Source organism: Hemitrygon akajei, chromosome 19 (assembly GCF_048418815.1).
Source record: "Hemitrygon akajei chromosome 19, sHemAka1.3, whole genome shotgun sequence".
Lineage (NCBI taxonomy): Eukaryota > Metazoa > Chordata > Chondrichthyes > Myliobatiformes > Dasyatidae > Hemitrygon > Hemitrygon akajei.
Window position 1 is genome coordinate 10,232,009 of NC_133142.1, and position 72,089 is coordinate 10,304,097.

General features: G+C 44.8%; 1 long non-coding RNA gene across 1 annotated transcript; it reads left to right on the forward strand.

Moving 5' to 3' along the window:
* The first annotated feature begins 4,082 nt into the window (after positions 1 to 4,082).
* LOC140742097 (uncharacterized) lies at positions 4,083 to 42,936 on the forward strand. The gene is made up of 3 exons (XR_012102212.1): positions 4,083 to 4,149; positions 39,693 to 39,894; positions 42,746 to 42,936. It is a non-coding gene; the product is annotated as an uncharacterized lncRNA (long non-coding RNA).
* The last annotated feature ends 29,153 nt before the right edge of the window (positions 42,937 to 72,089 follow it).

Sequence of the window (72,089 nt, forward strand, 5' to 3'; positions counted from 1 at the left end):
TCAGCTACTGAAAGCTTAAAACCCCATTTATCTGCCCACTGTTCAACCTTATTAATTGCTAATTGCATCCTATATACAGTTAAATTGAAATCTTTTTTTCTGATCCATAAAGCTCCATCATCTGTAAAAAGTGATTTGTCCTCCCCCGTGCCTATCTTGGAGAAAATATCATTAATCATAATATTAAACAATAAAGACTACAAATGCTGCCTTGTGGAGTCCCATTCTCTGTCTCATAGAAACCTGGATATACCTTTCGTACCCTTACCTGCATAGACCGTCCAAATAAGAAATTCAGAAAATTCAGAAAAAAATTACAAAGCCTTCCTCCCACTCCTAATGCCCATATTTAATCAGAAGACCCTCCCTCCATAACATATCATATGATTTTTCAATATCAAAAAGATCAACAGGGCTCCTGGCATCCAGCGCCTTTAATGCACCAAGCTGGCTGAGCAGACAACTTTTGACCAACTTTTAATTAAGTTCCAATCATTGTAGAAAATGGTAGGACTGGAGCATATGCATCAAATTAAACTGGAGGATGAAGAGTAGTAATAAATATTATAACTGCTGAGGTCCCTGCCAGCTATTACATGTGTTCTGATAATTTTACATCCCGAAATGCATTACCTCATGCTTGTCAGGATTAAGCTCCACCTGCCACTGTTCTGTCCAACTATACCAATGATTTATGTCCCTCTGTATCTTGTCACAGCCTTCTTCTCAGTCTAGTACACTACCACTTCTTGTGTTGTGAGAAAAATTAATAATCCATTCATCTACCTTCTCATCCAGATCATTGTGTGTTACAGCAGGGTCAATTCCCAGAAAACTGCTGGTATCATGAATTTCCTGTAAACCTTATCCACCGTGCAAGAAATGTTAACACATAAGTTTTGTGAGAGTGGCTTTTTACTCTGTATCTCAGAGGTTTTGGTTGTGATTTGTGAACTTGCAGTACCAAACCGCTGTAACGTGGGGTTTAGCTATATGCGTTTGTTCATTATGTGACGTCGTATGACATGTGTGATCATGGTCTTTCCATGACCATGAACGTTCTTGGTAAACTTTTCTACAGAAGTGTTTTGCCATTGCCTTCTTCTGGACAGTGCCTGGTCTTAGTGGTCGCATAACCAGGACTTGTGATATGCACCAGCTGCTCATCTGACCATCCATTACCTGCTCCCATGGCTTCATGTGACCCTGATCCGGTGGGAGGGGGGCGGGTACTACATCTTGTCCAAGGATGATCTAGGCTAGTGGAGGGAAGGAGCACCTTACACCTCCTTTGGTAGAAATGGATCTGCTCCCTGCACCCTGACAATAGTCCTTGCAGAAAGAAACAAAAAGGCTGCTGGAGGAGCTCAGTGGGTCAAGCAGCATTTGTGGGAAGTTGAGAAGAAGGGCTCCCTCCCAAATGTCCATTTTCTTCCACTTTATTTTTCTCCAGATTCCAGCACATGCAGTCTCTTGTGTCTTGAACAGTAGTCTCAGCACCACTCTTGCAGGACACCACTGGCCACAGACTTCCAGTCAGGAAAATAACCTTCAGCCAAAACACTCTGCCCTCTGTCACCAAGCCAATTTTGGATTCTGCTTTCCAACACAATTTGGATCTTATGTGTCATAACCTCCTAGATCAACCCAATGAATGAGTCATTGAAAATACAGGCCCTTTGGCCCATCTAATCCATGCTAATGATAGTACCCACCAAACTAGACCCATTTGCACATCTTTGGCCCTGATTCCTCTAAACCTCTTCCATCCTTATCCAAATGTCTTTTAAATTATGCATTGTACCTGCCTCAACCACTTCCTCTGGCAGCTCAATCCATATGGGCAACATCTGCTGGATGAAGAAGTTGCCCCTCAGGTCCCCTTTAAATCTTTCACCTCTCACCTTAAATTTATGCTCTTAAGGTTTTATCTCCCTTTCGCTGGATGGAGGACTGTGTATTGTTCATTGTATTCATGTCTCTCCATAAGGTCAATGGTTCAATTTAATATCAGAGGCATTAAATTTACTCTCAAATAAAGGGGTTTACTACACTCACCTGCTCATCCATTGAGATGTTCCCACAACCAATAATCTCACTTTAAGGACTCTTTCATCTTGTTATTTCACCATCTTGTTAGTTTTTGCTATTTATTTATATTTATACTTGCACAGTTTGTTGTCTTCTGCACTCTGGTTGATCTTGCATTGATCCTGTTATAGATACTATTCTATAGATTTGCTGAGTATGTCTGCAGGGAACTGAATCTCAGGGTAGTATATAGTGATGTACAGTATATGTACTTTGAAAATAAAATTTACTTCAAACTTTGAACTTCCTTCTTCTTCTGCCATTTACCTTTTCCACCTATTACTTCCCAGCTTCTTATTTCATCTTCCTCCCCACCCACCCACCTGCCCCCTCATCTAGTCTCACCTACCACCTGCCAGCAAGTACTCCTTCCCCTCCCTCCCACCTTCTTATTCTGTCTCCCTGTCCTCTTCCTTTCCAGTCCTGAGGAAGGATCTTGGCCCAAAACATGGATTGTTCATTCCCCACTGACTTCCTGACTTCCTCAGTCCCTCTGGCATTTTGTACGTGGACCTCTCATCCTCCTTCACTCCAAAGCTAATAAACCTAGCTTGCTCGACCTTTCCTCATAAGACAGGTCATCTAATCAACTTCATGTCCAAATTCAAGTTTATTGTCATTTATCTGTATACATGTACACAAAACAAAGTTCCTCTGGACCAAAGTACACAACACAGTACATATAACTCATACACAACACATAAATAATACTACCACAAATAAATAAAATTAATTTATAATACAAGTTAAAAAGTGAACAGTATAATGCTACTGGCACTTCATATGTGGTGAGACTTGGGTTCAGTAATCTTACGGCCTGAGGCAAGAAACTGTTTCCCATCCAGGCACCATCATAATAAATCTCCTCTGCACCCTCTCGATAGCTTCCACATCCTTCCTATAATGAGGTGACCAGAACTGAATAAGTAGCCTGCTGATGTGTTAAAGAATTCAATATGTTGGCCGAGGTAAATTTAAGCCGAAAACCTGGAATTAAACATCTTGCATCCTGAAACTACTGGATTATTGGAGAAACATACCGGTAATTAGTTCTTCAGAGAAGGAAATCTTCCACCCGTCCCTAGTCTGGGCAAAATGTGATTGATTGCTAATTGCTGTCTAATAGTTAATAATGGCCTCGAACATAACATCTGCATTCCCTGAGCACTGAAGTAGAGCTATCTGTACAGCAGAATATGTTCCACAAGAGTTGGCATGCACCATGCAACTCTGGAATGACTGAACCACCATCTGTATCAAACACTGCTTGCCAAACTTTTTCTTCCTCAATTGCCAGTGCCTGATGAGCTTGAGATGAAAAGATATTATTTGATATGGTGTTAAATTGAAAATACCATTGAGGCGATGAAAATTTGTTTGGAAATGCACATGACTTGCTGACATTTGGCCATGGGAACGGGAAGAGGCCAAGTCAGCTCATTTACCATGTAATTCGTTTACGGCTGATCTGTTTCTGAATTCCTCTTATTCCACTTCTTTGCTACCCCCATGTAATGTGATTTAACTTCACCCCGGATGGCTTCGCTGCTCGAGAGCCTAATTTTGAGGCCTTACATTGGTCGGGGTCGAGCGTGAATGCTGTGCCCAAAGTCGAATCGCAAGACAGGGCAGTACGACATGGGGAGCAAGCTGCTGTACATACAGCAGGCTCGTCCCCCTGCCTCACGCCGTTGATAAATCCAAAGGAACAGCAGAGACTGATACAGTTTGGCACCAGTGGCGTTGCAGGAGTTGCCAGTCAGCGTTGAATTTGATTTAGGACTGCCTTAGGGACTCCAGCTCTGGAATTCCCCTCAGGGTTTACTCCAAAAGCCTTCCCCATGAGAGGGTATAGCCGCAAGGCAGCGGAAGTTTGAGATCAGAGTTTTCCTTCTCCTAGATGAGCTGCCAACCACGGCTAATGAGCTCCATCTGCCAGAGAGCCTATTGTGTGTTAGAATGCAATATGTTTTCAGGATATTGGTGATAATATTTGCTAGCTTAAATTTACAGAATTACACTGTAGTGATGTTGATGCTGGACCAGAATGAGCTGCAGGTAAGTCACACAATATACTTGAGGAACTCAGTAGGTTAGTCAGAATAAGAAACAGAATCAGGTTTAATATCTTCGGCATATGTTGTGAAATTTGTTGTCTTTGCAGCAGCAGTACAATGCAATCCATTATAGAGAGAAAAAAACATGAATTACAGTATATATATATATAGTTAAATTCAATAAGTAGTGTGTAAATGAAATTTGAAAAATAGTGAGGTAGTGTTTATGGATTCAATGCCCATTCAGAAATCGGATGGCAGAGGGGGACAAGCTGTTCCTGAATCACTGAGTGTGTGCCTTCAGGCTTCTGTACCTCCTTCCTGATGGTAACAATGAGAAGAGGGCATGTCTTGAGTGATGGATCCTTAATGATGGGATGCCCATTTTTCGAAGCATCACTGCTTGAAGATGGCCTGGATGCTGGTGAGGCTGCTTAGGACCTGATCGGCTGTTTATTCAATCCATAGATGCTGTCTGCCCTTCTGAATTCCTCCAGAATTTTGTCTGTGTTGCTCAGGATTTCCATCATCTCTTGTGTTTATGACAGCAAACCGGTTGACATTCATAATACTGGATTGCGAAATCTTGGAATATTCAGTCTCACTTTAACATAGTTGGACTGAAGTTTATGGCATTTGGTTTGCTGTTCTATTCTCATAGCTACTGCACTGATGAGCTTGGCAAAACTTGTAGAATTGTCACGTGGTTGCATATAATATATTTACTATAATAAAGATATCACTCTTAAGAGCGAAGCAAGCTAACTTGGTGGTTAGTGGGTCTTTAAGCATGACTGCAAGGGAAGTGAGAATTTCTTGAAAATGTCATCACAGGTAGATAACGTCATTAAGAGTGCATTAGGCATATTGGCTTTTATAAAGCAGTCCATCGAGCACGGGAACACAAAGTACACGGCAGATGCTGGGGTCAAAGCAACACGTACAACACGCTGGAGGAACTCAGCAGGTCGGGCAGCGTCCGTGGATGCGAGCAGTCAACGTTTCCACGGATGCTGTCCGACCTGCTGAGTTCCTCCCAGCTTATTGTACATTGAGCACAGGAACTGGGAAGTTAAGTTGAAATTATATGAGACATCAGTGAGGCCAAATTTAGAGTATCGTGCGCAGTTCCAGTCACCTACCTACAGGAAAGATATGAAGAAGCTTGAAAGAGTGCAGTGAATAGTTGCATAGATGTTGCTGAGACTTTTGAACCTGAGATATAAGGACAGGTTGAACAGATTAGGACTTCATTCCCTGGCGTGTGGGAGAATGAAGGGACATCTGAGGGATAGAGATAGGGTGAATGCAAACAGGCTGTGTACCCCTCAGAGTGGGTGAGAGTAGAACTATTCATCATAGGTTTAGGGTGAAAGGTTAAATTTTTAAGGAAACCTGAGGGGGAACTGATTCCCTCAGAGGGTGGTTTGAGTTTGAACGATCTGCAGAAGTGGTAGATGTAGGTTCGATTGCAACATTTATGAGAAATTTGGATAGGTATATGGATAAGAGGGGTATGGAGGGCTATGGTCCGGATGCAGCTAGATGAGTCTAGGCAGAAGATCAGGTAGGCATGGACTAGATGGGTCGAAGGGGCCACTTCCGTTTTGTAGTACCATATCTCTCTGAAATCCCTCTTTGCTAACACTCCTATGAAACATCTCACAACATCTTGCCACATTAAGGATGCACAAATTTAAATGGATACACTGTACAGCCAGTATTAAAAGGATTACTATTACCAGAATTACTAGTTCCATTCACACATTTACTCAGTAAATTAAGTATTGCATGCTAGCTCTTCCATAACAATGATAAACTCTTGCTCTCTCCGTTCTCCAACCTGCAACACCACCAATCGAGGCACTGAGTTCAAAGAAGTTAAATTACACTTTATTAAACTCTAGCGAGGCCACATCTGGAGTATTGCGTGTAGTTCTGGTTGCCATATTATAGGAGGAATATAGGGGCTTTAGAAAGGGTACAGAAGAGGTTTATCAAGATGTTGCCTTTGCACTTTGAACTTCTCCAAACTCTTTTCTATTGTCACTTAAAGACATTTCCGTGATTTGGCATTGGTGCCCATCCTAACGTCTCCATACATCTCTTTAGGGGCGGCAAACATTACGTTGTGATTACACTGCCAGGAACACGGGTTCAGATCCGCCTCTGCCTCTAAGAACTTGGAACATTCTCTCTGTGACTGCATGAGGTTCCTCTGGGTGCTCTGGTTTCCTCCCACGTTCCAAAGATGTATGGGTTAATAGGTTAACTGGTCACCTGGATGCAATTAGGCAGGGGCGTGCTCATTACACCGGAAAGGCTGGTTACTGTATCTCTAAATAAACTAAAAATATAAAATTTTGTGGCCCTGTGTCAAAAAATTCAAAGCCAAGCTTAGTGTCATATGCACAAATATATGTGTGCACAGGTGCAATGAAAAACTTACTTGCAGCAACATCACAGGCAGATAAAATCAGATAAGTAGCATTTAAAAGAAAAATATAATTAAACACAAATTATACACAATTTTTACAAGAAAGAGCACAATTAGATCAAAGAATTTCTATTTTAGTGTAAAGTGATCATAGCGTTGTGAACTGCAGTAATCAGGGTTATGCAGGTTGTTTCAAGAGCCAAAATTTTGAAGTGAAGTATCTGTTCTTGAACCTGGTAGTGTGGGACTTCAGGCTTCTGTGCCTCCTGTTTGATGGTAGCTGTGAGAATATGGCGTGGCCTAGATGGTGGATACGAACAGGAAAGTACGAAGCTGCAGAGAGTGCCAAAATCTTATCCTTGGCAATCAACTCCATCTTCCCAACCACTGAGGTCAGGCTAACTGGCCTATAATTTCCTTTCTTCTTGAGGAGTGGAGTGACATTTGCAATTTTACAGTCCTCTGGAACCATGTCCAAATTTAGTGACTCTTGAAAGATCATAACTAATGCTTTTACAATCTCTTTAGCTACCTCTTTCAACCCTGGGGCGTAGTCCATGGTGACTTATTTACCTTCAGACCTTTCAGCTTCCCAAGCACCTTCTCCCTAGTAATATTCACTGCACTCACTTCTGCTCCATGACACTCTTACATTCTGGAATACTTGCGAGTGTCTTCCACAGTGAAGACTGATACAAAATACTTATTTAATTCAGCGACCCTTTCCTTGTCACCCATTACTACAACTCCAGTGTCATTTTCCAGCCGTCCAACATTACTCTTGCTCTCTTCTGCTCTTTATATAGTTGAACAAACGTTGGTCTTCTCTTTGATATTATTGACTAGCTTACCTTCATGTTTCATCTTTTTCCTCCTTATGGCTTTTTCAGTTGCCTCCTGTTGTTTTTTAAAAGCTTCCCACTCATTTTTTGCTTTATTATTTGCCCTCTCTTTAGCTTTCGTGTTGCCTTTGACTTCCCTTGTCAGCCATATTAAATCATCCTGCCTTTAGAAAACTTCTCCTTTAGGAGGTATCTTCTGATTTGCTCCCAGAAACTCCAGCCATTGCTGCTCTGCCATCAACCCCACTAGTGTTCCCTTCCAATCAACTTTGCAAACTCCTGTCTTATGCCTCTGTAATGCATTTTTCTCCACTGTAGTCCTGATGTAGTTGACTCTAGCTTCTCCTTCTCAGATGGCAGGGTGAATTCTATCATATTATGATCACTGTCTCCTACGAGTTCCTTTACCTTAAAGTCCCTAATCAAATCCAGTTCACTGCACAACGCTCAATCCAAAATTGTCTTTCCCCTAGTGGGCTCAATCAAAAGCTGCTCTAGAAAGCCAACTCATTTGCATTCTACAAATTTTCTGTCTTGGGATCCAGCACCAACCTGATTTTCCTGAAGTACCTGCCTATTGAAATCCCCCCATGATTATCATTGCATGGTCCTTTTGACATGCTTTTTCTATCTCCTATGTCGAAAAGACATTGCAATTTGTAGCCCATATCCTGGCTACTGTATATACCTGTATATATCTCCCATCAGGGTCTTTTCACACTTGCAGTTTCATAACTCTACTCTCAATGATTCTACATCTTTAGATGTATGTCACCTCTTTCTAAGGATTTGATTTCATTTTTTATCAACAGAGCCCCACCATCTCCTCTGCTTACCTGCCTGTCCTTTCGACACAATGTGTGTTCTTGTAAGTTAAGCTCCCAAATATAATCTTCCTTCAGCAATGACTCAATGAGGCCCACATCACCATGCCTGCCAATCCCTAACTGTGCTGTAAGATCATCTATCTTATTCGGTATACCGTGTGCATTCAAATATAACACCATCAGTCCTGTATCTGTTATCCTTTTTGACTTCATCCCCCTTTACACTACAACCTCTTCCTACTGACTGCGATTTTGCCCTTTCATCTGCCTGTCTTTCTTAACAGTCTCACTACATTCAGCCTCTGCTTGTATACCAACTGTCTCATGCTCAGCCCTATCAATCAGTTTCCCATCCCCCTGCCAAATTAGTTAAAACCTTTGCCAACAATTCTAGTAAACCTGCCCTGAAGGAGATTGGTCCCTCTCAAGTTCAGGTGTAACTCGCCCCTTTTGAACAGGTCATACCTTTCCCAGAAAAGACCCCAATGATCCATAAAAATGAAGCCCTTTCTCTGCACCAGTTCCTCAGCCATGCATTCATCTGCCAGATAATCCTATTCCTACTCTCACCCTTCAGGTCCAGCTTTTCAGCTTGCTACCTAACTCCCTATAGACAATAGACAATAGGTGTGGGAGTAGGCCACTCGGCCCTTCGAGCCAGCACCACCATTCAATGTGATCATGGCTGATCATCCACAATCAGTACCCCGTTCCCGCCTTCTCCCCATATCCCTTGACTCCGCTATCTTTAAGAGCTCTATCTAACTCTTTCTTGAAAGCATCCTGAGAATTGACCTCCACTGCCTTCTGAGGCAGAGCATTCCATAGATCCACAGCTCTCTGGGTGAAAAAGTTTTTCCTCAACTCTGTTCTAAATGGCCTACCCCTTATTCTTAAACTGTGGCCTCTGGTTCTGGACTCCCCCAACATCGGGAACATGTTTCCTGCCTCCAGCGTGTCCAATCCCTTAATAATCTTGTATGTTTCAATCAGATCCCCTCTCATCCTTCTAAATTCCAGAGTGTACAAGCCCAGTCGCTCCAATCTTTCAACATATGACAGTCCCGCCATCCCGGGAATCAACCTCGTAAACCTACACTGCACTCCCTCAATAGCAAGAATGTCCTTCCTCAAATTTGGAGACCAAAACTGAACACAATACTCCAGGTGTGGTCACACCAGGGCCCTGTACAACTGCAGAAGGACCTCTTTGCTCCTATACTCAACTCCCCTTGTTATGAAGGCCAACATGCCATTAGCTTTCTTCACTGCCCGCTGTACCCGCATGCTTACTTTCATGCTTACAATGTTCTCTCTTCAGGAGCTCCTCCCTGTTCCTACCTGTGCCATTGGTGCCAATATATACCAAGACTTCTGGCTGCTCACCTTCCCACTTCCAAGTGTGATGGACCCAATCTGAAACAACCCTGACCCTGGCATCTGGGAGGCAACACACCGTCCAGTTGTCTCTATCACATCCACAGAATTTCATTTCTACTCCTTTAACTATGGAATCTCCTATCACTACTTCCCCCTTCCATTCTGAGTCACAGCACCAGACTCAGTGCCGGAGAGCAGATAGGTTACCCCCGCAACAGTATCCAAAGTATTATTGAGGGGAATGGCCACTGGGGTTCTCTGTACTGGCTGCCCATTTTGTTTCCCTCTCCTGGGAACGGAGGGCTATGGATTGTGCAGGCAGAAAGAATTAGTTTAATTAGATATCATTAGTTCAATTAGTTTGGTACAACATTGTGGGCTGAAGGGCTTGTCCTATGCTGTACTGTTCTATGTTCCACTTACAGTTGCCACAGTGGCACAGCTAGTAGAGGTATTGCCTCACATTACCAGTGACCCCATTTGGATCCTGGCCTTAGAAGTTCTCTGAATGGAGTTTGCATGTTCTGCCTCTGATCATGTGCTTTCCTCCCACTCCCTAAAGACATGAAGTTTGGTAGGTTAATTGTCCCTGGCAGGTAGGTGCATTTAGGTAAGTGTAGGTGTGTAGCATTGAGGTTAGCGTAATGGGTTACACTGCCAACAGCCCGGTTTCAATTCCCGCCGCTGTCTGTAAGGTGTTTGTACGTTCTGCCCATGACTGTGTGGGTTTCCTTCCAGTGCTCTGGTTTCCTCCCACATTCCAAAGATGTACAAGTTAGGGTTACTACAGAAGCATGGTAACACCTGCAGGCTGCTGCCCATTGCACGTCATCAGACTGCGTTGGTCATTGATGCAAATGACACATTTCACTCTATGTTTCAATCTACATTTGACAAGTAGAGCTAATCTTTAAATATATTACCTTTGATGGAATCGGGGGGGGGGGGGAGCTGATGAGAACGTGGGGAGAATTTTTAAAATTGGGATTATTGTAGGATTAGTATAAACAGAGTTTCCCAATCTGGGGTCCAAGTACCCTTTGGTTAGTGGTAGGGGTCCATGACATAACAAAGGTTGGGAACCCCTGGTGTGAATATGGTTGATGGTCAGCACAGACTTGGCGGGCTGAAGGGTCTGCTCCTATGCCGCATCTTTCTTTGCTTCCATGGAAGCCTTTATTCTGCAGTTAAGACTGAGCTTCAGGCAAATTTGGATCTTGATGAGGTGGAGGGAAATGCAGACAAAGGGTCAGAAAGAATTGGGACAGACTGGCACCAACATATAAACAGAATAGCAAAGACTCCCGGCTATGAAAGGAATGGGTTTCACTCAGCACGCGGAGTGCCTTTTGAAATCAAACGAGCCCTGAAGACAAAGGTTCTCGACACAAAAGTCGCAGGAGTTTAGAGAGTGAGAAAGTACAGTGGGCTGAACTGGAAGGTTAAACACTGTGGACAAACAAAGTTATATTCATAACCCAGCAACCGTGGCAGAGGATTCCAGCCGCCTGTGGGTCTGTCTGTTCTTACCTGTGACAAACTGCAGCATTGACACGTGGATCCAATCAGAACAAACAGGGCACCTGCTGAGTCAAAAGGCAAGATGTTGTAATGAACAACAAGTAACCTGAAGAAGGAAGCATTTAGAGTCAGAACATCAGGTTGCCTGAAAAGGAGAATGTAAAAATTAAAAGAAACTGCAGATGCCAAAAATAAAAAAAACACAGAAAATGCTGACAACACTCAGTAGCATCTCTGGCAGGGGTTCCCAATCTATTTTATGCCGTGGACCCTTACCATTAACTGAGGGGTCCATGGATCCCAGATTGGGAATCCCTAGTCTACGGAAAAGTTCAAGGATTAACTTAATTCACAATATACGTTTATGTGCATTAGAGATTTGACGTGGTGTGTTGGTCAGGGCGCGATATGCAACAAGCACACAACATTCAACAATTAAAAAGAATAAAGAATTATATTTAAAAAAAGCTAAGAGAAGTTTGTATAGGTACATAGACAGCAGGGTTATAGAGGGCTATGGTCTGGGTGCAGATCGACGAGAGTAGGCAGTTTAAATGGCTTGGCAAAACTAGATGGGCCGAAAGGCCTGTTTCTGTGCTGTATTTTGCTATAACTCTATGACTTTAGGTTGAAGTATGGATATGGAATAAAATGTACATAAATATATAAATATCAGAAAGTATTCACAATTTAAACAGCATGGTAAAAATGGTTTGAAGTGTTGACAGTGCAGTGACTGAGGGGTGGGTGGGGTGATGAGTCTAACTGGAATGGTTGATCAGTTTAACTGCCTGGGGTGCAGAATCTTTTAAGGTGGTGTGAAGTTTTTGTTTTAATAGTTTCTTAGCACTTTCCAGAAGGAAGGCTTGGAGAAGGCAGTTTCGACTTGCAGAGTCGGTAGTGTCTGCAATGATTTTTCTTGCCCGTTCCTTTGTCCTGGGTACATGGAAATCCTGCAGTGATGGTAGACTGCTGCCAACTGAGGCTAACATTTCTGTTGAAGATTTGTCCTGCTGAAAGCTCTTTGGCCCGGACTGTAAATTGTTCCTCTTCCAAACAGACGCCGGCCAACCGGCTGAATATTGCCAGCTTTTCCTGCTTTTCTATCAGCGAGTGAACAGGTTGGTCTGAAGCTGCAGAGAGAGTGGTAATGGGATGGTGGGATAGAGGGGCTATCTCTGACAGGGTGAGGTCAGGATTACCTTGGCGATTGGCTGGTGAAGTAATAATCTGGATGTTACATTAACGAGGTCTGTCAGAAAGAGGAACAGGTAAAAGTAATGAAATTCAGGTCAAAGTTGTAGAAAATGAGCAGCCTGTCTGGCATTGCTTGTATACTATACAAGCTGAAGGGAGAGATCTGCAAACTTCACTCACCTCAACTCTGAACTGATTTCAAATCTGCAGATTTACTTTCAAGAACTCTATGACTAATGTTCTCAGTAATTTATATACTGTATATATACAATGAATTCTGGTTAATTGGGATACATTAGGACCAATACATTTTGGCTCAATTAAGTAGCTGCTCTAATTAGCCAAACTTTCATGGAAATAGTTAGAAAGCCCTAACGTCTGTTAACTGAATAACAAAGGATGAATTTAAACAAAATACAGAACAAAGAAGAACACTACCAATACTGCTGGTGGTTGTCCGTCCTATCCGTTGATGACAGGAAACCTGTTGGGGGGGGGATTTTTTTTAAATGGAAAAGCTTTTGCACTGGGGCAGTCCCAGTCTCTCGACCTCGGAAGTCCAGGTCCAGTGGGATGAGTGGTCATCCCAGGTTGCAGTGGATGAGCGTGATGGATTCTGTGCCTCGTCACGCCCTTCGCTCTCGACGTTGCAGAACCCCTTTCCTGTCTGTCGGATCTCACTGTTGATCTCGTCCGCCCAGTCCGCTGGAGCTGACTTCACACGTCAGGGCAGGCATGACCCTATTTCATCGAGGTGTGGGACCCGCCGGCTACCCTCACCTGGTCTAGTCCACCTGTTGAAGTGTTGTACCTGCTATTGCATACAAAATAGCTACTTGTAGCCACAGGTGAGAGCTGAATGTCGGGCGGGGACCAAAGGTAACATTCAAAATGATTGCCGGTACCTTCACATTCTTTGTGGTTTCTAACCTGTTGAAGAAGAGAAATTGTTTCATTTTCAATCCCGACTGTTTCTGGCATATAACCATAACCATATAACAATTACAACACGGTAACAGGCCATCTCGGCCCTTCTAGTTCGTGCCGAACGCTTACTCTCACCTAGTCCCACCAACCTGCACTCAGCCCATAACCCTCCGTTCCTTTCCTGTCCATATACCTATCCAATTTTACAATATTGAACCTGCCTCTACCACTTCTACTGGACGCTCGTTCCACACAGCTACCACTCTCTGAGTAAAGAAGTTCCCCCTTGTGTTACCCCTAAACTTTTGCCCCCTAACTCTCAACTCATGTCCTCTTGTTTGAATCTCCCCTACCCTCAATGGAAAAAGCCTATCCACGTCAACTCTATCTATCCCCTCCTAGTTTTAAATACCTCTATCAAGTCCCCCCTCAACCTTCTACACTCCAAAGAATAAAGACCTAACTTGTTCAACCTTTCTCTGTAACTTAGATGCTGAAACCCAGGTAACATTCTAGTAAATCTTCTCTGTACTCTCTCAATTTTGTTGACATCTTTCCTATAATTCAGCGACCAGAACTGTACACAATATTCCAAATTTGGCCTTACCAATGCCTTGTACAATTTTAACATTACATCCGAACTCCTATAATCAATGCATCTCCAAGCCTGAATGCATGAAAGTGCAGTGAGAGGACAGTTCTGAATTGTTTTATTGCTTATTTCTCACTAACGATCAGTGACAGAAATGACTGCTTCTTTAACACAAACACACAAAACTGCTGCTATTTAAAAGACTGTTTTCTCTAAGCACGGTGTAGTGTCTAACAGTCACACAAATGCAATCCATTGTCTATCCAGATCTCTGCGAAAGTCTTAGGCACTTATTTATATCTAGGGTACCTAAGACTTTTGCACAATACTGTAGTAATTTATATTTTGCACCCTACTGCAAAATGTCATGATATTGGTGAGTGATGATAAGCCTGATTCTGATATGGGTCTCTATTGTGGACTGAGAGTGGGAAGCAGGCAGGGAGAGGGGAATTACATTTGGATAATGGGGAAGGGAGAGGGGAGGGATCGGAAAGCACCAGAGAGACATTCTATGATGATCAATAAACCAATTATTTGGAGACAGATGACCATGCTGGGTATCTTAGGCCTGGGTGTGTCTGCACCTGTGCCATTCCCACTCCTGGCACTCCTTCTCTGCCACCTCCTCCTGTGATGTTTGACCCTCGCTATTCCCAAAATCCTTTGCTGCTGCCAGATTTACAAATTTACTCTCTGCTCCTTGTTGACAAATACAGTACTGTACAAAAGTCTTAGACACCCGAGCAATATATATTTGTCTTTGGACTGCGCGAGGAAACCGGAGCACTCGGCCGAAATCCACGCAGTTATGGGGAGAATATACAGGCAGTGGTGGGAATTGAACCCATACTGCTAGTTCTGTAAAGCACTGTTCTAACCACTACACGACTGTTCACAAGAAAAAAACAATTCGGACAAAAGAAGTCCATTTCAGTTCAAAGTTTTGCTAAACTGTAGTGATTAGGGTTTTAATTCACAGTTCAAGAACTGAATGATTGAAGGAAAGTAATTGCTGTTGTACCCTGCAGGCCAGGTAGCATCTATGGAAAAAAATACAGTTGATGTTTTGGGCCGAAACCCTTTGAAGATTCTGCTGAAGGGTCTCGGCCTGAAATGTCGACTGTATTTTTTTTCCATAGATGCTGCCTCGCTGCTGAGTTCCTCCAGCATTTTGTGTGTGATGCTCAGATTTCCAGCATCTGCAGATTTTCTCTTGTTTGCTCCTGTACCCGATAGTTCGGGACTTCAGGGTTCTGCACCTCCTGCACAACGGTAGCTGTGAGCGGTTGACCTGGCCCAGCTGGTTTGGATCTTCGGTAGTAGTCATTTCTCATAAGGAGCGAAGCTGCACTGACCAGACCTTCACTCAGTAACACATTGTGGAACAAAGCTCACAATGGGACAGGGAACATTCCATGATCTTCTGCAACTTTGAGAAGACTTTCTGCAACTAGCAGAGGACAAGGCTGTGCCATTTTCTGAAGGTGAATGGAAGCCCTCTGTCATAAATCAACGGTGTTAGAACAGCGGAGCAGACTCAATGGACCAAAAGGCTTAGTTATGTATGCATTTCTTATGGTTTATGGTCTAAGCTCCTCCACAAGGACCACAACCTTGTCGTGGAGTTTGGAAGCCTGCATGCCTCAGTATCGCATGTTGGCTGGAGTCAGGGCTTTATGCTTTGGCTCTTGGTTCCAAGCCAAACAGGTCGAAGGGTAGAGGCCAGACTAAAAGTGGTCCATTGGTCCTCCAGGTTCAGGTGTTTAGTTTAGGGCTAACAACACTGACTGGTAAAACAAAACTGCTGACAGAAACAGCAGTGAAGAATTCTTCTACATCTGAGCGTGACGGTATTCCTGAGTCTCAACCCAGGACTTACATGGCTGACCGTAGTGAAAACCAAGAAGAAGCTACTGGATTGATGAAGGAAGCCCTGAACACCACCAGAGATGGAGGACATTCTTTACTGCCCTAAACACCAGCAGCATAATGGGCAGTAAGTAAGCAAGGCCTAAGCTAGAAATCCGGGTCAACACCCAAATTGCTGGAGGGACTCAGCAGATCAGGCAGCATCTGAGGATGGAAATGAATAGTCAGTGTTTTGGGTCAAGCGATTCTGGATGAAGGGTCTTGAGCTGAAATCTCAGCTGCTGATTTCCCTCCAAAGATGCTGTCTGACTCACTGATTTCCACCGGCACTTTGTATACTGTTGCTTATAAAGAATTTCCATTTTTTTTTCTGCTATAGAAGCAATTACACAAACATGGTGGAAATCCAGAGCAACTCATGCAAAATGCTGGAGGAACTCAGCAGGTCAGGCAGCATTTATGGAAATGAATAAACATTTGACTTTTCGGGCTGAGGCCCTTCTTTAGGACTAGAAAGGGAGGGTGATAGGTGAAGTCAGGTGTGTGTAGGAAAGGTAAAGGGCTGGAGAGGAAGGAATCTGATAGGAGAGGAGAATGGACCCCAGGAGAAAGGGAAGGAGGGGATCCAGGGGAGGTGGTAGGCAGAAGAGAAGAGGTAAGAGGTAACAGTGGCCGATAGAAGAAGATGGGAGGGGGAGGGAATTTTTTTCATTAGAAGGAGAAATCAATATTGATGCCATCATGTTGGAGGCTACCCAGATGGAATATAAGGTGTTGCTCCTCCACCTTGAGGGTGACCTCATCTTGGCACAAGAGGAGGTCATAGACCAACATATTGGAATGGGAATGGGAATGGGAATTAAAATATTTGGCCACTGGTAAGCTCTGTTTTTGGCTGATGGAGCAGAGATGCTCGATAAAGTGGACCCCGGTTTGTGATGGGTCTCACCAATGTAGAGGAGGCCATATCACGAGTACTGGACACTATAGATTCGCAGGTAAACTGTTGCCTCACCTGGAAGGACTGCTTGGGGCCCTGAATGGAGGTGAGTTTGGAAGTGAATGGGCAGGTGTAGCACTTTGACTTATTGCAGGGACAAGTGCCAGGAGGGAGATTAGTGGGGAGGGACGAATGGACAAAGAATCACAGAGGGAGCAATTTCTGTGGAAAGCGAGGAGGGGGGTAGATAAAGAAATGTTTGATGGTAGAATCTCTTTGGAGACAGTGGAGGATGATATGTTTGATGTGGAGGCTTACGGGGTGATAGGCAAGGTTAAGAAAAACTCTATCATTGTTGAGGTGGTGGGAAGATGTGGGGAGTGTGGATATTCAGGAAACAATTACGTACAACTACAAGCAATTACCTACTTGGACAGCACCATCAGCCAGGAAGATGGAGGAAAAAGGATTTCCATAATGGAATCAAAAATGCTAAGAATTTAAATAAAAATCTGGAACTCATCAAGTATAACCCTCGATTGATCAGAGCTGTGTACTTTCACCACCTCTCTATAGAGCTGAGGAATAACAGATAAACCGTCTGAATTTTCTTCATTTCATGCAATCTGCCTCAAAAACAAAATTCTCAGAATTTTAGTCTCAGAGTAATCAGACAATGACTATCATGCTGTGAACCCCTTCGTTACCAAGTTAAAGAATGTCCCTCTTCCTTCTCAGTCCTGAAGAAGGATCTTGGCCTGCTATTCATTTCCATAGATGCTGCCTGAGTTCCTCCGGAGTTTGTCGCTCTAAAGTTAAAGATGCTTTATTTGTCACCTGTACATCAAAATATCGAAACATGCAGTGAAATGCTTTGTTTCGAGTCGTCGAATCAGCGAGGATTGTACTGGGCAGCCCACAAGAGGCATCAAGTTTCTGGCATCAAGGTAGCTTGCCTACAACTTTCTAACCCTCACTCTACATCTTTGGAATTAGGAGGAAACTGGAGCATCTGTTACTGGGGAGACCGTACAAACTCCTTACGGACCATTGTGGGAATTGAACTTTGATAGTTGATCCCTGTTGCTGTAAAGTGATGTGTTAACTACTATGGTTTCGTGCTGCTAAGAATGCAGTGCTATGCTATGTAATGTATGTTGTGTAATAGACAGAAAGGGTGGGGTTAGGGTATCAACATGCTGCAATAACTTGGCACCAGTAGCAATGTCCTCCACCAGTACAGGCCATCTAGAAGAAGCCAGGAATATTTTTCAGCACCCGTGGTTTCAACCTGGAATTCCAGTGAAAAGAGAGATATATTGTGCTGAGTTTGAAAAAGTGCTTGTAGCAATTGTTTCATGGTTTGGCTTCATTCCAACGGTATGTCTTTGGAATGAAAATTATTGTGGAATGTGATTGCTCAAACTACATCGTATGACACTAATTGGTGAGACAACAGGCTCCAGAGGATGCAGCTGTGTCTTCAAAACTTTGATATAACGTTTGGGCTCTAAGCTTACTGTATTTCCAGCTGTTGCTGGAACCAGCCTTGTATGAGCAAGGAGTAACAGATGCACCAACTGCTTCAAATCAAATGTACTGCGAGCCTTTCTTGATCTATAAATGTAGACTGAAAAGGGCCCTGGGACAATCTCCTACCATAGCTTCCTCCTCCCATGCTGAAGACTGCTGATGGTTTTGTGGGAATCCGTAGTCTCTTTCATAAAAATTTTGAGTTGAGGAAAAAGATAATACCATCAGACATAGGAACAGAATTGGGCCATTCGGCCCATTAAGCCTGCTCTACCATTTCATCATGGCTGATTCATTTCCCTCTCAGCCCCATTCTCCTGCCTTCTCCCCATAACCTCTCACATCCTAACGAATGAAGAATCTATCAACTTCCACCTTTAGTACACCCAATTACCTGGTTGAAAGATGAAAGAAAGAAAGACACAGTGAGAGAGAAAGAAAGAAAAGAAGAAAGGAAGAAAGGTAGGAAAGAAGGAAGGAAAGAAGATAGAAAGGAGGGATGAAATGAAAAAAAGATAGAAAGAAAGGAAGGAAGAAAGAAAAAAGAAAGGAAGGGAAGGAAGGAAAGAAAGAATGGAAGGAATTGTACAATTCTTACAATTTTAAAAAGCATACCAAAGAATTGTGTTTAGTTTTGGCCATTCTGCTAGAAGAAAAATGCCATTACATTTGAGTGTGTGGCAGATTTACAAAGATGTTGCCAGGACTTGAGGAACTGGGTTATGGAAAGAGATGGAGCAGGTTGGAACTTTTTTCACTGGGGGAGAGCTGTAGGTGTGAGGACGTTGATTGGATGATGGGGAGGGGTGGTGGGAGTGAAATGAGTTTGGTGACGGGATCATGGTTTAGAATCAGCAGGGAAGCTGTACAGAGCAGATTCACCAGGGTGCTGCCTGGATTAGAGAGCATGTCTTATTAGGGAAGGTTCACTGAGCTAGGGCTAGGAACCAATTTCTACAAGTAAAGAGACCAATTTCTACAAGATGTTTTCTTGTGGGTTCCGAGACTGAAGAGAGGTAACATTCGGAGTATCACACTGGAAGCATACAGAGTTTGCTTGCTTTGTTCTCAGTTCCAATCTACGTCAATTTGATCATGGTGCACACTATGACGCATGCCAATTTGATTATGATCATCCATGATCAAATTGGTATTGGAACTGGAGCTGGAATTGGCTTATTATTGTCACATGTACCTAGATACAGTGAAAAGCTTGACTTGCCTCCTGTTCATACAGATCAGATCATTGCACCGTGCTTTGAGGTAGAACAAGGTAAAACATTAACCATTCAGAATGAAGTGCAACAACTACAGAGAGACTGCAGTGCAGGTAAACAAAGTACAAGATTATAATGAAGTAGATTGTGAGGTCAAGATTCCAATTTATCATCCTAGGGAACCATTCGATAGTCTTATAACAGCGGGATAGAAACTAACCTTGAGCCTGGTGGTATGTGCTTTTGGGTTTTTGTATCTTCTGCTCGATGGAAGAAGGGAGAAGAGAGAATGTCCGGGATGGGTGGGGCTTTTGATTATGCTGACTGCTTTAGTGAGATTGTGAGAAGCGAAGAGTCCATGGAGGGGAGGCTCGTTTCCATGATGTGCTGAGCCGTGTCCACAACTCTCTGTGGACTGCTGTGATCAAATGTTTTTGACGCTGCTGCATGGATGCTGCAGTTGTCCACTGACTTGATAAGCTTTGAGAAAAATCTGATGCAGATCAAACAAAGTGGTTAAACAGGAGTGAATAGCATCATAAAGTGAACATTTGAAGCGTTGTCATTGTTGTCAGATGGAAACTAGGCAGCCAGTTGACCACACTCCCAGAGGAAGCAACACTGCTGGGTTAGTTATCCTACAAGTTTTTGTTAAGTGATAAACATTGTACAAGATGATGTCTTCAACATAGTGATTTGGTATCTTTATATCCAACTGAGAGAGCTTGCAGTATTTGAGTTAGAGTTCCTATCAGAAGTAAATCACACCTAAGAGTGGAGCACTTTCCCAAGGCTGCATTAGACCATAAGACATAGAAGCAGAATTAAGCTATTTGGACCATTGTGTCTGTTGCACCATTTCGTCATGCCTGTTTTGTGTTCCACCCCATCCTTCTGCCTCTCCTTATAACCCTTAAGCCACTTACCAGTCAAGAACTTATCAACCTCTGTCTTAAATACTCACAATGACTTGCTTACATAGTCCCCTGTGGCAATGAGTTTCAGATTCCCTGCTGTCTGGCTGAAGAAATTCCTCCTCATTTCAGTTTTTTAAAAAACTTCCTTTAGTGCTGAGACTATGCTATCAAAACCTAGACTCTCTTAGGAATGGAAATAGTTTCTCCCCATCCACTCATTCCTGGCCTTTCACAATCCAGTAGATTTTGATGAGATTCCTTTCCTTGTATGTTAAGCCTTTCATTCGTGTGATTATTCTTGTAAACCTCCTCTGCACCCTCTCCAGGGCCTGCACATCCTTCCTTACAGCCCAATGTAAGGAAGGTTGACCATGGATGTTGCATCCTACCTGTCTACGTGATACACAGGCCAGGGCATCACGATATGGAGAGCCAGCTGTTGCCCATCCAGCAGGCTTCCCTTCGCCAAGCAGCTGATGAATCCAAAAGAACATCAGAGACTGATACAGTTTGGCACCAATAGTGTTGCAGGAGTTGCCGGCGTTGAACTCAACGTAAGACTGCCTTAGGGACTCCAGCTCCAGATTTTTCCCTTGGAGTTTATTCCTGAAGCCTTCCTATGAGTGGGTATAGCCGCAAGGCAGCAGAGGTTTGAGATCAGAGTTTTCCTTCTCCTAGATGAGCTGAAAAGCCTCATCTGCCCAAAAAGACTGGTTTTAAGGCACCAGTAGTCTGCCTTTTCCCCTTTTCCTGTCAGTAGAAATGGTTCCACCAGAATTAGTAGTTAAGCCGCACATGAAGGCCAGGAACTGGACTTGGTTGTCAGTGGCTGTTAGAGACACACACCATTGGGAGCATTTAATAGACAGTGGGAGCTCATCCCCACTACCACCTCTGGCTATAACAGCCTTAAGGAAACTTGAGCCCAAAAATACTTACAATATTTCAAATGCTGACTGACCATTGTCTTATAAAACCTTGATTTAATGTCCTAGTCCTCTCAACCGGAATGTTAACTTTCTTTACTGCTGGTTCAACCTGCAAGTTAACCTTGAAGGAATCCTAAATGAGGACTTCCAAGTCCCTTTGTATCACTGATTTCTGAACTTTCTCCCCATTTAGAAAATAGTGTATACTTTGTTTCCTTCCAACATCCTCTACATAGCACCATCCAGAGACAGAGAAGCAGTTTCAGCGACAGGTTACTATCGATGCAATGCTCCTCAGACAGGATGAAGAGGTCAATACTCCCCAATGCCATTAGGCTTTACAATTCTACCGCCAGGACTTAAGAACTTTTTAAAAGCTATTATTAATGCTTTTTGAGATAGTGATTTAGATGCATATCATATTTTTTTACTGAGTTAAGTACTGTATGTAATTAGTTTTGCTACAACAAGTGTATGGGACATTGGAAAAAAGTTGAATTTCCCCATGGGGATGAATAAAGTATCTATCTATCTATCTATCTATCTATCTAAATGTATATCTCCACATTTCCCTCTGCCGTATACTCCATCTGCTAATTCTTTGTTCACTCCCCCAACCTGCACAAGTCCTTTTGTCTCTGAGAAACTACCAGCTTCTCCACCTATCTTTGTCTCGTCTGCAAACTTGGCCACCATGACTGCATTGGGGAAACAGCCGAATATCAGTACTCAAGCTCCTGGACTGGTATATGAAACTGAAACCTTCTGCTTAAAAAGAAGTAGCACACACAAAATGCTGGTGGAACGCAGCAGGCCAGGCAGCATCAATAGGAAGAAGTACAGTCGATGTTTCAGTCTGAGATGTCAACTGTACTTCTCCCTTTAGATGCTGCCTGGCCTGCTGTGTTCCACCAGCATTTTTGTGTGTTGTTTGAATTTCCAGCACCTGCAGATTTCCTCGTGTTTGTGTGCTTAAAAAGAAAATGACTTAATAATTTAGACCTCTGCAAGTCTGGGGTGATGGTCTGGAGGTTGGAGGCTGGGAGACTGCCTGACCTGGGGTTGGAGGCCCGGAGACTGCCTGACCTGGGGTTGGAGGTCAGTCTGTGTGGGGGTGGGGGGGGAGAGAGGGGGAAAAGGGTTCATTTTGCTGTTGTTGCTTGTTGTATGTTGGCTGAATATTGTTCTGCTGAAATTGCAATGTTGGCATCAGAATGTGCGGCAGAACTTAAGGACTGCCCTCAGCCAATCCTCAGAATGCAAATAGCGCATTTCACTGTACGTTTAGATCAACGTGCGATTAAAAAATAAATCTAAATGTGAATCTGAATCTAACTCTTGGTATAGGTTAAGAGCAGCATTAAAAGGATGTTAAAAGTTACAAGAACTGATGTCAGGAAATTTCTTTGTAGTCTTGTAAAACACTTTGTAGAATTTGTAAGTCAGAACAATATTTTGTAGAGATTTAAGAGGCCAGTTACAGATTAGTGATTATGCACATGAGACATACATTCAAGTTTTGCAGATGGAACAAGGATTGGAGATGTAATCCACAGGAGTGAGAGACTTCAGGACAACACAGACTAGTGAACTGGGCTGACATGTGGCAAGTGTAGTTTAATGCAAAGAAATAGGAAGAACACAGCAAATGAGTGGAAGCAATATAAACATCATCATCATATCACATGACATAGCCGATCATAGTGTAGTGACTATGATCATTCTTGGCAAGTTTTTCTACAGAAGTGGTTTGCCATTACCTTCTTCTGGGCAGTGTCTTTACAAGATGGGTGACCCCAGCCATTATGAATACTCTTCAGAGATTGTCTGCCTGGCATTGGTGGTCACATAACCAGGGCTTGTGATATACACCAACTGCTCATAAGACCATCCATCACCTGCTCCTTTTGCTTCACATGACACTGATTGGTGGGGGGGGGGGGGGGTGGGGCTAAGCAGGAGCTACACCTTGCCCAAGTGCGACCTGTAGGCTAGTGGAGGGAAGGAGTGCCTTACACCTCCTTTGGCAGGGGCATATCTCCATCCTGCCACCCAGAAATATAAACAGGGTGATCCAATAAGCTGTGCAGAGGTGGTGGATGTGAGATGATAGGGCACTTGGAAAAGCCCATTGTAGATTATAAACATTGTAGTTTATACCAAGTAACCTTGTAGCACCAGAGGATGTGCACAAGATCCTAAATAAATATTTCTTGTCTTTATTCACCAAGCAGAAGGACATGCAAGTTAGTGAGTTCAAGGAGGGTTCTACAATTATCTGGTGCATGTCAGTAGTAAAAATGGAAATGTTAGATATCTTGGAGAGCATAATGGTGGATAAGTCCCCAGATTCGAATGAGATCTCTCCTAAGATGCTAGCAGAATCAAGGGAGGAGACCGCTGGGGCATTGACAGAGATTTTTTTTTTCCATTTTCATTAGGAATGGGTAAGGTTTCAGAAGAAAGAAAGCTATCTAGCGTTATCTGAAGGGCAGCTGCCATAAGCCAAATAAATAAAATTTGGTGTCTTCTATCAGTAGGAAGAAAATTACTAGAGAAGATTAGAGATGGGATTAAGGTAAATTTGGAAAGGCAAGGATTGATAGAAATAGTCAGCAGGGCTTTGTGCATGGGAACCCCTGAGGTAGCTTAGAAGATAGATGAGGGCAGGGTGCTAGATGTTGTCTATATGGATTTCAGTAAGGATTTGAAAAGGTCCTGCATGGTGGGTTGGTCCAAATTCCCAACCTTTTTTTATGCCATGGAGCTTTGCCATTAACTGAGGGGTCCCTGGACCCCATGTTGGCAACTCTTGGTCCAGAAGATTAAAGCACAAGTGATGCAGAATTGGCTTAGGAATCAGAGGCAGAGGATGGAGGAATGTTCTTCTGATTGGAAATCTGTGCCCTGTGATGTTCTTCCCTATGTTATTATTTGCCCAGCCATTTCACTACATTAGGAAGAGCCACATAAAATACTGAGCAGACCTGTGGCCACATTGGAATTCAGCTGAAAGAAAGACCTTTGCAGATGATCTGTGGTGCAGTGAACTGGTATAACAAGTTGGGCTCTCTGAATGGACTAGTTTACCGCTGGCAGAGTGAGAGACAAGTCTGCCATTCAAATAGCGAGAGTAACGTTGCTTGATGCATCTGGGGGTCATTAGACTTCACGTGCCATTAAAATTTATTGAAGACATTTATTTTCTTTTAAGGGAGAGGAGGATGTGTCAAAGCGATGTATTCATGCTCAGGCACAGGAAGTTCCTTGACTCTTACCTGTGACCCTGAAGTCTCTGTTTCCTTGCTCACTGCTCAAAATGGATCTACAATAAAGCGTATATGTTTTTGAGTTTGTAGTCTTTTTTCAGTTGGTTAAAAAAAACAAGACCTTCAGGAAGTTGTTGTGTACAGGTTAACTTCTTTTTCAAAGCAATAGCAGGCATCCCAGTATATTGTGCAGTAAGTTAGAATATCCCTTAAGATAGCAAGGTGTTAATCAAATGTCTGCTCCATCTCACATGCTCTAATCAACTTGAAAAGTCTCTCTGTGCGGCTATTGTGTTCAGTGTTGATCGCCTCATTATAAGAGGGATATGGAAGCTTTCGAGAGGGTGCAGAGCGGAAACGATGCTGCCTGGACTAGGTGCCACGTCTTCTGGAGATAGGCTGAGTGAGCTAGTGCTTTTGTTTTTGGAAAAAGGAGAATGAGGTAACTTGATGGGGTTGTACAAGATGATAAGAGAAATAGATAGAGTGGATAGCCAGAGATTTTTTCCCCAGGGCTAAGATGATTATTACAGGGGGACACAATTTGAAGGTGATTGGAGGAAACTATAGTGCGGATATCAATTTTTTTCTTCCACACAGTGAGCGGGATGCCCTGCCTGGAGTGGTGGTAGTGGCAGATATATTAGGAGCATTTATGAGACTCTTAGAAAGGCATGTGGTTAATAGAAGAATAGAGGGCTACATAGGAAGGAAGTTGTTGATCTTACGGTAGGTTTAAAGGTCAGCACAAACTTGTGGGCCGAAGGGGCTGTAATGTTTTATGTTCATGTAGATGGCATTTCCTAAAAATTACTGCTTGAGGTTAGTTTTCCCTGTGAGGCAACATGAGACATTTCACTCTGTTCAAAGTGTTCTGCAAAAGGATACGGATGTTTCCACTGATGCCTGCCACCAGAAATCATCACCAAGGTGTATTGTTGCTGATTTATTGTTTGCACGTGGACTGAGATACAAGGAAAAACTTACTCTTACAAGCCATCTGTACCTACCGTTTCCCGACAGAACCACTTTAAGGTAGTACAAGGAAAAGCCATTACAGAATGTAGAATAAAGTGTTATGGTTATTGATAAAGTGCAATGCAGGGAGACAATGGAGTGCAAGGTCCATGATGTGGCAGACTGCAAGTTCAAAAATTCTTATTTAACATAAAGGAAGTCAATTCAAGAGTCTTATAATAGTGAAACAGAAGCTGTCTTTGAGCCTGTTCATGCATGATTTCCGAGTTTTGCATCTTCAGTCTGATTGGAGGGGGTGGAAGAGAGAATGCCCAGGGTGGGAGAACACTAACTCATTATTTTACTCTCTTTGCAAAAATCTGATGGATGAATGGGAGAAGTTGTTCCTACAACATTGGGTGTGTTTCCTCAGGCTCCTGTACCTCCTCCCTGATGGTAGTAATGAGAAGAGGGCATGTCCTGGATAATGGGGGTCTCCCAGGATGGATGCCACCTTCTTAAAGATTTTTGAAGTTTATAGATTAGCTTTATTTTTCTCATGCACATTAAAACATACAGTGAAATGTGTTTTTTTTTGTGTCAATGACCAACACAGGCTGAGGATATGCTGGAGAAAACTTACGTCACTATGCTTCTGGCGTCAACAAAACATGGCCATGATGTACTAATCCTTATTAGCATGAATGTCTTTGAAATGTGGGAGAAAGCCCACATGGTCATGGTGAGGACATATAACCTCCTTACAGGAAGCGGCTGGAATTGAACTCCAATCTTACAATCATTGACGCAGACCTTTTGAGATATCCTCAGTGGTGCAGAAGCTAGTGCCCATGATGGAGCCTGCTGAGTGTACAACCTCTTTTTCTGATCCTGTGCATTGGCACCATCATGCCAGGTTGAGATGCAACCAGTCAGAACACTCTCTATGGTACGCCCGTAGAAATTTGCGAGAAACTTTGGCGACATACTAAATTGCATCAAACTCCTAATAGAGTATAGCCACTAATGTGCCTTCTTCATAATTGCATCAAATGTTGGGCCCAGGATAGATCTTCTGAGATGTTGGCACCCAGGAACTTGAAAGTGCTCACCCTTTCCACTGCTGACCCCTCAATGAGGACTGGTGTATGTTCTGTCTTCTGACTTCACCTTCCTGAAGTTCATAATCATGAAGTCTAGAGGATGGAAGTTTAAATGAAGAAACCTCCAGAGAGATGCCCAACTAGAATGGATGGACAACAACAACGTCTTACTCAATGTCAGCAAGACCAAGGAGCTGATGATTGACTTCAGGAGAAGGAAACCAGAGGGTCCATGTGCAAGTCCTCATTAGACGATCAGAGTTGGAGAGAGGCAACGACTTTAAATTATTATTAAACTTGGTATTATTATTTCGGAGGACTTGTCCTGGGCCCAGTACGTAAATGTAATTAAGAAAAAAAAGCACTCCTTAGGAGTTTGCAGTGAATCAGCATGACGCTTAAACCTTCAGCTGTCTTCAAGAATGTGTGGTGGAGAGTATATTGACTGGCTGCATCACTGCCTGGTATGGAAACACCAATGCTCTTGAACTGAAAATCCTACAAATAGTAGTGGATACGGCCCAGTCCATCACAGTAAAGTCCTCCCCACTATTGAGCGCATCTACATGGAACACTGTCAGAGGAAATCAGCATCCATCATTAGGGACCCACACCATCCAGGACATGCTCTCTTCTCACTGCTGCCATCAGGAAGAAGGTACAAGAGCCTCAGGACGCACACTATCAGGGCCAGGGACAGTTACTACCCTCAACCATCAATTTCTTGAAGCAAAGTCACTTAACTTCACTTATCCCAAGTTGGACAGTCTTACATTGATTTTGTTATGGTTATTACTCTATAGATTTATTGAGTATGCCCACAAGAAAATTAATCTCAGGGATGTATACGGTGACATACAGTGTATGTACTTTAATAATAAAGTTACTTTGAATGTTGGTCTGGACCTGAAGAAGCAGGCAGTGCAGAAAAATGGTGCAGAAATCTGTTGAATATTCCCAAAGGTCAGGCCTGTGGAGTTGTTGATATACACAAATATAAAAACTAACAAGCCCATTTCCTGAGGAATTAGTAGCATGCACAAAGAACTAAATAATGAATGTTATGGATTAAATTGCTGCTTTTCCCAACACAATAGTTGACAATAGCTTGGCAGGAACTAAGAACACTTGACCAAAGTTGGCAGTCTTGTGGTCAACAGGATATAGAAACTCCAGTGTGAAATTTGCTCAACGTGGAAACGGCGATAAGGACATTACAATCTGAGTGTCACTGCCAAATATAATCTGAATCTAAACAGTTCATTTCAGTTTGTATAGACTCAACAGCCTTGGGTGCCATCACTCGGCTGGTGGAACTCTCTGAAACAAGGATTTGTGGGTTCACAAGCCCTCAGGAGATCCAAAGATCCCTGAAGGAAGGCTAAGTTGCCAGAGATGCCATCTTCAGTTAAGGCATTAAATTCAGACACTGGAGGCTTTACCCCCTCAGTTGGCTGAGATCAGAATTAGCGGTCACAGGTTTAAGGTGAAAGGTGAAATATTTAAGGGGAATTTGAGGGGAAACGTCTTCACTCAGAGGGTGGATCAAGCTGCCAGTGGAAGAGATAGATGCAGGTTCAAATTTAATATTCAAGAGAAGTTTGGATAGGTACATGGATTGAGGGGTATGGAGGGCTATGGGCACTCTCATGGGCCCCAGCTATGCCTGTCTCTTCGTTGGTTATGCAGGACAGTTGATGCTCCAAATCTATACTGGTACTGCTCCCCAACTTTTTCTTCACTACATTGACAACTACATTGGTGCTGCTTCCTGCACCCATGCTGAGCTCGTCAATTTCATCGACTTTGCGTCTAACTTCCACCCAGCCCTCAAATTCACTTGGTCCATCTCAGACACTTCTCTCCCTTTTCTCGACCTCTCGAACTCCATCTCTGGAGATAGACTGTCCACTGACATCTTCTATAAACCCACTAACTCTCATAACTACCTCAACTATACCTCTTCCCACCCTGCCAAATGCAAAAATGCTATTCCCTATTCCCAGTTCCTCCCTCTCCCTCTCATCTGCTCCACGGATGAGGCTTTCCGTTCCAGGACATCTCAAATATCCTCTTTCTTTAAGGATCGTGGTTTTCCTTCTGTCGTCATCAGTGATGCCCTCAATCGCATCTCCTCCATTTCCTGCACTTCAGCCCTCACCCCATCCTCCCGTCACCACAACAGGGACCGTGTTCCCCTTGTTCTCACCTATCACCCCACCAGCCTCCAGATCCAGCACATTATCCTCCGCAACTTCTGCCACCTTCAACAGGACCCCACCACTAAGCACATCTTTCCCTCTCTACCCCTCTCCGCTTTCCGCAGGGATCATTCTCTCCGCAACTCCCTGGTCCACACATCCCTCCCCATGGATTTCCTACCTGGCATTTATCCCTGCAAGCATAAGTGCTACACATGCCCCTACACCTCCTCTCTTACCACCATTCAGGGACCCAAACAGTCCTTCCAGGTGAGGCAACACTTCACTGGTGAGTCTGTTGGGGTAATCTATTGCATCCGGTGCTCCTGGTGCGGCCTCTTCTATATCGGTGAGACCCGACGCAGATTGGGGGACTGCTTCGTCAAGCACCTCCGCTCCGTCCGCCACAACAGATAGGATCTCCCCGTTGCCACCCACTTCAACTCTCCTTCACATTCCCATTCGGATATGTCCATACATGGCCTCCTCTACTGCCATGATGAGGCCAAACTCAGGTTGGAGGAGTAACACCTCATATACCGTCTGGGTAGTCTCCAGCCCCTTGGCTTGAACATTGAATTCTCCAACTTCCGGTAATTCCCTCCCCCTCCCTTCTCCCATCCCAGTTTCACTCTGCCTCCTCTTCCAGCTGCCTATCACCTCCCTCATACTTCTGCCTTCTTCTACTACCCATAGTGCTTTCCCCTTACATTCCCTCTTCACCTCTCCTGCCTATCCCCTCCTTGCTACCCCTCCCCCATCCCTTGATCTTTCCCCTTACTGGTTTTTCACCCAGCACCAACCAGCCTTCTCCTTCCCACCCTCCCCCACCTTCTTTATAGGGCCCCTGCCCCCTCCCTCTTCAGTCCTGACGAAGGGTCTCGGCCCGAAATGTTGACCGCTCATTTCCACGGATGTTGTCCGACCAGCTGAGTTCCTCCAACGTGTTGTACGTGTTGTTTTGACCCCAGCATCTGCTGTGTACTTTGTGTTTACCTCTTTCAGAACCCTGGTGTGTACACCATCTGGTCCAGGTGACGTTCCTCCCTTCAGACCTTTCAGATTCTCAAGCGCCTTCTCCTCAGTAATAGCAACTCCGCTCACTTCTGCCCCCCGACTCTCTCCAATTTCTGGCAATATACTGGTGTCTTCCACAGTAAAAACTGATACAGATACTCAATATTTTGTGGCAGCAGCACAGTGCAAAACATATAAAAGTAATATATGCTACAAAAATAATAAATAAATGGTGCAAAAGAGGAATTGTGTGGTAGTGGTAGTGTTGATGGACAGTTCAGAAATATGATATAGTGGAAGGGAAGAAGCTGTTCCTAAGGCATTGTGTGTGGGTCTTCAGGCTCCTGTACCTCCGCTCCGATGGTAGTAATGTAGAATAATGTAATTGGTAGAATAATGTAATTGGTGGAAACATACATGATTCACAACCACTGACATTGAATTGGGGTTCATTTTAGGAGGCTGGTCTGATGTGATGAGGTAATTACGTAAAGTATTTTGTGTTCAGGTTGTTACAGTTTTTCTTAAACATAAAACGCCTCTGCCATTTTTATTTGCAAAAACGTGCAGGAATGAGAAGAGGGTCTGTCTCAGATAGTGGGAGTCCTGAACATTGGATGCAGGCTTCTTGAGGCACCACCTTTTGAAGAAGTCCTCGATAGTGGGAAGGTCCATGTCCGTGATGGAGGTGGCTGAGTCTATAACCCTCTGCAGCCTCTTTCAATCCTGTTTTTCGGAGCTTCCATTCCAGACAGTGATGCAACCAGCGAGAGCACTCCCCACATATGACAATGTGGTAAGTCCCTAGTCACCATTACTGAAGCCAGCTGTTTATTGCAAGATCTAGCTTAGTGTTTGACTTATTTTATTTATTGCATTCTCCTGTGTTAGCAAAGGGATTTAAACTCATGTTTTTGGATTATTCATCTAAACCTCTGAGCTTTTGGTTAAGTTATTATTAACCCATTGTACCCATAAAACATGATCAGATCATTATGAGAGAGTTGCCTAGAGACAGGCACTTCTCCAAGGAGGTGGGCGTGGTCCTCCCCTTGGGCGATGTCTGTGGGGAGATTCCATGCTTTTCCTGAGTTTCCCCAAGAGCTCCAGTTTTCTCCCATCTTCCCAAAGGTGGTAGGTCAATCGAGTACTGTAAATCATCCTCGATGTCAGTAAGTGATGAAAGACTCGAAGGGGACTTGATGGCCGTGTGAGTGAGAATACATTACAAGGGAATATGGGAAATAAAGAGAATGGGACATGGGATTGCAGTGCTGGAAGCCAGAATGAACTGGATGGGCCAATTGGAATTCTAGTGCCCCATTGCAGGAAGAATGTTGAGGCTTCGTAAAGAATGTAGAAGAGGTTTGCCCGGATTTGAGGGTAAGGAGCTACAAGGAGACATTAGAATGGTAGAAGGGAGACCTGACAGGAGCTTATAAAGTTATGAGGGGTGTAGATAGGGTGGAGAGTCAAAATCTTTTACCTGGAGTCGAAATGTCACGTGTGAGGGCATAGGTGTCAGGTGAGAGGGGGAAGGTTTAAAGTAGATATGCAAGGCAAGTTTGTTACACAGAGAGTGGTAGACAATAGATAATAGATGCAGAAGTAGACCATTCGGCCCTTTGAGCCTGCACCGCCATTCTGAGATCATGGCTGATCATCTACTATCAATACCCGGTTCCTGCCTTGTCCCCATATCCCTTGATTTCCCTATCCATAAGATACCTATCTAGCTCCTTCTTGAAAGCATCCAGAGAATTGGCCTCCACTGCCTTCTGAGGCAGTGCATTCCAGACCCCCACAACTCTCTGGGAGAAGAAGTTTTTCCTTAACTCTGTCCTAAATGACCTACCCCTTATTCTCAAACCATGCCCTCTGGTACTGGACTCTCCCAGCATATGGAACATATTTCCTGCCTCTATCTTGTCCAATCCCTTAATAATCTTATATGTTGCAATCAGATCCCCTCTCAATCTCCTTAATTCCAGCGTGTACAAGCCCAGTCTCTCTAACCTCCGGACATCCCAGGAATTAACCTCGTAGGTGGGTGGAATGGGCTGCTTGGGGGTGGTGGTGAAGCAGATGAGGTGGCGGTGTTTGAGAGGCTTTTAGATAGGCACATGGACACGCAGGGAATGGACGGATACGGATCACCTGCAGGCAGAAGAGATTTCATTTAATTTAGCGTCACGACTAGCATTTACATTGTGGGCCGAAGGGCCTGTTCCTGGGCTGTGCTGTTCAATGTTTAAGATTTTACTTGGAGGTACAACACGGTAGCAGGCCCTTCTGGCCCAGTGAGCTTGTGCTGCCCTATTGAACCCGTGACCAATTAGCCTACCTACCCGTATGAGCAGGGCATGAAGGGATACGGGGAGAAGGCAGGAGATCGGGGCCGAGAGGGAAATGGATTAGTCATGGTGAAATGGCAGAGCAGAATCGATGGGCCAAATGGCCTGATTCTGCTCCTATATCTTAAGGTCTTTTGAACGTGGGAAGAAAACATAGAACCCAGAGGGATGTCACACGATCACGGAAAGAATGTACAGACTTCTTACGGACAGTGGCAGAATTGAACCTGAGTCGCTGGCACTGTATTGGGGTTAAGCTACCCGTTGCATTATCGTTATATCCTGATATGACTGACTGATCTTCCTGTTACGTTGCTGGCGTTTAGGGCAGCAATGAAGATCCTCCACCTCTGATGGTAATCAGGGCGTCCTTCACTGTGCCAGTAGCTTCCTCTCGGTTTTCACCACCGTCAGTCACGCGAGTCCCGGATGGGCACCATCACACTCGGATGTAAAAGGGTTCTTCATGGCTGTTCCTGTATCAGTTTTGTTCTACTGGTCAGGGTTGGTAGCCCTGAGCTGAACTCCCGAATCTGGAGGACTGGTGGACCACTCTTAGTCTGCCCTCTACCCTGTGACCTTTCTGGCATGGGTGACCCTACCAGGAGCTAAAGCACAAAACTCTGTCTCCAGCCAACATAGCTCTTCAGGTCATTGAGGCATGATGATGATGATGATGATGATGATGATGATGATGATGATGATGTCGACTCAGGCCTGAGAGGCCAGCGTCGGGCATTTTGATGCCTTACAAGGTGCGGGACGAGAGACTGTGTGACGCGCCACTCCTCGCACAGACATTTTGCAGTATTTTTCTTTATATTACGAGGTTGAGTTGCGAGCTCAACACTCAACCCGGCACGGATGGAAAGCGGGAACAGCCTGACTGGATTCGAACCCGGGAACCTCCGTTCCGGAGTCTGGCGCTGATGTCACTGCGCCTCCAGCCAAACACGCAAGCCTCCAAACCGCGACAAGGTTGTGGTCCTCTTGGAGGATATCCTGATACAGGCTACGACCAGCTGCAGCAGAGTGGCATTTCCTGAGTTCTGATTTCTGTGCTGCAGTCCTTTGAGTCTCTCCAGACTCCGAGGTATCCTGGCTCTCTCGGATGCACAGCCTGCAGATGTAGAGGGTGAACCAGCTGCCCACCTGAGTCCCACTTCAGGTACCAGATAGCGCGTGAGCCCGGCATTAATCAAGCCACACCAAAGGGATGTTAAGGCAGCGCGCACTGAGCAAAGGATGTTGGAATATGGAACCCATTATCCCAAGTGAGTGTTGAAGCTGAGTGGATCACAGCATCATATGGGATTAAGTGCGAGCATTGGCTCAGTATCAGGCCTCTTTCCTTCAAGTCAGAAGGTCAGGAGTTCAAACCCCACTCAGGCTCTGAGTGCATAAATCTAAGCTGACGCCTCCGAGTGAGATACTGAGAGCCCACAGCTGCGACTGCTGACTTCAGACCAAGCCTCTGCCTGATTATGGACATCCCCAGGGATTATTTCAAAAGCAAGATACCATGCCCTCAGTTTCTCAGTTAATATTTATTCCACGGTCCACATCAATGCAACTGATTTCAGGCTGTTCCTGTGTCAGGAATGACCTGACTTATGGACATCTGTACTTGGGAATGAGCTTTCATAATATTAATGAGATTCAAAAGTACGACATATTCATTCCTACACACAGCAGAAGTAATATACAGGTACATCGAAGCAGACTGTGAAATGTGTCATTTGCATAGAGGATGTGCTGGGAAGCTCCCTCTCCATAAGTGTCAGTCACATAGCAAGCCCCTTGTCACTAATTTTATCTGTACGTTTTTGGAATGTGGTAGGAAACTGGAGCACCCAGAGGAAACACACACAGTCGTGGGCAGTACATGTGAACTCCTACACTTTTAGTAATTGTTCTTTCTTACGAGCCATATTTATTTTCAGTGTCATCCATTACAATGTTGTGGACGTGTGGTTACTACATCGAGGGACTTTTGTGTATCTTCTGCTTTGTGAATGGATTCAACTTACGGATGTCTGTAAAAATAGAACCTATTTATACCCAGAAAGGCCCGTACATGCTTCCCCTCCCATTGTGGCTTGTGGGAGCTTTCTGTGCGCATAATAGCTGCCAACAGGCAGAATATTACCTTAATTTGTCACAGGTACATCGAAAGATACAGTGAAATGCTTCTGGAGGAACTCAACAGGTCTGGCAGCATCTATAAAGAGGAATGAACAGTTGACGTTATGGGGTCCTGGTTCAAAACATTGACTGTTTATTCATCTCCATGTGTGCTGCCTGACCTGCTGAGTTCCTCCAGAGTGTTGATCCAGATTTACAGCATCTGCAGAAACCTTGTGCTTGCGAAATGCACCTTGCACGCAGACGAGTGCTGGGGGCAGCCCATGAGTGTTGCCATGCTTCCAATGCCAACATAGCAAGCCCACAACTTACTAACTTTCACCCGTACATCTGTGGAATGTGGGAGGAAACAGGAGCACTTGGGAGTTTACCTGCGCTGTGATGGGAGAATGTACAAACTCCTTGCAGACAGCGGCAGGAATTGAACCCCGAACGGAAATTGCTGGTGCTGTGACGTTATGCTAACTGCTATGCTCCTGTTCCCTGGCCATTTGAAAGAATGTCAGGTTATTTTAGAATCAAAGAGTTGCATTAAACCCACTGAGTCTGTGCTGACCAACAAACACCTATGTACACTCATCTAATCCTAATCTTAATTTTTTATTCCCTTCACAATTCCATCAACTCTCCCTAGGTCCTGCCACTATCTTACATTTTTGGGGCAATTTATAGTGACCAATCAACCTACCAACACACAGTCCTTTGGTAAAGAACATAAAACAGAGAATACTACAACATAGTCCAGGCCCTGTTTCAACCTTTTAACCTACTCTGAGATCAATCTAACCCTTCCTTCCTGCACAGCCCCCCAATTACCTTAACATTCTGTGTGGGATTGTGGAAGGACACCACAGCAGCTGGAGAAAACCCACCAGACCATGCAAACTCCACCTAGACAGCAGCAGATGTCAGGTCTGAACCCAAGCCCAGTGAGGTCCCATGAGCCACTGAGGCCAATCCACCTTTCCAGTCAAAATCCTCAAGCAGGGACAAAAGGGGGAGAACGTGTGGAAAGGAATTATGTTCAGTGGTGCGAATTAATTGGTGCTTTCTCCATGAACATTAATAAATGTTGAATGAATCTTTGAATTTTCCTCGGAGATACTTAGGGAGGGTATCTGAGTGCAAAGTTAGAAGTATGAGTGGAAACCGCAGGTATCAAGTGGCAGGGCCGAGAGTCTATCAAAGCCCATCTGGAACTATTGGCTGGGGCTCAGATTCCTGAACCAGTCACCGCTTTCCCATCTCCTTCCCGGTGGTACTGCCACTGTCTCAGATTCTTAACATTCCCTTATTCCATTATTGTCTATCTGGTACTTTTTGGTCACTACTTCTGATTGCAATACAATCTTTTGCTCCATTCTGTTGCTTATCGCTGTATTTGGTGTTATATTCATTGTTAGCCATGTTTACTTTCTACTCTGTGAGCTTCACGCAAACAAGGAACTTAATTGTGTATATGACTGCTTCTGCCATCAGGAGGAAGGTACAGGAGCCTCAGGACTCTCACCACCAGGTTCAGGAAAAGTTATTACCCCTCAACCATCAGGCTCTTGAACTCACCCCATCAATGATCCCACAATCTAAGAACTCACTTTCGAGGACTTCAACTCCAGTTCTCAATACTTATTTCTTATTTCTTCTTCTTATTATTTTGGTTTATTTATTGAGATACAGTGTGGATCAGCCCTTTGAGCCACGCTACCCAGCAATCCACTGATTTAACCCTAGCCTAATCACCGGACTATTTACAGTGACCAATTAACCTACCGACCGGTATGTCTTTAGACTGTGGGAGGAAACTCGAGCATCTGGAGGAAACCCATGAGGTCACAGGAAAATTGTACAATTCCTTACAGGCAGCAGTGGGAATTGAACTTGAGAATCGTACTGTAAAGCGTTGTGTTAACCACTACAGCAATGTTTGCCTCATAAAACACACAGTCATCTTTCTATTGCCCAGTTTCTTTTGAACACTTTGAAAATCGACTGTTTATTAATTTCCATAGATGCTGCCTGACCTGCATTTTGTGTGTGTTTTGTTTGAACATTGGTTGTTTATCTGTCTTTGTTGTGTTATTGTGTTTCATTAATCCTATTGTGTTTCTTTGTATTTATTACTGCAAGAAAGTAGATCTCAGGGTAGTGAATTGTGATGTATATGTATTTTCATAAATACTTTGAACTTTGAATAGTTTAATCTGATGTCTTCTGATTTTACCTACTGTCCCGGCTTCCTGTGGACCTTGGCTGTGACCAGTGGGTGTCTCTCTGATACAGTAATGTCCTCAGGATGCATCGACACCCTGAACATGGCAAAAAGACTCTTTGCAAGGTACCTAAAGACACTTACTGGTGGGTGGCAGAGCAGGAGAATCAGATTTTCAGCTGCTTAGGCAGAAGGGTATTATTTTTAAACCAAGTAATGTTAAACATCCCAAGAAGGTAGTATCCATCATTAAGGTCCCCTATCATCCAGGAAGTGCCCTCTTCTCATTACTACCATCAGGGAGGAGGTACAGGAGCCTGAAGACACATACTCAATGTTCTAGGAACAGCACCTTCCCCTCTGCCATCAGATTTCTGAACAGTCCATGAACGCTACCTTGCTATTTATTTATTAGTTTATATTTTTCAGAATCAGAATCAGAATCAGAATCCTTTATTATCGCCGAGTATGAGGACACATTCAGGGAATTTGATGCCGGTTTCCCTGAGCTCTCTCTGTACAGAATTAAAAGCAAACAAAAACAATAATGCAAATAATCATAAACTATATACAATGAGGTCCACCTCATTGAATGTACAGGTGGATTTGATTTATAATAGACTAAAATTCAAGTGTTCATAAGACTGATGGCATACGGATAGAAACTGTTCTTGTACCTATTTGTCCTGGCATACAGTGATCTAAAGCGCCTACCAGAAGGAAGGAGTTGGAACAGGTGATGTCCAGGGTGTGATGGGTCTACAATAATGCTGCTTGCTCTAGATGCATGTAAGTCCTGGATCGAGGGCAGCTTCACACCAATAATCCTTTCCGCAGCCCTGACGGTTCTTTGGAGTCTATTCTTGTCTTGTTTGGTAGCTGATCCAAACCAGACAGTGATGGACGAACAGAGAACAGACTGGATTATTCCTGAATAGAATTGGATCAGCAGCTCCTGAGGCAGGTTGTGCTTCCTGTGTTGACGTAGGAAATACAACCTCTGCTGAGCCTTTTTGATAAGAGTGTCCGCGTTGGGTGTCCACTTCAGGTCCTGGGAGATTGTGACACCCAGAAATCTGAAGGTCTCCACAGCAGACACAATACTGTTGAGTATAGTGAGTGGGGGGAGTACTGAGGGGGTCCTTCTGAACTCCACTGTCATCTCTGCAGTCTTGAGCGTATTTAGCTCCAGATTGTTCTGACCACACCAGAGGGCCAGCCGTTCCACCTCCTGTCTGTATGCAGACTCATCATCGTCTCGGATGAGACCAATGACAGTTGTGTCATCTGCAAACTTCAGGAGTTTAACTGATGGATCCTGTGAGGTGCAGTCATTAGTGTAAAGGGAGAAGAGCAGTGGGGAGAGCACACATCCCTGGGGGGATCCGGTACTGATTGTCCGGGTGCTAGAGATGATGCTCCCCAGCCTCACTTGCTGCAACCTGTCAGTCAGGAAGCTTGTGATCCACTGACAGATGGTGGGGGAGACAGTAAGCTGGATGAGTTTGGAGTGGAGGATTTCTGGGATGATAGTGTTAAACGCCGAGCTGAAGTCAACAAACAGGACCCTCACAGAAGTTACCGGGTTGTCGAGGTGTTGTAGAAATTTTTATTGTGGCATTGAAAATTTTAACACCTTGCACTGTACTGCTGCCACAAGCCAACAATTTTCACAACACATGTCGGCAGTCGGCTCAAATAAACTCAGGCCAACACTTTCAGGCCATTTATTAAATAAAATTCCTCCTGCAATGTGGGTCATAGTGTCTTGCAGCATAGAAAGTGGCCCTTTGGCCCATCTTATCCATGCTGTCTGTGTTGCCCAGCAAGCTACTCCTGCCTGCTCGCGTTCGGCTCCTAGCCTCCAAAGCCTTTCCTATCCATGTACATAACTAAGTGGCTTTTAAATGTTGCTAGTGTGCCTGCCTCAACCACTATTTCAGGAATCTCATTCCAAATAGACATCACCTTTTGTGCCTAGAAACTGTCCCTGTTGTTACTTTTAAATCTCTGATCATAAACTTACACTTTTGGTATCCTCTGTCTGGTGTGCTAAATCTTTATCCTTCTCTCTTTGTGCTTTCTATGTATGAAAATCCCTTTCTCTCTACGTAAATCTCCCTCACTATGTTTTCACCTTGTCAATGTTCTTCCTGATTTTATATACTTCTATCAGGTCACCACTCAATTTCCTGTGTTCCAGGGAATAACGTCCTTGTTTACACAGCCTATCCTTGTAACTCATTCCCCAAGCCCAGAATCATGTTTGATATCACCAGCATATGCCGTGAAATTTCTTGTTATGTGGCAGCAGTACATTGCAATACATAATATTAAAAACTGTGATTTACAGTAAGAAGTATATACTGTATACATTACATATATATTGCCAAAAAGTAGTGAGGTAGTGTTCATAGGTTCAATGTCTGTTCAGAAATCAGATGGCAGAGAAGAAGTTGCTTTTGAATTATTGAGCGTGTGCCTTCAGGCTTTCATACCTCTATCCTTAACGATGAGAAGAGGTCATGTCCTGGGTAATGGATGCCCTTAATGATGGATGCTGTCTTTTTGAGGCATCACTCCTTGACAATGTCCTGGATACCTCGGAGGCTAGTGCCCATGATGGAGCTGAAGGTGTTTACAACTTCCCTGGTAATTTTTTTCAGCAGTGCGCGTGCTCTTTGTCTAACCCAAATCACTCGTGGTGTTTGGGCCTGAAGTCACATATGGGTGTCTGGCCAATCAGAACAGGGTGACGTGGAAGTATAATGCTATCACAGCGCCAGTGTTCCAGGCTCAATCCCCTCCGTTGCCCTTAAGGAATTTCTACGTTCTCCCCATGAGGACATGGGCTTCCTCTGGTGCTTCAGTTTCTTTCCACATGCCAAAGATGTATGGGTTAGTAGGTTAATTGGTCACCTGAGTGTAATTGGGCAATGTGTGCTCATTAGCTGAGAGGGCCTGTACCATGCTGTATCTTTAAAAAAAAATACAAGAACCAGCTCTTGTAGCAACAAGATTTTTATCTTCCAATTATTATAAAAATATTTAGTTTTAGTTTTGTTTGGAGATATAACACAGCAACAGGCTTCTGATTGTTTATTCCTAGTATTCTTGAATTTAGTTGACTATATGTTTGTTTTTTTATTCTTTTACAGGATGTGGGTGTTGCTGGACAGGCCTGTATTTATTGTCCCTAATTAAATGTACTTCAGAAGATTCGTTGTGGTAAAGGAAGGCTTGCGGCTCCCACAACCCGCAAGGAAGTGCGCGTAACGGATGACCTCACCTGGCTCCTTTTATCACCATCGCTTAGGTCATGAAAGCACGGCAGTGTCTCCACTTCCTGAGGAGACCGAGGTGAGTGAGGCTCCCCTCCCCTCTGTTCCGACCAATTTTTACAGGAGTGCCACTGAGGGTGTCCTGACCAGCTGCATCACTCTCTGGAACAGGAATTCCAAGGCTTCTGACTGCAAGACTCCTTAAAGGATTCTGTGGACTGCTCCGACGGTCACTTGGGTCTCTTCCACCCATCCGAGATATCAGGAGCGCTACATACGCAGGGCCCTTGGCATCATCAGAGATCCCTTCCATCCATCCAACAATCTCTTTGAACCCTACAGTCAGGAAGTAGGTAGCATTAGGATAAGAACTGTTAGTACAGCTTCTTCCTCCGGACCATGAAGCCACTGAACTCTTCACTATCTCCCAGGTCTCAGTAGCATTATACTGTCTTCTTTTGAACTTGTGTCATCAAAGTGCCTTATGCTACATGTCAGTCTTCTGGAATATATTTTATTATTCGTTGATTTATTTGTGGTAATATTACTCTATGTGTTGTGTGTGAGTTATATTGACTGTGTTGTGCACCTTGGTCTGGAGGAATGTTGTTTCGTTTGTCAGTATACAGTTGAATGAAGATAAACTTGGACTTGATTGTGAAGCCCAAAGGCTGTGAGCTTTTGCTCAAACGTCACATTGGTTGCAGGTTAAGAGATGAGAACTCCGATCTATGCACAGTAAGATGCCGCAAACAGGAATGCGATCATGGATGGTTAGCCCGTTTCCAGTGATGGCATTTGAAGGAGAGACATTGGCCAAGTCAGTGGGGAGAATGGTTCAGCAACCCCTTGGTAAAGTGCCACCTTGTAAGGGTATTTCAACATTCTGTCTAAAGGACGACACCTTCCAAATGCTTGATGTAGGTACAAAAGGCTGCGGATTCTCGAATCTGAAGCAAAAAAAAAGATGAAGTCATGGAACCATAGAGCATTACAGCACAGAAACAGGCCCTTTGACATATGTAGTCTGGGCCGACCTAGTCTTCTGTCTAGTTCCATCTATCTGAACCTGGACCATAGCCCTCTATACCATCCCAACCATGTAAACTTCTCTTAAATGTTACAGTTGAATTCACATCCTCTACTGGCAGCTTGTTCTGCACTTGCCCCACCCTCCGAGCGATGAAGCTCCCCCTCATGTGCCCCTTAAATATTTCACCTTTCACCCTTAACCTATGGCCTCTAGTTCTAGTCTCACCCAACCAGAGAGGAAGAAGCCTGCTTGTGTTCATCATATCTGTATCCCTCATTATTTTGCATACCTCAACAAGACCGCTCCTCATTTTTTCATGTACTCTGGTGGAAGGAATAAAGGTGTAGATTATTTTCAAAATAGGGAGAAGATTCAACGATCAAAGGGACTTGGGAAGCCTTTTGCAGGTTGAGTTGAAGGTGAGGAAAGCAAGTGCAATCTTAGCCTTCGTTTTTAGAGGACTAGAATATAAAAGCAAGGAGGTAATGCTAGGGATTTATAAGGCATTGGTCAGACCATACTTGGAATATTGTGAGCAGTTTTAGGCCCCTTACCTTATAAGAGATGTGACGACATTGGAGACGGTCCAGAGGAGGTTTACTTTACACTTATGACTATGTGACTAAACACAGCTGAAATGCCGTACTTAAGTGTGCTGATGACACTATTGTGATTGGCCGAATCAAAAATGGTGACAAATCAGCATATGGGAGGGAGATTGAAAATCTGGCTGAGTGGTGCCACAGCAGCAATAACCTCTCACTCAATGTCAACAAGACCAGGAGGAGGAAACCTGAGGTCCATGAGCCAGTCCTCACTGGAGGATCAGAGATGGAATGGATCATCAACTTTAAATTCCTTGGTGTTTACATTTCGGAGAACCTGTTCTGGGTCCAGTATTTAAGTGCAATTATGAAAAAAGCATGGCAATGTTTATTTCCTTATGAGTTTGCAAAGATTCAGCAAGGCATCTAAAACTCTGAGAAGCTTCTATAGATGTGTGTTGGAGAGTATATTGACTGGCTGCATCACAGCCTGGTATGGAAATACCAATGCCCTTGAATGGAAAATCCTATGAAAACGTTGTGGATACTAACCAGTCCATCACGGGTAAAGTCTTCCTCACTATTGAGCACATCTGCATGGAGCGTTGTCACAGGAAAGCAGCATCCATCATCGGGGACCCCACCACCCCAGGTATCACTGCTGCCATCGGGAAGAAGGTACAGGAGCCTCGGGAGTCACCCACCACCAAGTTCAGGAATAGTTATTACCCCTCAACCATCAGGCTCCTGAACCAGAGGGGATAATTTCCCTCAACCTTACTTGCCCCTTAACTGCACTTTTTCCACAACTTATTGAAAGGTCTGGATAGAGTGAGTGCTGGAAGGCTGTGTCCAATAAGACTACAGGTTTTTCCATTTAGAACAGAGATTAAGAAGAATTTCATAGCCAGAGGGTAGTGAATCTGTGGAATTCATTTCCACTGGCAGCTGTGGAGACCAGGTCATTGGGTATATTTAATGTGGAGGTTGATAGTTTCTTGATTGTCAGGGCATCAAAACTTAGGGGGAGAAGGCAGGAGAATGGGGTTGAGAGGGATAATAAATCAGCCATGATGGAATTGCAAAGCAGCCTTAATGGTCTAAATAATCTAGTTCTGCTCCTATGTCTTATGGTTTTGAGATCTTATTCTTCTGTGCTCTAGGGAATAAAATCTTAAATTATTGAACTCTTCCCTGTGAGATAACTTATGCAAAACCATTTTGAATGCTCTCCATGGTAGGAGAAATTGTAGAAAATGTAGTATGTAGAAATTTGCTATCTTCTTTGGAGGCATACCAGATCTCCTCAAACTCTATGCACACTTTAATGCTTTTTGATAACTTTCTTGCAGATGGGTGACCAGAACAACACACAATACTTCCAATTTGACCTCAACAACTTCTTATACAACATCAAGATTCAAGATACGGTTTCTTGTACACAAGTGTAAACGTGAACAAACTCTTTGTTAGTTTGGATCCAATGCAGCATAAAATAAAAATGCAATAAGATAAAGAATGAAATAATAAAAAGCATAATAAATATAACTATGTAAAATAGCTTATGTACATAGATTGATTGTATGTCCATAAAGTGACGCTAGGCACAGAAGTGTCTCTCCATCGGGGAAGGGTGTGGAGGGGTTGATCAGTTTTTCTCTTGGGGAAAGTAGCTGTTTTTGATTCTGGTGGTCCTGGTGTGGATGTTATGTAACCTCCTCCCTGATGGTAATGAGACAAACAGTCCATGAGCAGTATGGGTGGGATCCTTCATGGTGTTACTATACCTTTTATGGCATGTAAGAGCGTAAATAGGAGCAGGTGTAGGCCATCTGGCTCGTTGAGCCTGCTCCGGCATTCAATAAGATCATGGTTGATGTGGCCATGGATTCATCTCCACCGATCTACCTTTTCCCCATAACCCTCAATTCCCCTACTATGCAAAAATCTATCCAACCTTGTCTTAAATATATTTACTGAGGCAGCCTCCACTGCTTCATTGGACATAGAATTCCACAGAATTCTTTCTGTATATACTGTTATGTTCTTGGTGGATAAGCTGGTGCCAGTGGGATTTTGAATAACATAACATCCTAACTCTTGTACTCAATCCCTTTTGAATCAGAGGAACTCGGCTTGCCAGCTCTTGTTCCACCCACTTCCCTTGTCCTTTTCCTACTGGTTTTCTCCCTTGTATCTTTCAGTCCTAATGAAGGGTCTATTTCCCTCCACAGGTGCTACCTGACCCACTGCATTCCACTAGGACTTTCTAAATGCCTTCTTGGGCTACCATTTTAGGGTAATTGATGGGAATGTGAGGAGAATATGTATGGGAATGGGATTGGTGGGATTGCTATGAGAACTGGTATACACTCAATGGGCTGAAAGGGAATATAAATACTGGTGTGAGAACATTTCTAGAAAGAATCAAAGAAATCCCAGTTCTTTCTGGGAGGAATAGACATGTATAAGGACCGGGCATGCATAAGTAAAGTTTCTAGAAAATAAAAGAGGGTGCTGAGGCCTTCCTAGAATTTGGAAGGATGAGGGGGGATTTCATTGAAACCTTTTGATTGTTGAAAGGCCTGGACAGAGTAGTAGAAAGGATGTGTCCCATGGTGGGCAGTTCAGCATTCAACACCACAATTCCCTCCAGGCTTGACAAAAAGCTCAGAGACCTCAAACTTCACCCTGCCTTGTGCAGCTGGATCCTGGACTTCCTGTCAGATCGCTGGCAGGTGGTAAGAGTGGGCTCCCTCGCCTCTGCCCCTCAACACAGGTGCCCCTCTGTACACAGGTGCAGCTGGATCCTGGACTTCCTGTCAGATCGCCAGCACGTGGTAAGAGTGGGCTCCCTCACCTCTGCCCCTCAACACAGGTGCCCCTTTACTCTCTGTACACCCATGACTGTGTCACCACCCACGTCTTCAATCTGCTAATTCAATTTGCAGATGATACTACACTGATTGGTCTAATCTCCAATAATAACGAGGCAGCCTAAGAGAAGAAGTCATCACCCTGACACAGTGGTGTCAAGAAAACAACCCCTCCGTCAATGTTGCAAAAAGAAAGCAGCTGGTTGTGGACTACAGGAGGAATGGAGACAGGCTAATCCCTATTGACATCAACGGTTCTGGTATTGAGAGGGTGAACAGCTACAAGTTCCTTGGCATACTCATAACTGAGGATCTCACGTGGTCTGTACATACCGGCTGTGTGGTGAAAAAAGCACAACAGTGCCTCTTTCACCTCAGGTGGTTGAAGAAGATGAGCATCAGTCCTCAAATCCTAAGAACTTTCTACAGGGGCACAACTGAGAGCATGCTGACTCGTCTACAAGCCTCTGCAGCCTCTTGCAATCCTGTGCATTGAACCTCCTATACCTGGTGCTGATGCAACCTGCCTGGATACTCTCTAGAAAGTAACAAAGAGCCCTAGTGCCTTCCTGCTGGGAAATGAAGGTGCATAGGGCCTGAACATCCATCCTCTGCTGCCTCTTTGGTTGGTTTCCCATTCACCATCTGAGTGAGCTGAGACCTTTCCATGTAGAGTTGCTCACTGATAGAGCAGTGTGGTACGGATAAACTATAATTCATTGTGCTGTTCTTCATTTGACTGATGCCAGACGCACAGGCCCTCTAACGAAGACTGAGTCCGATCTTGGAGGTCAGTTTGATTGCGCACCGAGTGAGTGAGATGAATAGATTGCGTTTGTTTATCCAAGCCAAGTGTGTTTTCAAAGCCTGGGAAATCTTTCTCCTGCCCCCTTCCCCCATTCCTGGCTTCTCCAGGCTTGCTCTCACCGCGAGAGAGAGCAGAGACACGAGCCTGTACTCACTGAAACAGCATGCTTCACTAGATGGCCTGCTGTGGTCACCGGGCAATGCTGAGAGAGGGGCTGCTCTGTCACAAACCTCATCGCTTGGAATAGACACACACTCTCAGCAGGTCATCATTTACCATCTCACTATTGTAAGCATGGCCGGAGGGTTCCTATCATTCAACCAAGACTGGTGTATATTTGTCAGAGCCAACCTTGTCCCACTCTATAACAATGACTACACCCTAAAGGTGCGTAATGGGCTTTAGAGACACAAGAAATACTGCATATGCTGGAAATCTTGAGCAACATGTGCACAATGCTGGTCAGGTAACATCTATGGAGAGGAATAAAAAGCCGATGTTTCGGGCCAAGCCCCTTCATCAGACCTGGAAAGAAAGACGGAAGAAACTTGAATGAGAAGGTGGGCGATGGGGAGGAGGTACAAGCTGTCAGGTGATAGGTGAGAACAGGTGAGGGAGAAAGTGGGTGGGTGGGGACGGTTGTATGAAGTGAGAAGCTGGGAGGTGATTGGTGGACGAGTTAAAGAGCCGAAGAAGAAGAAATCTAATAAGAGAGGGCAGTGGACCATGAGAGAAAGGGAAGGAGGAGACATACTTTTTGCTTTGGATTTCCGGCTTCTGCAGAATCTCTTGTGTTTATGGTTTTCTTTGCGGGCTTTGTGATATCTTGAAAGGTAATTATGTGATGCATAGAATCATAGACACAGAGTAATAGAATTTACTATGTTCAATCCCAACGTTCTCATAGTATAATGGAAGCTACCAGCAGCACATTGATAGGCTTCGGATTGGCTGCAGTCTGAAACGGTGGAGGCTGTGGGGAGATCTGATAATTCCTTAAACGGTAGAGCCAGTTAGCACAACAATATTATAGCACAGCCATCTGCAAGGGGTTTGTACATTCTCCCGGTGACTGTGTGTGTTTCCTCCAGATGCTCTGGTTTCCTCCCACAGTCCAAAGACGTATCAGTTAGTAGGTTAATTGGTCATTGTAAACTGTCCTGTGATTAGGCCAGGGTTAAATAGGTGGGTGGCTGAGTGGTGCGGCTCGTTGGGCTGGAAGGGCCAACTCCATGCTCAATCTCTAAATAGATAGAAAAGCAAGTAAATAAATAAAATTTTTAAAATCATGAGAGGCAGAAATAGAATAGTCAGCAAGAATCTTTCTCTTGCGTCAAAATGTCTATAACTAGAGGGCATCCATTTAAGGTGCGTAGGGTAAAAGTTCCAGGGAAATATGCAGGACAAGTTTTTTTTTTACACAGAGAGTAGCTGGTGCTTGGAACGTGGTGCAAGAGGTGATAGTTGAGGCAGATACAATAGAGCAGGGTTTTCCAACCTGGGGTTCACGGACCCCTTGCTTAACGATATTCGTCCATGGCATAAAAAAGAGAACCCCTGCAGTAGAGGCATTTAAGCAGCTCTTGACTGACACATGGATGTGAAGAGCAGAGAGGTATATGGGCCCTGGGCAGGGAGGTGGGAGTAGGTGTCGTTGCCTAAGCTAATTTGCCGGCACAACATTGTGGACTAATTATTCTGTTCCTGTGCTGTACTCTTCTATGGTCTATGTTCTATGATTTAAAAGTCCAGAATTTAATTTGATTCACAGGACCAGACCAGTGATCCAGCTTCTCAAACCTGTATGGAGAATCCAGGGGTGTAAAAGTCCTGATATACAGTCGTGTGCTGAAGTCTTAAGGCACATATATGTCGTCAGGCTACCCAAGACTTTTGCACAGTACTGTATGGAGTGGTGAGTGAGTTTGTAAATCCGATGGGAGTGAAGGATGTTGGGAATGGCAAGGATGGAGTGCCGCAGGAGGGTGTGGAACAGGTGGCAGAGAAGAAGTGCCAGGGGCAGAGGGTGGCAAGGGTGCCGACAGCAGGCAAGGGCATTTGATTTCAAACAATTGGTTTATTGATCATTACAGAATGTCTCTCTGGTGCTTCCTGCTTCTTTACCTCTCCCTTACCCTTTTCCCAAACATGATTCCCCTCTCCCTACCTCCTTCCCACTCTCAGTCCACAATAGAGACCCATATCAGAACCAGGTTTATCATCGCTCACATATGTCATGATTTTTTTTGCAGCAGTGCAGTGCAATACATAAAATTACTACAGTACTGTGCAAAATTCTTATGCTCCCTAGCTGAATATGTGCTTAAGACTTTTGCACAAAACAGTAGGTCCTGAAACCTTGACAGTTGCTTTCCACCCAATCTCTTCTGCCTGACCCTCCATTCTCTGCACGTTCATGCCTCTGTTATATTTGCCTTCATCACCAAGTGACTTTGTTGTCCACTATGGTCACAGCTTTAATACCACACACACGAATGCAAAAAAAAAGTAACATGCAGCAAAATATCTTCTGCTCCTTCACTCACCCATTACATAACCATAGAATGGTACAGCATTGGAACAGGTTTTAATGAGCTCTTCAGGCCTGTTTGGGGGCACTGGGCTCCGAGGTTTATACAACAACTGAATTGGTTAGCTGCTGCTTAACGAGAGTTGTTACGTAATTGTTTAGAGTTCCTTTTGTTTCCCTCAAGTGACTTGCTCTTTGTAATGCAGTCCCATGGTACTTTCTGTTTAAGCTTGTTAAATTTATTTTGATGGGCTCAGGGATTCCGTCTTACTTGTATTATTTAAGTGGATGCCTGAATAGTGATAATCATGGGGTCCTAGTTTTGAGAATGTTACTGTTTCGCTTGGCTAAACCACCAGTGTTCTGTTGGAATTATTATGAATAAACTCTCTTCACCGTCTCTACATTGGAGTCTGTCTTTTCTCTGTACTTGGGTTCCAATATTGCCAGCATGCATTGTGACACAGGCCCTTCGGTCCATGACTTTGTGACAAACTAATTCAAATTGTAATTAAATGCTTAACTCAACTAATCCCTTTTGCCAATGCAAAATGCTGGTTGAACACAGCAGGCCAGGCAACATCTATAGGAAGAAGCACTGTCGACGTTTCGGGCTGAGACATTGACAGTGTGTCCTGACAAAGGGTCTTGGCCCAAAACGTCGACAGTGATTCTTCCTATAGATGCTGCCTGACCTGCTGCGTTCCACCAACATTTTGTGTGTGTTGCTTGAATTTCCAGCATCTGCAGATTTCCTCGTGTTCCCTTTTGCCAATGTCTCTTTTGTGTCTATTCTGTCTCTATGTTGTCTCTTTTGTGGACTGAGAATGGGAAGGGGGCAGGGAGAGGGGAATAATGGTTGGGGAAAAGGGGGAAAGGAGAGGGGAAGGGAAAGAGCGGGAAGCATCAGAGAGACATTCTGTAATGATCAATAAACCAATTGTTTGGAATCAAATGACGTTGCCTGGTGTCTCAGGGCTGGGTGTGTCTGCACTTGTGCCACCCACCCTGGCACCTTTTCTCTGCCACCTGTCTCACATCCTTCCCACTCCACCCTTACTATTCCCAACATCCTTTGCTCCTGTCAGATTTGTCAGATAAACTTGCTCTCTGCTCCATGTTGACAAATACAGTACTGAGGAAAATTTTAGGAGCGCTAGCTATATATACATACCTAAGACTTTTGCACGGTTGTGTAGGTACTCCGATTATAAACGTACTTTGAACTTTGTACTGCTGCTGCAAAACAGCAAATTTCATGTTGTATAAATTAGTGATAATAAACCTGATTCTGAATGTGAATTTCTGGGGACTCCAAGGACATCCTGGAAGATGAAAGAGAAAGTCAGCGCCTGAACTGATTCAGAGATGGATCTGTTTAAATTCTGAATGACTTTTTTTTTAACTCTTTAGCAGAAAATTCCAGATTTCCCTTTCCACTTCTGTATACCTTGAGTTGAAAATGGCGGAGGGTTTATCTGGATCTGAGCAAGCTGTACTGGTCGTGAATTGCAAATTACTTTATTGTAAATTAACGATGAAAGCTGCCATTATTTTTTTTCCCAGGGAGAGAAAGCCCATTTGCGTGCGAGGGCCCTAGGCTCCCCTTTGAAACTGGCCCGAAACCTAATGCCAAGAGGCGGTGGTGATGGGATACACAGATGGCTAACAGATGCCCAAAGATACAGGCGATTGTGCTCGGTCGAGCAACAGGAGATCTTCCCCAACCCCCTTCGCCACTTTTGATCTTCATCAGGGGTAGAGCTCTGCGAGGAGTTGAATTTGCTTGGGACGAGGTTAAAGGCGTGACCTCTGACATTCGCTGTGTGACGGGAGAAAATGCATAAAGTTCACCGAGGCTGCTGGTGCGATAGACGGTGGAGAGACAAGGAAAGCATGACAGCATATGAGCAGACGATGCTGTTCGGTCCCTGGACAGCAATCCCACAGTTTACAGCCCGGAGTTCCCAGTTCCTCCGTTTCTTGACCATTTAAGTATTTGTTTACATAAAATTTACAGCAGAGAAACAAAACATTCAACTAAACTGAGCATGATGGTGTTAATGTTCTCCACGTCTCCTGTCCTTCCGGGCCTAGTCTCTAAAGTCAGTTCCATTTTCCCTCATGTACTTAACCAGTGTTTCCTTTAAACTAGAGAGCAGAGGTAGAAGGGAAAAGATTCCGAGGAGGGTCTGAGGAGGATTTTTCCCCCACATGGATGGCGGTTGGATCCCTTCAGTGACCAAAGGGATTGTGGAGGCCGGGACTCCCATGACCCTTAAGAAGCGTCCAACTGAACACATGAATTGCCACAACACAGGATGCTACAGAAGGCTGGTAAATGGGATTAATACACTGTAGTTTAGTTCTGGCATCTACCCACCCCCCCACTCCAGTCCTGAAGGGTCTTGGTCTGAAATGTCGACTGTTTACTTTTTTCCATAGACTCTGCCTGATCTTCTGAGTTCCTCCAGCATTTTGCGTGTGTTAATTTGGATTTCCAGCATCCACAGATTTTCTTGTGTTTGTTGATGTAGAGAGGAGATTGATGGTCAGCAGGGATGTGGTCAAGTCAAGTTTATGTCACCTGAACAAGTATAAATGCGCTGTAGAAAGCATCCTCTCATGGCCTGGTACAACAACTGCTCTGCCCATGACTGTGACGAACCGCAGAGAGTTATGGACACAACTCAGCACTGGCCATCTGGTGAACCGGTCCAAGATAGTGAGGAGGTGCCGCGCTCCGCGTGACACTGGCAGGGGGCCCACGATATCCACATGAATGTGGTCGAAACGCCGGTGGGTGGGGTGGAACTGCTGCGGCAGAACTTTGGTGTGCCGCTGCACCTTGGCTGTCTGGCAGTGCATGCACGTTTTGGCCCATTCACTGACCTACTTGCGGAGACCGTGCCAAACGAACCTGCTGGAGACCATCCGGACGGCTGTCCTGATGGAGGGGTGCGCTAAGTTATGAATGGAGTCGAAAACACGGCGCCGCCAGTTTGCCGGGACAACGGGACGGGGTTGGCCGGTTGTGACGTCACAGAGTAGGGTCCTCTCACCTGGGCCTACGGGGAGGTCCTGGAGTTGCAAACCAGAGACTGCAGTTCTGTAACTCGGGATCTCCTCGTCTGCCTGCTGCGCCCCTGCCAGCGCCTCAAAGTCTACCCCTTGGGAAAGGGCATGAATGTTAGGGCGAGAGAGCGCGTCCGCCACAACATTGTCCTTACCCGAGACGTGCCAGACAGCCGTCGTGTATTCAGAGATGTAGGACAGATGGCGCTGCTGGCGGGACGACCAGGGGTCGGACACCTTCGTGAATGTAAAGGTAAGCGGCTTGTGGTCCGTGAACGCGGTGAAGGGCCTACCTTCCAAGAAGTACCTGAAATGCCGGATTGCCAGGTATAGCGCCAACAGTTCCCGGTCGAAAGCACTGTATTTGAGCTCGGGCGGTCGCAGGTGTTTGCTGAAAAACGCCAGGGGTTGCCAGCGACCCGCGATGAGTTGCTCCAGTACCCCACTGACTGCCGTGTTAGATGCGTCCACTGTGAGGGCGGTAGGGAGCCCCTCAGGGGGTCTGTCTACACTTCTCGCTGTCTTAATAGAGCAGTCAGAATAATCAGAAACCTCTCTCACATCAGACCCTTCCTCTTTTACCCTCCCATCAGCCAACAGACACTAAAGTGCGTACCACCAGGCTCCAGAGCAGTTCCTATCCCACTGTCATAAAACTATTGAATGCACCATTGGGTGGTGGGGTGAAGATACATCTCTACCAGAGGAGGGGTAAGGTGCTCCTTCAACTCCATTAGCCTACAGGTCTAGGCTAATGTGCAGGAAAGGTGTAGCACCTGCTTAGCCCTCTGATCAAGGTCACGTGAAGCCATGGGAACAGGTCAAATGAGCAGCTGGTGCAAATCACAAAATCGTGGTTACGCCATCACTGACGGCAGGCAAACAATCCCTGAAGAGTATTAATAATGGCTGGGGTCAGCCATCTTGTAAAGACCCTGCCCAGAAGAGGGCAATGGCAAACCACTTTAGTAGAAAAATTTGCCAAGGACAATCATACACAACTAGGTTCAGGAACAGTTACTACCCTTCAACCATCAGGCCCTTGAACCAAAGGGGATAATTTCACTCAACTTCACTTACCCCATCAGAATCTCACAAATGCAGAATCTGAGAAGATAAGGCTTTTATATCTTAAGAATGCTTATGGAATGCTTGCTTTTATCAGTCGAGGTATTGAGTTCAGAAGTCACGAGGTTATGTTGCAACTTTATAAAACTTTGTTTAGGCCACATCTGGAGTATTGTATACAGTTCTGGTCGCCCCACTATAGGAAGGATGTTGAGGCTTTGGAGAGGGTGCAGAAGAGATTTACCAGGATGCTGCTTGGCTTAGGGGGCATGTGCTATCATGGGAGCCTGGATAAACTTGGGTTGCTTTCTCTGGAGCGGCGGAGGCTGAGGAGAGATCTGATAGAGGTTTATAAGATTATGAGAGGGATAGATAGAGTAGACAGGGAATATCTGTTTCCCAGGGTTGAAATGTCTAATACTAGAGGGCATGCATTGAAGGTGAAGGGGTGGTATGGTGGTAGAGACAAGTACATTAGGCTATTAAGAGATGTTTGGACAGGCACATGAATGTGAAGAAGATGGAGGGATATGTACTTTGTGTAGCTAGGAGGGATTAATATTTGGGTGTTTTTTGATTTGCTTTTTAGCTGGTTTAGCACAATGTTGTGGGCCGAAAGGCCTTTCCCTGTGCTGTGCTGTTCTATGTTCTGCCTGATGGAAGGGTGAGAAGAGAAGATGTGTAGAGTTGGAAGGGTCTTTGATTATGTTGGCTGCTTTACCATTTTTCTTATTCTTTGAAGTGCTCTTTCAAAATTACCTCTTTGACCAAGCTTTTGGTCAACCATCCAATACAAAAATATGTTTGGTTTTAAATGTTGCTTGGAAGCCCTCCTGTAAGGCTTTAGGAATGTTTTTCTACATTAAAGGTCCATTTAATACAAGCTGCTGAAGTTGTTAGTCCATCATCTCCTTTATTCATCTTAAACACCCCATTAAAATTGGCTATTAATCTTTGGCATTTGAGTCTCACAGTTTTGGCACCAAATTCAGTAGGTGGCTTTTTAATTCAGTCCTTAGAAAAATGTAGAGACACCAGGAGTCTTCAACTCAACTTTACCCATGACCAGGCATTGAAAGGATTCAGTCAATGGCAAGCCTGCAGAGATAAGCAAGCTCGATTTTCACTAGCAATGGGTGGTACATCCCATCAAAACTGTTTATTTTAATTGTCTTTAGCTCGTCAAATGCCCTCAACCCTGCAAACCTTTGGGGACGGCCTGTGTAGAAATTGCAGAGTCCGTGAAAACCGTACATGCCTGTCATAAAAATCCTTTCTTTTTTTTTGAAGCGCTTGTGAAGAGACTGAAAAGGAGAAGGCGTCGGGTCACAGGCACTGAGGGATCTCATCAGTTCTCCCTCCAAACAAAGGCAACCTTATCCGCTTTATCAAGGCTTGAGATGAAGAAGCATTGTCCAAGCACATTAAACTCTTCAGGCCTGTAATAGAGACTGATTGTTGTCACCTTATCTGTTTACACTGAGGTTAAAGTCAGGTTCATGGGAGGTGTGAGAGTCATGTTCCAAGCCGTTGCCCCAGCCAGGCCCACACCGCAGGCAGCAGATTTTTACCTCGTCTGTTTGGACTGGGATTGAAATCTGAATGTGAGAGGTGAAAACTGAGTGCTGTGACCCCTGGGCCCTCTCCCGTTCTCTTTATCTTCGGCACTGAATGAGTTATGGTGTTTACGGTGGATAAATCACCAGGGCTCAGCCGTGATTGAGGTCAGTGACATTTCTTAGCAAGGGCAATGTTGCACCAAAGCTAATTGGCTTCAGTGAGATATAATCAAACACTGGATGCACTGAATTTATTTCTTCACAATACATGGAATGTAGAATTTAGATTATCTTCTGAGTCGTGTCTGGTGGTTAGAAAACCTTGGAGCCAGAGAGCACCTATTGGGACATCATAGATTAGCTGCTCGGTAAATTCTTGCCCACTTACCTGTAGTTTTATGATACATACAGCAGTGTTTCTGGTGGCAACACGTGGTTAGTAAAAGTAATCCTGCAGAATATAAGTGGACTCACAGTCGAGTACCACTTTTGCCCGAATGTATTAATTCAATGTATAGAACATGGTAAGTTCCGGCACCAAACAGGATCTTCAGCCCACAACGTTGTGCTGACCTTTTTACATTCTCCTAAATTCAAGATAAACCCTTCCTTCCTATATAGCCCTTCATTTTTTTCTATCAATCATGCATCTAAGAGTCTCTTAAATGCCCCTAATGTATCTGCCTCTGCCACCACCCCTGGCGGGGCATTCCACGCACCCACCACTCCCTGTGTAAAGAACTTACCTCTGACAGCCCCTTTATACTTTCCTCCAGTCACTTTCAAATTAAGCCCCCTAGTGTCAGTCATTTCTGCCCGGAGGGAAAAAGGTCTCTGGCTATCCACTCTGTCATCTTGTACACCTCTACCAGATTTCCTGTCTCTTTCTCTCCACGTATACAGTCACATTTTCATAGGCATTGGTATGGATGTGTAAATATGTGAGCGTAAACATGGTTACTTGTACATAATTATGCACACGGAGACAGACACACACTCATGGAGTTCCTTGGCTGTATTACCTTTGCCAGCTGATGTCAATGCACCCTTGAGCTTGTTGCAGACTTTTGGTTTATCGTCATGGAAACTACACACAAACCTTGGACATTGATTCTGCCGATAATATGAAATGGCTGATGCACTGTGCACTCTATATCTTGAAGTGGGCTCCACTGAAATCAACTAGACCGAATACCAGCCGCTGCTCCCTCAGTGAATCCCTTGTCCATTTGTCCCTCCCCACAATTCGCCACCCCCACCCCCCCGGCACCTATCCCTGCAAGTATCAGAAGTGCTACACCAGCCCATTCACCTCCTCCCTCATCTCCATTCAGGGACCCAAAACATCTTTCCATGTGAGGCAGTTCTCCACCTGCAAACTGTCAGTGTTGTCTACTGTATCCAGTGCTCCTGATGTGGCCTCCTCTAAATCAGTGAGACCCAACGTAGATTGTGGGACTGCTTTGTCGAGCACCTTTGCTCCATTCGCAAAAAGAGAGATGTCATGGTGGCCAACCATTTTAATCCCTATCCCTATTCCCATTCTGACAAGTTGGTCCATGGCCTCTTCCTCCTCTGTCAGAAAGAGGCCACTCTCAAGCTACATCCGCAGTAGACCGGATAATTTTGCGTAAAAACGATAGGCGTCCACACTATGCGTTTTTTGAAAATATCTCTATCCACACTGAAATGGAGATTTCGGCGAATCTCCTCCTGCTGTGCATGCGCAGGACACATCTACCGAAAGCAAGCGACGTGTTTGGTGTCGAATCTCGCTGTGAAAGTGCACGTTTGTGTAGTTACAGACTAGAAAAACTTAAAAAATGATGGATAGCTGTTGGCTCTCGCGCAGGAGAACTTAAAACTAAAAAAAACAAATACTGGAGCATAGGGAAGCAACTGACAGGGAATTCACGGACTGTATGACCCGGCTGAGACAAACATTGAAAAACTGACTAACTCCGTTGCATTAATAAAGCACCTTGTTAAATGTATAAAACATGTCTGCATCAGTGTTATCTTGTATTTCCATACAATGTTACATTAGGCTGTTACACATCTATTGTCAGAGAAGTACTTGCATAAATAGGTAAACCACCTTCATACAAGCAAGGACAGAAAACAGGTCAAAGTGAGTATACTTATTTATTCAGTAAGTTATGGGTCAAAATATTTGGTGAGTACATTTCTAACTCTTCTGGCTTCAGTCTCGTTGCTGTCTGTTTTGAAATTGTTAGGTTGCGTTCAAGAAAACAATGAAATAGCGCGCTGCCGTCTGATAGCATTTTCAAAAATCTCCGGTTACTCCATCCACACTGATCTGCCCGAGCAGCGTTTTCAAAAATACTCACCCTGGAAAGCGTTTCTTAAAAGCTCTGGTTTCGGGGGACGAAAACGCTGTTTTAATGTGGACGGAGGGTAAAAACAAAGAGAAAAAGCTTCGGTTACGGATTTATCTGGCGTAATGTGGACGTAGCCTCAGGTTGCAGGAGCAACACCTCATATTCTGCCTAGGTAGTGTTAGGGTTAATGTTAGGGTTAATTCAAGACTGCCATTACAGGTCAGGAGTGGCTCACGTAATGAGAGGGTGGGGGGAGCGAAACTGGGGACCCCGCTACACCGAAACTAACAGTGTCACGCGATTCAGTAAACAAAAGAAACAGGTAACTCGTGAGCATATGGCTGCGGGCCAATAAGATGGACACAAGTGCCCGATATTACCTAATATGTAGCGGGGGGTTGTGCTGGGGGGAAAAGGGATATAAATAAGAGCAGATTGTAAGGGGAGGTCGGAACGCGCCTTCTCCAGCGATTCCGTCGATTCGCTGTACCAGTTACGAATTCTGCAATAAACCTAAGTTTTGTAATATTCCGGTGTTGGTTGTCTCTCTTCCTAAACGAACACAGGGCATAACTGGAGCCCAACATTTGGTGACCCCGACGTGGGGAGGGAGAGACAACACAGGCTGGCGGGTCCGACAGCAGACAACTTGCGGCCGCAAGCTCGACTAAGGTCAGGAAGTGCCTGTTATATCGAAGACTTCCACTAGATAGTTAAATCACTGAGTTAGATCTTGTCTGCTGACGGATCCTCACCAACCCCAAATTACCCTGGGAGAGATCATTCCCGGTGCAGAATCGTGACTGGTAAGTACTAACTCTTATCTGTTTTTAGGAAGATCCTCCGCCCGTGGAAAAGTCTTCTGAGTGAGGGTACCCGCCGCCCACGATGGGCATAAAAGTCTCAGGAGTGAGGAGGAGAAGAGAAAGTGTTCCGCGGTACACCTTAGTGCACAGGGATATTGACAGCGCCTACCTTAGACTGGTTGTTAAGAGGAGAAATCTCCCACGCGAAGGTCAGGTTTTGAAAGGCGACCGTCCCACATTTGATCCTCTCTGTGTACTAGGGAGCCATGGAGCACTTCAATTTCAAGTTACCAAAACTCAGACATTTGTGTGTTGAGTAACAGAGTATATGAGAGTTTTTAGAAATATGGTAAAATTGATAACTGTGCGAGTTCAATAATCTTAACAGTGAGCAGCCGCAGGGGTCGGACACCATCAAGGTAGGAGTGGAAGTGTTCCTCCGAGGCCCGGGGAAGCTCACCTGGAATGGAAAACAGTGGCATGGTCCATACCCTGTCACCGAGGTCTCCAACAGGGCATTAAAAGGTAAGAAGGGAGGGGGACAATAACTGGCATCATTTTCTACTGGCTAAATAAGACCTCTGGCAAGTGGGGAGCGTTTCTGGGACAGTCGGCTCTAGGACTGTCTATTTCAATTGCTATCTTTATTACGTGTGGTTGTTGTTGCGGGACTATAGATCGAGCCTTGACCGGAAAGGATGGAACTCCACTGGCGTACCAGGCACCCTTGTTCCCGGTGGAAGGGGAGGACACGGCCCTCCCGGAAAGCGGACGCGCTATGGGAGGACACGGACTGAAATGGACCATGGCAAGGGGGGGATTGTGAATTTGTTCTTGAATAAGTTTTCTGAAATGTTGCATGCTTCTTGTAAAAATTGTGGATGTTTAGGGAACCCCTACCCATATTTTGTGACCCTAGGTCAGACAAATCAGGATATGCAAAGAGGGAGGACACGACAAAGAGTGCCGGGGGACGCTCACCTCCCTGCCTGATCCCGGCAGCCGCGGAAAAGCTTGTAAGGGGTGTGGCCTCTGGGAGGCCAAGGGAGGGAGTGTTAGGGTTAATGTTAGGGTTAATTCGAGACTGCCATTACAGGTCAGGAGTGGCTCACGTAATGAGAGGGTGGGGGGAGCGAAACTGGGGACCCCGCTACACCGAAACTAACAGTGTCACGCGATTCAGTAAACAAAAGAAACAGGTAACTCGTGAGCATATGGCTGCGGGCCAATAAGATGGACACAAGTGCCCGATATTACCTAATATGTAGCGGGGGGTTGTGCTGGGGGGAAAAGGGATATAAATAAGAGCAGATTGTAAGGGGAGGTCGGAACGCGCCTTCTCCAGCGATTCCGTTGATTCGCTGTACCAGTTACGAATTCTGCAATAAACCCAAGTTTTGTAATATTCCGGTGTTGGTTGTCTCTCTTCCTAAACGAACACAGGGCAGAATTTCAAGCCCAACATTAGCCTCCAATCTGATTGCATGAAAGTTGATTTCTCCAGCTTCCGATAATTTTTTCCACCCCTTACCTCTTCTTCTTACCTCTTCTCCTCAACTCCCTCCTGCCTCCCCGGTGTCCCTTCTGCTTCCCTTTCTTCCATGCTTCACTCTCCTCTCCTATCAGATTCCTTCTTTTACCTCCCAGCCCTTTACCTCCCACCTTCACCTGGCTTCACCTATCACCTTCTAGCTATCCTCCCTCCCCTCTCCCCTCTCCTTTTTTCTTTTGGTGTTTTCCCCTTTCCTTTCAAGTCCTGATGAAGGATCTCAGCCCAAAATGCCAAATGTTTATTCATTTCCGTAGATGCGGCCTGGCCTGCTGAGTTCCTCCAGTGTTTCGTGTGTGTTGCTCTGAATTTCCAGCATCTGCAGAATCTCTTGTGTTAATCAGCCACTGTTGTTTTACTCTTTCAGATCCTCCACTGAGATAGATTTTTTGACCTTCTCCTCAGGGGTGGTTCTAAATGAATTCCTCGCTGGAGGTTTCAGCTTGTGAGTTAACACATTGATAGAACTGCAAGCTTGAAAATCTTTGGTTCCTTAAGGTTTTTATAGCTTGGGGGGGGGGGGTGATAACAGGGACAAGCTCCCACTAACTATTAAATGTTCCCAATGACGTGCACCTCAAATAGCCTCTGACAACCAAGTCTAGCTCCTGGCATTCACATGAGCTTAACTACTAAGCCTGGAGGAACCATTTCTACCGACAGGAGGAGGGGTAAAGGCAGGTTCCTGGTGCTTTAAAACCAGTTGCTTCAGGCAGATGGAGCTTGTCAGCTGTTGTTGGCAGCTAGGAGAAGATATGCAAACTGTTACTTTGCAAATAAAGATTTGGAATGGGCTGCCAGGAATAGCAGCTGAGGCAGGCACATTAGCAATATTTAAAACCAATTTAGATACAGTAAGTACATTTAAAATGCATCTAGATAAGTACATGGATAGGAGAGGTTTAGAGGTCTATGCTCCAAACGCAGGCAGTTGGGCCTTGTCTGCTGGGCAGCACAGTCTCATGGACAATCTGGGCTGAAAACTCCATGACGCGGTATGGGATTGGACTGGAATGGTAGAGCGCAGCTTCTCCCATTAGCAGATGATTCATGGACATGTGGAGCAGAGAGTTAAAGAGGTGATTGAATTATACAGGGTGTTTGGGAAGAAAACTGCTGAGAATTGGAACTCAATACAGTACACACAGGGATGGTGAATGCAAAGCCAGCAAGAGCCCGTAGATTGGACCTGGATAGGAACATGAGGGAATAATTTGCAGAACTCTTTGGAAAGGGCTGTGATTACGATTGGTGAAATCGCTCCACGGGGAACCAGCACAGACTCAGTGGGGAAAATTGACTTTCCACTGTGGCCTGGCAATTCCATTTTATAATTTACCAGATTACCAATTCAGATACCTAGTATCAGAATCAGAATCAGATTTAATATCACTAGCATATGTGGTGAAATTTGTTGCTTTGCATCAACAATACAATGAAATATATACCAATACAAAAAAACTGAAATACAGTAAGTATAAATATGTTAGTTAAATTAAATAAGTTGTGCAAAAGTAGAAATAAAGAAGTACTGAGGCAGTGTTCATGGGTTTAATGTCATTGAGAAGTCAGATGGCAGAGAGGAAGAAGCTGTTCCTGAATCGTTGAGTGTGTGCCTTCAGGCTCCTGTACCCCCGATGGTAGCAATGAGGAGAGGGCATGACCTGGATGATAGGTGTCCCTAATGATGGACGCTGCCTTTTTGAGGCATCACTCCTTTAAGAAATCCTGGATACTATGGAGGCTAGAGCCCATGATGGAGTTTACAACTCCCTGCAGTTTATTTCAACCCCCCCCCCCCCCACCTCTCATACTAGACAGTGATGCAGCCAATCAGAATGCTCTCCACGGTACACCTCTAGAAATTTTCAAGTGTTTTTGGTGACATACCTAGACTAATGATTCAGAGTGATCAAGAGTTCCAGTCTTAGTCCTGATCCTTGCGCCTGTAATATTATTCTGGCTTCTGCTTCTGTCCTTTTCAGTTCTGATGAAAAGTCTCAGCCTGATAGGTTGACTGTTCATTTCCCTATCTGACCTGCAGAGTTTCTCCAGCATTTTGTGCTTGTTACCCAAGATCTCCATCTTTATTAAAACAGCTGCAGATGATTGGGTCCCCACTAAATCTTCAGAATTTTCCCCAGTCAGAAACCCTGGATAAACCATGAGATCTAAAATTTGCTGAGGGCCAGATCAGAGGCATTCAAGTGTGGAGACCAAGAAAACTACAAGACGTACAGGCATGATCTCCGAAAAGCCATCTCATGGGTGAAGTGGAGATTCCAGACCAAACTGCAATCAACAAGGGACGCTTGACAGTTGTGACAGGGCTTGAAACCTCCTACAAAGCTAAATCAAGCAACATTCTAAATTCATTCTAAATCAAGCAGGGCTTCACTTCCAGATGAGCTCAAACTCTTCTGTGAGTGTCAGAACATGGAGGGAACATCGTGAACCCTCATATCTCCTGATGATCCTTTGATCTCAGTATTTGAAGCTGTCGTGCCTTCAGCAGGCTAAATCTAAGGAAAGCATCCAGACTGGATGGAGTACCTGGCCATGTACTAACTGACTGGTGTGTTCACTGAGATCTTTAACCTCTCGCTTTGGCAGAGTGTGGTATCTATCTACTTCAAGCGGGCTTCAATTACACCAGTGCCCAAGAAGAATGTGGTAACCTGTTTCAATGAATTTCATCCAGTCGCACTTACATCCTCTGTGATGAAGTGTCTCGAGACGTTGGTAATGAAACATATCAGCTCCTGCCTGACTTAGATCTGCTCCAATTTGCCTATGGGAGCAACAGGTCCACAGCAGACGCCATCTCATTGGCTCTTCACTAAATGCTGGAACATCTGGACGGCAAATGTACAGACATCAAGAAGCTCTTTACAGTTCAGTTTCCAATACCACCATCCCCTCAAAATTAATCAATAAGCTCCAAGACCTTGTTGTCAATACCTCCTTGTGCAATTGGATCCTGGATTTCCTTACTTGTAGACCAGTCATTTCAGATTGGCAAAAACATCTTCTCCACGATCTCCATCAACGCTGGTGCACCACAGGACTGTGTCCTTCGCCCCTAATCTACTCACTTTACACTTATGACTGCGTGCCTGGGCACAGCTCCAATGCCATATCCCAGTTTGCTGATGACACCACTGTTGTAGGCCAAGTCAAAGGTGCTGGTGAATCAGTATACATGAGGGTGGTTGAAAATTTGGCTGAGTGATGTCATAACAACGTCCTCTCACTCAGTGTTAGCAAGACCAAGGGGACTGATTGTAGACTTCAATAGAGGGAAACCTGGGGTCCATGAGCCAGTAATCAACAGAGGATCAGAAGCGAAGAGAGTCAGTAACTTTAAATTCCTGGGTGAAACTATTTCAGAGGACCTGTCCTGGACTCAGTACATAAGTGCAATTGTGAAGAAAGCACAGCAGCACCTCTACTTCCTTAGGAGTCTGTGGAGATTCAGCATGACATCTAAAGCTTTGACAAATTTCTATAGTTGTGTAGTGGAGAGTTTATTGACTAGCTGCATCACAGCCTGGTATGGAAACGCCAATACCATTGAACAAAAATTCCTACAAAAGGCACAGGACATTATGGGTAAATCATCCCAACTATTGAGCACAAATACATGAAACACTGTTGTGGGAAAACACTGTCAATCATCAGAGATTTATTTATATCAGCATTTGCAGTTTGCTGTCTTCTGCACACTGGTTGAACGCCCAAGTTGGTTTGGTCTTTGATTGATTCTGTAATGAATTTATTGAGAATGCCCACTAGAAAATGAATCTCAGGGTTGTATATGGTGACATATATGTACTCTGATAATAAAGCTTACTTTGAACTTTGAGCTGAAGAATCTCTTGCTTTATAGAATCAGAGAAATGCCACATCCCAGAAGCTGGCCATTTGGCCCTTTCAGTCCATACTATCTTCTCTCTGTCTTCTCTATTGTCTCATTATTACAACCAGCAAACTGAGATAGCCTCATTATACAGAAGAGGAAATAAACCCAGTCTACTCAGATTAGTAATGAAACCCTCTTTGTCTCAGTACCATTCTGGCGAATATGTCTCTTCCCTCCACCATCTCTTGTCCTCAGCGCTTTGCCATTTATTTTCTGACAGACTGTAAGGATCACTCACCCTCCTAGTCTCTTGGGAGGGAGCAGAAGTGGAAAGGTGGGGTGTAGGAAGCTATTCCATGAGAGCAACTCAACAGGTAGCTGATTGTCCTTTCCCACAGAAGGTCTTACAAAGGCCCTGTCGACGAGTGGGGCCAGGTCTCAGAGGACAGCCTCCTCTCCAGGCCACGCCAATCATCTCATTAACAGACCACACTTTGCTAATGAGGCACAACGAGCAATCTGGAAGCCGGGGAGTGAAAGGTGCTGAGAGAGGAGGTCACAGGAGTAGAGGCTGACAATGCCTGTCTCTGACGACTGCTCCTGAGGCTGGCAAGATTGGCGGAGAGACGTGTGTGCCCTGGGACCAGGCGCAGCTGAGGGACAAGGGGCTGACTTCAGGGTTCATTTCAGGCTCTCCATTATTTATTCGATGCGTCACTCCTGTACCTTGAACTACCGTTCTGACACCCTGTGCTGCAGGCAGAACTAAAACAATCGCTTCACTACACACAGCAACATTCCCAAATTTCCCGTTGAATGAATCCAGTATCTCTGGAAAGCAATCAGAAAAGCAAGGATCAGAGATCAACTTTATTCACCATGTACATTTATTTCTATAAAGAATTTGCTGTGGTGTGTTGGCGTGATATGCAAACAAATCTTAACAATTATAAAGAATTAAGAATTATATAAAATGAAGTTAGAAATACAGATATGGAATAAAATGTGCATAAACACCAGCATTTATTTACAATGTAGCAACATTATAAAAGTTGGTTTAAAGTGTTTACAATGCAGTGTAATAACTGGGATAATTGATAGAGAGGGTTGTAAGATGACGCAACACTGGCAATAAAAATCTGCTGGAAGAATTCAGCGGTTCAAACAGCAGCTGTGGTGTGTAGGAATTGCTGACACTTTGGACCAAGAAGAGTTGACACCAGTCCATTTATTAGGGCAAACTGTCGAATATTTCATCAAAGGAGCAGATATTTAGGCATGAGAAATTCTGTAGATGCTGGAACTCCAAAGCCACACACACAAAATGCTGGAGGAACTCAGCAGGTCAGGCAACGTCTATGGAAATGAACAAACAGTCGATGTTTCCAACTGAGATTCTTTTCGAGACGGAAAAGGAAGGGGGAAAAGGCCAGAATAAAATGGTAGTGGGAGGGGAAGGAGAAGGAGGACAGCGCGGAGGTGATAGGTGAAGCCAGATGGGTGGGAAAGGTAAAGGCCTGGAGAAGAAGAAACCTGATAGGAGAGGAGTGTGGACCGTAGGAGGAGTGGACCCAGACAGAAGTAATAGGCAGGTGAAAAGCGGTAAAAGCCTAGAGTGGGGAATAGAAGAGGAGGGACAGTGCAAGGAAAAAATTACCAGAAGGAGAAATCGATATTCATAGACTTAAGGTGAGAGGATGGCCTCATCTTTAGACAGCTTCCTGAAGGTGCAGGGAGACAGAGAGGAGCAGGGAAGTGTAAGGTAGCAGTTCCAAATGTCTGGGCTTTAACAGCAGAGTTCATAGCAGAGTGATTAAATTCAGGGAGGAGGAAAACACCACAGCTGAATAAATACAGGTATATTATAGTTCTACAGCATAAGAAGTGATCATTCAGCCCAACTTATCCATCTTAACATCTGTATCAGTTAGCCCCATTTCACGTGTTTGATCCATATCTCTCTCAACCTTCCCTATCATGTACCTGTCCATAGACAGTCCCAAGCCTAGCTGCAAAAGGGGGAGGGTTTGACGTGAGGCCAGCAACCCCATCCCGTGAAAACCCAGTGCTACGGAAATGCCAGCAGAAACTCCAAAGACCTCATTCCTGGGAGAGGAAGGATCTTCAAAGGCAACTTGAAAGACTGGCCCAGGATCGAGGACTCTTGCGAGCAGCTGCTGGGTGCCTGTGCCCAGTAGGGGTGATGGGCTAAAGTAAGAAAGTAAGCACCTGTCCAAATATCTCTTAAGCATCGTATTTGAATCTGCCTCTACAGCTTCCTCTGGCAGCTCGTTCCATATACTCACCACCTTTGTGTGTTGAGTACATGGAAAGTGTTGGTGCGTGGCCGTGGTTAAGGTGTTGGTCTAGTGATCTGAAGGTCACTAGTTTGAGCCTCAGCTGAGGCAGCCTGTTGTGTCCTTGAGCAAGGCACTTAACCACACATTGCTGTGCGACGACACCGGTGCCAAGCTGTATTGGCCCTTGCTCTTCCCTTGGACAACATCGGTAGCGGGGAGAGGGGAGACTTGCAGCATGGGTAACTGCCGGTCTCCCATACAACCCTGCTTAGGCCTGCGCCCTGGAAACTTTCCAAGGTGCAAATCCATGGTCTCTTGAGACTAACAGATGCCTATTTCTGTGAAAAATTATGTCCCACTGGTCCCTTTTAAATCTTTCCTCCTCTCACCTTATGAATTAGAAAGAGAATCAAATGTCCATTTCTTATCATCTTGTACATCTCAAGTCACCTCTTATGCCACTTTGCCCCAAAGAGAAAAGCCTTAGCTCACTCAACCTATCCTCATAAGACACGCTCTCTAGTGCAGTTTCCACTGGAAACCTAAGGAGGAAGCAGTCTACCAACCTTGAAGCAGAGTTTAGACTTAGGAGCTAATAAGTGTACACCATGTCAATCAAACTGTTGCGAGCTGGAGTAACCCTGTGGAGGAATGCAGGCGAAACCCTGCCACACAGAAACAACGGCTAAAGGGAAGAGTTCTGACAACTCTGCCTGTCACCCGTGACTTTGAAAGAGGGGTTCCGACTGCTAGACTCACATGTAACCTGGGAGGCTGACTCGTCTCACCTCCAGCCAAGAATCAGTCCACAAAGCAGTGTCTGAGCTGTTATTTTGGAGCCGACCGCAAACATTTTAAGGACAAAAAAAATCTTGAAGCTTGAATGCTGGGCCATTGTGTCCTTGTGTAACTAGACCTCCCCGGTCTTGAATCGGACATGGAATTGGGGAGCTATTGAAAATAAATTTCCTGAATTGTCACACGCTGTACCATGAATATTATTGACATAATTTCTGAGGGGAATTTCTCTGCAAGGGGTGGGAGTCGCTTGCTGAAAGATGCGGGTTTGAGGTTTCAAATTGATAGGGTGTTGTGCACAAATGGTATTTATGTGTGAGACGTTGACTGACCTGTTTCAGCCGCAGTAACATTGGTAAAGCTCATGACGTTCAGTATGAGGAGATGCAACTTCATCAAGGCAAGAAGTTTCAGAGGGGACATTAATCTCCATCTTTCAATGGTTCAGTCAAACTCCAACACACCGGGGAGCTGACATCCCAGCCAACCTCCCTCCTTCAAACATCATCACTAGGCTTTAATTAATCGCTCATTGGATTGCTTAATAAGAGCAGGCTCCTTTCTCAAGTCAGATTTATTGCCATATAGGCAAGTAGGGTGAATTACAGTATAATGCTTCCACCAGCATCAGAGACTGAGAGGTGCAAACAACAACACAGATTATAAATTATACTTGAATTAACATGAACAGCTTAAAAGTCTGTTTGTTACTCCAGTATCCCAGTAATCCTGGCTGTGGAGTTGTGGTTTAAAAGCTGAGATTCAGATTCATTTAAGATCATAAAACATAGGAGCAGAATTAGGCCATTCGGCCCATCAAGTCTGTTCCACCTTTCGATCATGACTGGTGCATTATCCCCCTCAGCAAATGTACATTGAAACATACAGTGAAATGTGTCATTTTGTGTTAACAACGAATACCGCCTAAAGGTGTGCTGGGGGCAGCCCGCAAGTGTCACCGCACATCGCGGCACCATCACAGTATGTCCACAATACTCAGCAGAACAATACAGAACATAGGAAGGCAGAAGACAATAAGCTGAGATACATCTGAGGATGCACTGGGACACGTCATCAGTGATGTAACCTGGGGTCATTGGGTTTTTAGGGTCTTTCAACATCAGACACTCCTACCCAGGTGACCCAGGCAGGGTTGATCAAGCGTTATATCGACGACTGCATCGGCGCTGCTTCCTACACGCATGCTGAGCTCGCCGACTTCATTAACTTCGCCTCCAACTTTCACCCCGCCCTCAAATTCACCTGGTCTATTTCTGACACCTCCCTCCCCTTTCTAGATCTTTCTGTTTCTATCTCTGGAGACACCCTATCCACCGATGTCTACTACAAAACTACCAACTCCCACAACTACCTAGACTATTCCTCCTCCCACCCTGTCTCCTGAAAAAATGCTATCCCTTTCTCTCGATTCCTCCGCCTCTGCCACATCTGCTCTCAGGATGAGGCCTTTCATTCTAGGACAAAGGAGATGTCTTCCTTTTTTAAAGAAAGGGGCTTCCCTTCGTCCACTATCAACTCTGCCCTCAATCGCGTCTCCCGTATCTCACGCACCTCTGCCCTCACCCCATCCCCCCGCCAGCCCACCAGGGATAGAGTCCCCCTGGTCCTCACCTATCACCCTACCAGCCTACAGATCCAACGCATAATCCTCCGTAACTTCTGCCACCTCCTACGTGATCCCACCATCTACCACATCTTCCCCTCCACCCCCACTCGGCTTTCCGCAGGGATCGCTCCCTACGCGACTCCCTTGTCCATTCATCTCCCCCATCCCTCCCCACGGACCTCCCTCCGGGCACTCATCCCTGCAAACGGAAGAAGTGCTACACCTGCCCCCACACTTCTCCCCTCACCACCATCCCAGGCCCCAGACAGTCCTTTCAGGTGAGGCACCACTTCACCTGCAAGTCAGCTGGGGTGATGTACTGTATCTGGTGCTCCCGATGTGGCCATTTATACATTGGGGAGACCCGCCGCAGACTGGGAGACCGTTTCGCCGAACACCGGCGCTCAGTCCTCCAGCAGTGGCGGGATCTCCCTGTGGCCACACACTTCAATTCCACAGACCACTCCCACTCCGACATGTCTGTCCATGGCCTCCTCTACCGTCAAGATGAGGCCACACGCAGGTCGATGGAGCAATACCTTATCTCCCGCCTAGGTAGCCTCCTTCCTGTCGGCATGAACATCCAACTCACTGACCTCCGTTGATACCCCTGCCCCCCACCCTTACCCCCAACCCTATCTATCATTTTAGTCTGGTTCTCTTTCTCTCTCTTTTCCCCCCTCACTATAATCTCTCCCCCCAGCCCTACCTTTCTTTCTCTTTTATTTCCCATAATTCTCCACCTTCCCCCTAGCCCATTTCCCTCCAGCCTATCACTTCCCAGCTCTCTACTTTATCCCTCCCCCCACTTCTTATCCCCCCCTCGACCATCCCATGTTACTTCACTCCTGATGAAGGGTTTTGGCCCGAAACATCGTCACTACCTCCTCCCATAGATGCTGTCTGGCCTGCTGAGTTCTGCCAGCATTTCGTGTTTTTTTATTTATTTCCAGCATCTGCAGATTCACTCGTGTTGCTCAAGCCCTGGCTTGTGTCCCAGCAGCGTTGGACGTGGATCGCACCCCTTAATCCATATCTATCTGGAGGCTTGCTCAGCAGCCTCTGTGACAGTCCTGATGGCTCCTTTCATTGCAGCCATCGTTATGCCAAGGGGAGAGTATGTTCTACACAGTGAGCAGCCGGCAAAGCCTCTACACCTCACCTCGATAAATTCACGCCGTGGCCTTTCCCCTGCCTCTGGCACTGCTTTGCCAGCTCCTGGTATTAAGCTTTCTTACGCTCAAACACCTCCTAAATCCGGTCTTCCCAAGGCACTGTCAGTTCTACCAAGACCACTTGCTTCGAGGTTTCTGAGAATGAAAGGCCTCAGGGATGACGATGTGATGAAGTCAGGGAACTTAAATTGCTTGACAAGATCAACTTCCAGTTGTCAGTCAGACGCTGTGGCGAGCAAGCCTGTTGGTGATCTAGGTGGAGGCTATGGTTGGTCTTCAGCCCTGACAAAGGCTACGGGCTTTCTGGGTTGGTGGAGGTGCTTAAAGGCTGAGGAGATACTTCCTGCCACTGCCTTCAGCACCTGGTCATAGTGCCAGTGGTAGAGGCCTCTCCCAGGGCTTCAGTGGAAGCTGCTGAGGATGTGTTCCAGGGTCAAAACAAGAGCAAAATAAGCCCCTTTCCTCCCTTCCACCAACCCAACCACCCAAACAGCCGCACATCCACTGGCAGTCTTCTAACCTCGGGGCAGGCCTTCAGGCTCACGGACAACAGACCTCCAACTTCCCCAATGGAGTTCTGACTCACAGACCCAGGCCTCGGCAGAACAGGAATATGAAAATGCCCTACTGCCTGCTACCTGCACAATGTGGTCCTTTTCCAGCGCCATCTCTGTACATTTATCCAATTTACCATTAAAACAAAGGCCTCAGTTTCCATTAGGCCCTGAACTTGTCACCATTGTGTATACAGAGAACCAACAGCAAAACCAGTAACCTGCAGAAGCTGGATGTTTGAAGAACCGAAAGTGCTGAAAATACTCAGCCGGTCAGGACAGCAGCTATGGAGAGAGAAGGGCCGAATGGTCTACTTCTGCACCATTGTCTATTGACATTTCCCTCGACAGAGCTGGATTATTTCTGATTCTCTTGCCTGACCTGCGGAGCGTTACCAGCACCTCCCGTCTTGAATTCATGTCCATGGTTTAGGAGGAAAGGTTGAGTGAACTAGAGCTCTTCTCTTTGGAGCAGCAGAAGATGAGCGGTTACTTGAAAGAGGTGGACAAGATTATCAGAGGCACAGACAGCATGGATAGAGAGCACCTTCTTCCAAGGGCTGCAGTGGCCAATACCAGAAGACATCCATTTAAGGTGGGTGGAGGAAATTTTAGGGGAGATGCTAGTGATAAGCAGGGTTTTTCTACAGAGAGTGGTGGGTGCTTGAAACACACTGCCAGAGGTGATGATGGAGGCTGATACAACAGGGACAACTGAGACTCTTCGATAGGCCAGTAGACAAACATTGTGCAGGCGAAACATGGTGATGCTTTGTGGGCAGCAAAGAAAACTATAGACCATAATAAGATCATAAGCTATAGGAGCAGAATTGGGCCATTTGGCCCATCGACTATTTTCTAAATGGAGAAAAACCTGAGGTGCAAAGAGATTTGGATGTCCTTGTGCAGAATTCCCTACATGTTAATTTGCAACTTAAGTCTGTGGTGAGGAAGGCAAATGCAATGTTAGCACTCATTTCAAGAGGACTAGAACACAAAAGCAAGGATGTAATGTTGAGGATTTAGAAAGCACTGGAGTGGCCTCTCTTGGAGTATTGTGAGCATCTTGGGCCCTTTATCTTTGAAAGGATATGCTGACACTGGAGAGGGTTCAAAGAAGGTTCACAAAAATTATACCAGGATTAAATGGCTTATCATATGAAGAGCATTTGATGGCTCTGGGCTTGTGTTCACTGAAATTCAGAAGAATGAAGGGTGACCTAACTGAAACCTATCGAATGGTGAAAGGCTTTGATAGAGTGGATGTGGAGAGGATGTTTCCTATGGTGGGAGAGTCTAGGATCAGAGGACGTTGTCGTCGTCTGAACCCTTAGTGCCTAGGTGGCACATGGGGCCTCCACAAGGGTCTTCCATTTCTACCGGTCTTTCGCTCTGCTGCTCGCCGTTACCCAGTTCATGCCTACTTCTCTCAGTTCTACTTCCACAGATCTTCGCCACTCCATTTTGGGCCTGCCCTTACTTCGCTTTCCCTTTGGGGCCCACCTTAGTGCTACTTTTGCTAGTTGATAATTTGGCATTCTCATTACATGGCCCAGCCATCTCCATCGTCTTCTTTTCACACAAAACTAAGTTTGATTCCATATTGCAAGATGTAAGCAAGTCTTGGTTTCTGATTTTTTCAGGCCAGAAGATCTCCTTGATACGTCGTAGACACTTTGACTGGAACGTGTTAAGTTTCTTGCAGGTGTCTTTCGTCATCTTCCAACATTCACTTCCATAAAGTAGCATGCTTAGGACGTTGCTTTTAAAAATTCAGATTTTGGTGTTAAGTTTGAGTTGTGTGGATTTCCAAACTGCATTGAGGCTGCCAAAAGCTTGATTTGCTTTAGATAGTCTTGCTAATACGTCCTTACCTCTATCTCCATCAGTGATGACTTTACTCCCAAGGTACGTAAACTCATCTACCTCTTTCACTTGCTGATTATTGATGATTACTGGTTGGAGGTTGGAAGCATTCATCTTCATGATCTTTGTTTTTCTCACTTGAATATTCATCCCAAGTTGCGATGCATTTGGTGTAAGATGTAAGACACAGCCTCAGAATAGAGGGGCGTCCTTTTAAAACAGTGATGAGGAGGAATTTCTTTAGCCAGAGAGTAGTGAATCAGTGGAATTTGTTGACGCAGGCAACTGTGGAGGCCAAGTCTTTATGTATATTTAAGGCAGAGGTTGATAGATACTAAATTAGTCAGGGCATGAAGGGATATGGAGAGAAGGCAGGAGATTGGGATTGAGAAGGAAAATGGATCAGCCTTGAGGAAACCATGTTGGCTACGGCCTATTTTATCATGTGCTTCCAGCTACCCCAAAACCACATCCTTAACAATCAATTCTAATATCCTCCCAACCAGTGAGGTCAGACTAAAAGGGCTATAATTTCCTTTCTTCTGCCTCTTTCCCTTCTTGAAGAGTGGAGTGACATTTGCAATTTTCCAGTCTTTTGGAATCATTCCAGAATCTAGTTATTCTTGAAGTATCATTATTAATGCCTCCACAATCTCTTCGGCCATCTCTTTCAGAACCCTGGAGAGTACACCATCTAGTCCAGGTGATTTATCTACCTTCAGATCTTTCAGTTTCCTAATAACTTCCTCCCTAGTAATGGCAACTTTGCACCCTTCCTCCCCTGATACTCTGGACCTTCTACCATACTGCTATTGTCTTCCATAGTGAAGACTGATGCAAAATACTTATTCAGTTTGTCCGCCATTTCCTTGTCCTCCATTACTACCTCTCCAGCATCGTTTTCCAGTGGTCTGATATCCACTCCCACCTCTCTTTTACACTTTATGTATATGCAGAAACTTTGGTATCCTCTTTAATGTTATTAGCCAGCTTAGATTTATATTCCATCTTTTCCTTCTTAGTTGCCTTCTGTTGGTTTTTAAATGTTTTCCAATCCGTAACTTCCCACTAAATTTTGCTCTTTTTGCCCTCATTTTGGTTTCTACATTGGCTTTGATTCTCTTGTTAGCCATGGTTGTGTCATCTTGCCTTTAGAATACTTCTTCCTTTTGGGGATGCAGATATCCTGTACCTTCTGAATTGGTCCCAGGATTCAGAACAAATTCCAGAACAAATTTCACGTCACATGCCGGAGCAAATAAACCTGATTCTGATTCTGATTCTGAAATTCCAGCCATTGCTACTCTACTGTCATCTCTGCCAATGTTCTTTTCCAATCAGTTCTGGCAAACTCCTCTCTCATGCCTCCGTAATTCCCTTTACTCCACTGTAATACTGATACATCTGACTTCAGCTTCTCCTCAAATTTCAGGGTGAATTTGATCATATTATGATCTTAAACTCTTAAGAGAGAGACCTTAAGCTCTCTCTGATCAATTCTGGTTCCCTGCACAACACCCAATCCAGAATAGCTGGTCCCCCATTGGCTTAACCATGAGCTGCTCTAAAAAGCCATTTTGCAGGCATTCTAGATATTCCCCTCTTTGGATCCAGCACCAACCTAATTTTTCCAATGCCCCTGCACATTGAAATCTCTCATGACTACTGTAGTATTGCCCTTTTAGCATGCATTTTCTATCTCCCATTATAATTTGTAGATCTTTACTACTGTTTGGGTGTCTATATACAACTCCCATCAGGGTCCTTCTTACCCTTGCATTTCCTTAGCTCTACCCCCAATGATACAATACCTTCCAACCCTATATCACCTCTTTCTAATGATTTTATTTCATCTTTTTTTTTACCAACAGAGCCATGCCACCCCCTCTGCCTACCTGCCT